The 55,789-nt window shown below is 42.0% G+C and overlaps 1 protein-coding gene across 1 annotated transcript; it reads left to right on the top strand.

Moving 5' to 3' along the window:
• The first annotated feature begins 4,770 nt into the window (after positions 1-4,770).
• On the top strand, positions 4,771-27,027 carry mtpn (myotrophin). Its single transcript, XM_050036786.1, has 4 exons — positions 4,771-5,127; positions 10,171-10,284; positions 13,723-13,806; positions 25,665-27,027. Exons 1-4 carry the CDS (start codon positions 5,050-5,052, stop codon positions 25,749-25,751), a joined length of 363 nt encoding a protein of 120 aa, XP_049892743.1. The 5' UTR covers positions 4,771-5,049; the 3' UTR covers positions 25,752-27,027.
• The last annotated feature ends 28,762 nt before the right edge of the window (positions 27,028-55,789 follow it).

Genomic DNA, 55,789 nt, shown 5'->3' with positions numbered 1-55,789 from the left:
TTAGCACAAGCCTATGGCATTTTACATTGTATAAATTAGCCTAGCAGCTAGTGGACTTTTCCTCTACTCATATGAAGCCAGGGACAACAGCAACATTTAACAAAGGTAATGTTACAAAGTTCAGCTCCATTACAACTCACAAGGTTCACTGACAAAACAACTGTCTTATACTAAACACGTTTTCCAAACAAATTTAACATGGTAACGTTATTAGCACAAGCCTATGGCATTTTACACTGCATAAATTAGCAGAGCGACGAGCGGAGATTTCCTCTACTCATATGAAGCCAGGATAAATCACACACAAGACTTAAAATGTTATTTTTGTGGAGGCTTTATTGTCTTCACAATTTATTGTTTCTCATCTGTGAAATTAAAGTAAATAAAAGCTTTGTTTCCACTGAGGGAAATGGTTTCAGGGTTGTTTCGATGCAGAAGTATAAATCCTGCTTAAATCCTAAACACAGCTCCTTTAACCTTAACTACAAAGGAAAAAATATACATGCTGCCATTAGCAATCTTGTCAAGTACGATATTCCTTTATGATCGAAACAGGTATTAGAATATGTAATACTAACCCCTACGATGCCTGAAGACCATTAGAATGCAGATATAATTATGGCAGGCATGACTAGTTGGACTGGAATTGATTTACGCCACACATGAACTTGGGATTACGCATTCTGGGAGTCATTTGAGTCATATATGTCACATTAGCATAACAGCTAGGGGAAACCTGGGCAGTAACTTCCCATGTCCTCATTACCATTTGGATGTAAAATCAGTAACATACACTTGTAAGACAGTTTATTACCAGCACATTAAACAGTTTTAGTATGTGTGTTTCAGCTGCATGGTGTGTTATATGTTGGCGTGTGTGTGTGTGTGCAAGACAGAGAGGTGAGAGGTGACTGTGGGAGGGATGTTGTAAAGGGGAGCTCTAGGAGGAGGAGGAGGAGGATGGGAGAGTGGTTGAATCCCATTAGCTGCATTCTTATTCTCATCATACCACCATATTGAATTTTTTTCAAAATGATGTCTCTTATTGTCCTCGTCATCCTCTGGACAGATTGATTTTTCCAAGGGGCTACTGATTTCATGTAATGATAGTGTGACAACATTTCTGTCATCACCTTCATTTCACAAGGAGTTGCTGGAGAGAAGACGTATGCAGTTGGGGGCGGGAAATGGAAGGAGGGAGCAGATGTGGGAGGTGTGGCGACGTCATAGCAAGTAGGCAGTTGTGTGGCTTTCTCTGCCCTTGATCCTTCACAGATCAAGGTAAAACCATTGTTTTTCTTCCTCCGCCTCTTGCCGTGTTGTCTTTCTGCAGCTGATCCTCTATTTATCACGGACCGGTTGAGCAGCTCTTCAAATGGTGGTCGACAATTGAAATAGCCGTGAGAGTGCAGATTGCGTCCAACAGGTGCTGCATTTAATGCTCGGGTTCCCAACGTGCCTTGAAAATAATGATGCGCAAGGCAATCGGCTAAAAACATCATCAGTCATGAGGACCAGTGGCTCTTTGAGGACAGCTCTCATTCTCTCATACATACACATGTATGTAGGCACTTCATTCATTGATCTCTGTTGGGAGGTCAGAGGGCAGACATAGATTGTGTGAAATAATAGATGTAGCCACTGTGATGTTGCCTATTGGTTTGTGGACTACTGTTTTGAAGAGTTTTGAGTAGGAAGCTGCGGCTGGAGCAGCTGCGTGACTCACCCATCATACCCTCATGATCAGCCCCCTTTGCCCTTTGGTCCGGAAGCCCTAACGAATATGCTAAGTTAGCCTTTAGCTGGCTATAAAGTGTATATCTCGTTATGAGGTGAATCACATCTTCATCTTGCTATGTTTGGCCTAATATTCATTCACAACGTTTGGTTGTAGCAGGGTTCAAATAATTGTCGTGTCGGTTGGTTTTCTTGTACTGGTGGTGGGCGTGGTTTCTTTGAGCATGTCAGACAGGTAGTGTCAATAGCCCCTTTTACACTGCCAGATTTTCTACGAATGTTGGGCCGACTTATGAGAGAATCGCCGAAGGACTGACCAGCCGCAACTTCCCTCCCATGTCACTGTTTACGTCACACACTGTGCTACACATTTTGTTACTTGCTCACGCCCCCCATTGCCCCGAAAAAGATGCATTCAAGGTGTATAAACAAAAGTAGGCAGGCGGCATTTTGCTGCACTCCCCGATTTTTGTTTTATACTGCCAATGCTGAAAAAAGACTGATTGGGCTTTCCTGCAAATTTGCACAATTCCTATCTAAAAAGGGCTCATGATCCTTCCTTGGTAGGACGAGTCCCTCCAAGGAAAGATCCTACAGAGGTAAGGCAACAGTCCCTCCTAGCATTTGGTGAACACACATTGGAACAGGCTAACGAGTGTCCCCAGGTGTGTGTCATTAACCCTCAGCGGACTGTGTTTCAGTTTGCTCTGTCTCTTCTAGACTATACAAACTGGACGGTTGAGTATTACCCTTACTCACAGGGAACTTTATTTAACACTTTCCGTAACTCACTCTTACAATGCAATCCATTCACATTGCAGGTACAACAACAACTGCGCATGTGCGGTGCTTCAACTAAAGGCTCATTTATGCTCAACGTTAAATACGGATCCGGATACAGACAGAGCCTTCTGTCCGTGCTCCGCTTTCATTTCGTCCGTATTTCTGCACGTTTCCATAAAGCTTACGGATACGGGCCAAACGGAGCAGTACCACCGGGAACCGCGGGGGCAGTGTTGCTGTCACTACCCGATACGTAGCTCTAGTGAGACACAAAGAAGAAATAAAAATTCAATTTCTTTCATCGGCAGTACTAGAGAAAAGAATTCTCCATCCTCCAGTCGCGATGTATTTAACGGCCTCACCGACCACCGCCTCCTACAACGCTGCCTCTGTTTTTGTCTTTTATGCAAGAGGTACATTATCAATATCTCCTCCACAGTCGCCATGTTTGTTTTTGAGTTTGTTGTTGTCATAAACTTTTGACGCTGGGCTGCCTCCTGGTGGATATATTGGTTAACATCCATGCCAACGTAAAGGGCGCATGGAAGTATGTGGGCAGTGACGGTAACATCGTTTGAAACGGACGCATACATTTTCGTACGTAAAGGGAGCATAAATGAGCCCTAATGCAGAGTCATGTGACTTCTGCGGAAAATATATTTCTGGATTATACTTAAAAAAAAACAAAAAAAAAAAACAGGTAGGCTAGATTAAACTTTTGTGGCTAATATGTTTTGCATTTCCCTTTTGTAACAAGGACCAAGACTGTCTCCTCATCATAAAACAAAAATAATAAAAAATAAAAATAAAAAAAATCTTAAATACACCAGCAATATTGCATATTTAGATAATGTCACATCATTTATTTTTTTTCATATAATGTGTTAACCCCTGTTAGTGTTTAACTTCATGGTTATGTTTACTGTGTGTTGTTATGCGTCTGAAATTGAACAGCACATAACAGGAAGAGAAATAAAAAGTTAGTTCTGTCTCTCTGTGTGTTCGCCTGAGAGCAGAAGTGGAGGACTGATGTTATGATAATCATAAAAGGCTTTATCATTGCTTTGGCCATGATATGCAAAAATGCAGTCATGACCCGTACAAGAATTTCTGCTTTCTCTTAGTGAAAATAGCAAAGCTGCTAGCAGACAATTAGTCATCAGTCTTTGACTGTTTTAATGAAATAAGGAAATACATCATTAAGTGTACGCAAGGAATATATTCGATCTTGTAGCATGTGCTTTGCAATAAGAACTCCACACTCCAACATTAGCACCATTTTGCCATGGTTTCTATAGATGTGAAGCAGAGTGCAACAGCCTTTGCAGTGCGTTTTCCCTTGTTTGGTGGGTGTGTCAAAGGTGTACCCAATCAGCAGTGGTTGATCTTTACTTATTGAACGTAACATTTTTGTTTCAATTTCTCTGACAATGTAACCCTATGTTTCCTATTTCAGAAAACCTCTTTGAACTGAATTCAACTTAAACCCGTCATATTAAAAGGCAACAGGGTGTTAAACGCATTGTTTGTCCATGCATCTGGCTAAACTTTTGTTTGAATAGAGTTTGAATCTAATATGTGAAGGAACTAGGGAAGCAATACCAACAGGGAGGGACCTGAGACGCCAGGTGTTGCATTCGAGCCCTCTGGAGGTGTCATGGGCCTACCATTGAAACACCAGTGAAGGATGCATGGCTACAACTCTAACCCGCAATCGCAAATATGTGCAACCTCGATTAAAGTTAGGTACGTTTTTCTCCTGTTACTTTCTTCTCCCCTCTCTTCTCTCACCAAAATGAGGGATTAGGGGGAGGTAAAGCGACGGCCCGGGAGAATTCTCTATCTTCCCTACACCTTTGCTCTTTCCTGCTTTTATCCATCTAACCCTTTGTCTCCCACTCGGACTCCCAGACGGCACAATTACTCCCACACAGTCTCAAGTATGTGCATCAGGGATTGTAACACCCAGTCCTAAACTGGACTGAATCTAATATGTGAGCAGCAAGTGGGGCAAGAAGAAAGTTCATAATGGGTTTTTGAAAAGTCATGGAAAAGTTTTGTCCATGAAAATGTGTGGGAACCCATATTACTTTTTTTTTTTTACTTTTTTTTTTTCCTCCGTATATATTCATCCCTGGTTTGAATAGTTCTGTGCGTGTATAATGGTAATGTATTTATTAAATATGGAAAAAAAAATTAAAACTTTTCTCTGAATATTAACTTCCGGGTTACAGCACCGGAAGTACTTCTAGCAGAAAGGCGGATCCCTCTCGCTTACTTTGCCTTTCAGAACTTCTGTAGAGCCTGTGTTTACCTGCCGCTCCTCAGTGGTTCACCCCAAATCCAACAAAATTTGCTTTACTAAGTGTCAAACCGCTGTTTAATCCAGCCGTGTGTTACGACCGCGCTCACCGCGACGACAGGAAGAGTGTGGCGTTAGCTAGCTAACTTTTAACGCACTAGCATTTAACTTGACAACTGCCCTGCAGCACATTAGGGAAGGAGCACCACCGGAGCAAACACAGGAAGATGGAAGATATCGATAAGCAATTGATGTGGGCATTGAAGACCGGGGATATGGAGGAGGTGGAAACCAAACTAGTAACGGTAAGACAACTGGGATTTGACTGGTTTTCCAGTGAGTTGTGTTCTGACAAGTGGCTTCTCAGCTAAGGTAACCGACGCCAGTTAGCAGGCCGGCTAGCTAGCTAACGGTAACTGAAGTTGGGAAATGTTAAGTTAGGTAATGTAACATTGGTAAGCTATCGGAACTTGCTGAACGTGATTTATGGAGCTTTAAATAGCTTGAATCAGTTTCGAAACACCCCGAGGCTGGTGCAACACGCTTCAGTGTAACGCAAGAGAGCCTGAACGCCAAGTTAGCATAGTTAGCATACGTTGCTAACGTTACTCCTACCTGGATAATCAAAGGGCCAGTGTTTGCTAACTATCTCGGGCATTAAAATTGTACTTTGTGGGGTTGGCGTTTGACTGTGAAGCATGTTTCGTCGGCTCGCAAACGCTATTGCTGCCACTCTCCGCATTGAGCAACCTGTTGGTGAGCTAACCAACATCGCCCGCTGGTACGTGGTAGCAGACATTGTGGATGGAGAGCTACCGTCATGCCCATTGTATTGTCACCAGCAGCAACAACTGCAGTTGGCAACACATGCATTGTCGGACAGTGTTTCTGGTGGAGTAGATTTCTGTTAACGTGTTACGAGATATGCATAGCTAGCTGGTTGGGTGCTAACAAGCTATCAGCACACAGGCCCGTGCTCCAGCAGCGTGTAGCCAGCGTTGGTGGGCGGGGGTCTCAGCTGTAGCTGGGGGTATACCAGCTGTAATATAGTCGAGGAGGACTGCAGGAGGGTCGGCTTCAGCAAACCGATGGCACCCTCCGCACCAGCAAGCTTTATCTGTTTGAATTACAAGCTTGTGATGTTGCCTTTGCTGGAGGAGGCCATTTTTGCTTTTGCAGTCATACATGAAGTTATTGTGAACGTTGACTCCATTGTTGCTTGGTAGTTAAATGAAACAGCTGTACATACTCCACTATGTCTGGAGATTTAATGAATTGAGCCACCAAGGCAGCACATGATCTGTCCACATTAACTACACTTGAATGTTGTTTGGACCCATTTGGAAACTGTACATTCTTGTATAGGTTAACAAAGACAGGAAGACTCTGTCCAAACAAAGTCTGCCTCAGGCTGTAAATCAATCGACAACTTGTTTGTTGCCCCAAATCTGTCTCTGCAGTTTGAAACATTTCATTCACTGAAGGCTGCAGTCAGGTTGACTTTATGTTTTTTACCATGGACCGCTGAACAGATGTGTGGTGCAATGGGGGGCTTGCAATTTGTTGGCTGATGGCAGTCTGTGCACGTACTGTGGGTACTGAGTGTTTGGGATTGTGAAAGGCGACAGCTCTGTGTCGGAACTGTATGAATAAGTTTTTGTGTCTTGTAACGGCAGGTACCGCATGTATCTAAGACAAATTTCTTATCTTATCTTATCCTGATATTGGCCAGTTTATATAAATAGTCTAAAATTTTAAAACTACTCTTGCAGCATAATCCTTTTCCACTCTTCCACCTCCTGTATTTTCACCACTATAAAGTCAAGGAGAGATTTTGATTTGAAATATATTGCGATATGCTGAGTATTACAGTAAAATATATTGTGACATAATGCAATTTATTACATTTTTTCCACTATAAATTACATCCACAAAGGAAAACTAAGTCACCATCTGCTTTATCTAATAAGATGCATTTGTCAGTGTGAAAAAGCAATTGATTTTATTATCTTAGTAAGCTACCTAAAGTTTAATTTGTCTTTATTTAAATTTTTTATTTCTTTATTTTTACACTTTATTGCCACAGCACAGTAATGGCATATTGGCATCACAAAGAATGTTTTATATACTTTACCAATGAGACCCAAACAAAATCCAAATTTTCGTCACAATACAATATTTAATAGATTTGACAACAATATGATATTTGCTGATATCACAAAGTCTGCCATAATACACTATTATTGCGATTCAGTTCTGGTGCCTGTAATTGATATGAGACAATTATCATCCTCATTGTCTTTCCTTAGCTGTTTACCATTATTTGCCTGGCGCCAGGCTGCTAACACTGTAAATATTTGGAAAAGAGGTGTGCTTGGATGGAAATGGTGACACACATGTGCCATGGGAATTTCATAGTACGGGCAAATTTTAAAGATGGCAATGTGTATTGATGTATACAAGAGCTGCAGCTTGTCAGCTGCTAAATTGGTAGCCAAAATAATTTGATAATTGAGCAACTTTTTAAGAAAAAAGTTTTTAAAAAATCTCAGACTCCAGCTTTAAATGTGAATATTTTCAGGTTTCTTTACTTTTCTGTGTCGGCAAATGAAATATCTTTGGGTTGTAGACAAAACAAGACATTAGACGTCATCTTGGGCTTTGGGAAACACATTTTTCATCATTTTCTGACTTTTTATAGACCAAAAAACTATTGATTAATCAAGAAATAATCAATATATTAATCAACAATGAAACTGATCCTAAGTGCAGCCCTGATGTAAACAGGAAAGACTTGCATATTAAACCAACTGTAGCTTGATGCACATGGACTCCTGGAAAGTTTTTGTCCTACCTGGCGTACAAACCACCAAACTAATCATCTAAAATCATGATTATAGGTGCTGCTGAATTTCGAGTAGAATGAGGCTGTCGTATTTGAGACTCTTCCATTAACAAGGATACATTTTCCATCCACAAGTAGGGTTTTCTCATTTCTGATGGCCCCATTGTAACTCATACCCATTTCATTATCTACACAAGGCTGGGTATAAACAACTAAAGTGCTTTATCCCTTTTCAATAGTGGAAATGAAACTATTTCAATTTTATCAGCCACTGGAGCTGCAGCCATTGACAGTAACACTATTAAACACTATCAGAAGAGGTCGAAGTTCGACATCCATCATGGCTAATGGATCCAGTGGGATTGGGTGTGTAAAATGAAGAATTGTCTTGAGTGTGTTGTACTTGACCTTCAGTGGAGTTTGTGATAAAGGTGAGTGAGTGAGCGGTTATCGCAGGTAGGTAGTGCTGCAGTGGATTATGATATTATTGCTGAATTAGTCAGTGGTTACAGATCTGAACAGGCTTGTGAGCAGCTGGTCATCAAATTCATTGGACCAGCAAATAATTTTTGTGATTGAACTTGGAATTTGTAACATATTTAAACCTAATTGTACAAGCAGGGGTTCTGCTTATTTTTAGAAATAGAGTTTGGTATGTTTTGTTTATTATAGTGGGCCTATCTCATACCAGACATTTTGCCTTGTCACAGTAGTAAAAGCGTAGGTGTAATGAGTAACACTGGTGATGGCCAAGTTCCATTAAGGTGTCCAGTAGCAATGTATTTGAGCCAGCATTTACAATACCAGCACTTTAGCATACATGCAACTGGAATGCGACCAAATTAATGATTATAGCTACACCTGTATTTTTCCTGCCATTACAAGTCCAAGGCTTATTGATAGTTCTGCTGCAGGTGAATGAATTAAGTTGTCAATTATGTCAACAACAGATCAGACATTTGAAGCATTTACAGGGTGTCTGCAGGTCCTCAAAAAGTCTTAAAATGTTTTAAATTTAATTTTGTAAATACCAGGCCTTAAAAGTCATTAATTAGTCTTAGGGTGCTTTCACACCTGCCCTATTTGGTTTGATTCAATCAAACTCAATTTCGTTTGCCCCCTCAGTGCGGTTCGTTTGGGCAGGGATGAACACAGCAATCACACTCAGGTGCGCACCAAAACAACTGGACTGAGACCTTCTTGAAGAGGTGATCTCGGTCCGGTTACAAACGAACTCACCGTCCCCGTCATTTGACGGTTCGTGGCCTCTTCGTTTGTGAGGACAAGGAGGGCGCACAATTCCTTGTCTCCCCAGTTGCTCATCTTTACAGTGTCTGCTTGTGTTTCCCTCTTGCTACTAGCTGCTCGCTAATTCCTGCTATCAGCTGTTTCCTGTTTATCCACCGCCAGTGGCTCGCACGTGCGGCGTCATCAACAGCTCCTCCCACAAGTCTTCAACAGCCTCTCCGGTGGCGGAAGGTCGCCTTATTCTGTTTAAACCAAAAAGGTTTCACCAATATGACTACCCTACAAGGCGGAAAATCGGGCACCTTTGATCAACTCGCCAATCCGGCTCTGTGTGTCTAAACACTCGCAGCTTGCCGACAAAACAGCCCAACATTCGTAGAAAATCTGGCAGTGTAAAAGGGGCTATTGAAAAGGTCTTAATAGCTTTCAATGGCAGAGTCTTATACCTGTAGACACCCTGATTTAACTGTAATATAGCAGTAGGGACCAGGGAATAACTTCATTTAAGTTATAAGTCATATCATGATATCCAGAATTACAGATGATATCTAATCTCATGTCAGTATAATGTTAACACAGTATCTGCCAGTTGTGATATTTTCCTATTGCCTCATTTGATTGGCATTTTTATTAGATGTGCTCTTAGTTGCCCCCAGGGAAACCAGATAACCACGCTAGCTCTGTCATTCCCAGACCGCTTGTGTTCATATGAGGGTAGGGTGTAACGTGATATACCTCCATGTTCCAGGGCCTGTCAGCATGTTCTTCTGTTATACTCAGTATCTGAGGCTCAATTTCTGAGCTAATTCATGCTTTTTGCCCCACTTGCCTTCATCTTTATTTAGACAGTAAGTTAGTAGTCATATTCAGTTTTGAGAAAAGACAGACCTGACAGCCACCGCTGTGACTGATAGCTCCTCCATTAGGTATTGTGACTGGAGGGCCACCTGCTACACACTAAGCTGTGTGTGTGGTTAATGTGGTAACTGAACGAGGAAGGGTAATGAGTGTGTCTTTAGGCTGCAAGACTGACAGTCTGAGGTCTAACTGCACCACAGCAGGGAAGTGAATGGCAGCGGATGGCGCATGTAATTGTTTGTGTTTGAATTTCAGCGTGAGCTTGTACCAACAGTGAGAGTGTCTGTTTCAAGTAGAAGGGGTCCACAGATCCCCCTTTCATGCATAGTGTTGCCTGTAAGCGCACTGAGTTTATTTGTTTCAGCCCTGTTAATGTGTTGTCTCTTTCTTTTTCCAGGCTGAAGATGTAAACCGGGTCTTGGTCGGAGGGAGGAGGCCTCTTCACCATGCTGCAGACTTTGGTCAGACAGCTGTGGCCAAGTACCTTATTTCTAAGGGAGCAGATATTAATGTAAGCTCTTATAATGTTACTATGCCTGTGCTTATGAAATCTGTGGCCGGACGCATTATATATTTGGGTTGTCCATCCATCCATCCTAACTTGTGAACATGATATCTTAAGAAGGCCTTGAGTGAATTTCCTCAAATTTGGCACAACGTCCACTTGGACTCAAGAATGAACTGATTAGAATTCGGTGGTCAAAAGTCACCCTGACCTCACAAAACGTTTTTGGCTACAACTCAAGATTTCATCCATTAATTATGACACATGACAGAAACACTTCTCTGGCCATCATTCGGTGTCATAACTCAGAAACAGAAGGGGAGACATTTGGTCAGATACTGAATCGATGACACTAATCTTGGGTGCCCACCTCTAAACTGAGCTGAATGTATAGATCACCAGTATCAAACTCTTTCTTTCATAGGTCACATACAACCCAGTTTAATCTCAAGTGGGCCGGACCAGTAAAACCATTGCTTAACAACCTATAGATAATAACACCTCAAACTATTTCACATTTCCTTTAGTGTAAAGATGGAAAGGTACATTCTGATTATGAGTGCAGTTTTAATAATATGTCACAGTCATGTTGTCATCACCAAACCAAAGAGGAACATATTGAGGAAGTAGGTTATCTGCTGCCTCACAAATCATTTACTAATCTAAAGTTTTGGCAGTGCCTTAGCGATAGTGTTCCGCCAGCATTGTTTTAAGGATCTTTTGTACTCAAGCAGTTGATTGACAGTATTTTGCATAATGTTTCGCGTCTTTAAACTTGAATACAAGTATAACTTGTTTTTTATTTGAATTCTGGTCGGGGTGGAAATGCCCCAAAGCAGCATTTTACATAAAGTAGGCTTCTAGCGGTTTAACGTCCAACGTCCAGTGGGCCGCATTGGACCCTTACACGGGCTGATTCTGGCCCACGGGTTTTATGTTTGACACCCCTGGTATAGATCTTCTGTGCACTAGGTTGAAGATGTGTGTGAAGCTTCCACATTTAGAGTATGCAGCTTCTTTGCAGCAACGTCTGAAGCATTGTCAACTGTCGTATGACACTGGTTCACGAAGCCATATAGCTGCAAGGCAGTACTTGTAGTTTTTGCATTAATTTGCCTACTGTCCAGGGTTTCAGTGACCACAAGAAAATAACAGGGCCGTCTCATTCAAACTGATAATGCTCAAGCCAAATCAAGCAGTTTAACAATAGGCCTAAAGTAGCCTGGCTCTTAAGACCAGTTTATCTATGCTATTTCAGCCATTGTCCATTCCCTCATTCAACAGTTGTGTCGGCTTGCCAGACCTCACATTTAGCCTGATAGCCCCCCTGGGCCTCAACAGTCTCTTCTGGTGTTGTAGTAGATTGATCCGTATCCACTGAAAGGGCACTTACCCGTCCAACATCATTGACATCTGTAATTTGGAAAGAGCTATTTGGAATTTCCAGCTTTTTCTAAAGGTCTCACATGCCAGTTCAGTAACCAGTGGAATTGTATGTGCCAAGCAGCATGAGTCTTTAAACTCTAATAAACTTCGAGCATGGCCGAGAGCAAAGCTTGGTGATGAGTGTAAAAACCAACTGAAAATACCGAGATGGTTGTCTGTTATTTATACATCAGTAGTGGTCTGCAGAGTTTGTAGGGTGCTTCTTGATACTAAAGGTATCCACATAAGCCACAGTGATAGGCGGACTGGTTCTTTTCACAGTATGTGTTCCTTCGAATTAATACATTAAGGCCCTGTCTACATGTATTCAGATTTTTTTTGTGTTGCTTACAGTGTAATCACCACTAGCCCTGCTGAAACTGCTAACAGTGCCAACAGAGCTAACAGTGATAACATGGTGAACAATGCAAAGGACTTTTACTGCTCAAAACTTACTTCCTAAAAGTAGGAAAGGACATGGCGTCAGTGATAACGTTGGAATTTTGCATTGGAGCCAGAGAGTATGGTGTCAGATTTATTGGAGTCAGTGGGTTGGGCACGAAAACTTTGACTGACAAAATCCCTCCAGATTAAGAACCACACATTACATGACGTTGATTGATGTGTTTTATCTAAACGTGTGTGCTCGTTTTACTTGTTATGGGTCTTTAAACAGATCACAGATCTGTCTCAAGCCTCTGTTTGGTCCAAGATAGCTCGTGTTACATCATGCTACATAAAAAAAACTGGGCCGGTCGGACCCGCTATCACTGACGAGACTGCAATTATAACCAGACCAGTTGTTAATGACACTGGCTATACTAGACGGTATGCTATGATGACTTGCAATGGGTCTCAGTTATTAGTCATCTAACACAAGCCTATAAAATTAGCTAGCACACATATTAGTCACGACAACGAATATGCTTAAGAGGCTGTAACATTTGCTGACTCTTACAAACACTGCAGCTCCCCGTTTCTTTTACACCTTCACAAGGATTATTGCTTTCTAACATTTACAGTTCAAATTAATGTAGGGCGACTCGACAGATATGGCTGTCTAACGTTAACTAAACAATTTGCAGATGTCAACTTAGTTCATTGATGAACAGAGTGATGTACCAGTTAGTGATGAAGGTCCAGAGTTATTATGATATGGGAATAGCGCCACAACAATAGTAGTAAACATTATCTTACGTTGGCTCTCCTTAAATATCAACAGTTTAACGTCTGTGTGTTCAATACAAGTGGCACCAGACTCTGGCTCCAGTGCAAAATTCAAACACTGTTACTGACGTCATGTCTTTTCCTTCTGTTATACTTTCCTTGTCAGGATGGTGTTGCTAGCTGTAATCGCCGAATGAGTGGCGCCCCTACCTAGCTAGCTCCTACTAATCCAGGGTGGTGCACAGTGCAGTAAAGTGAAGAGAACCAAAATTAACCTATTGACCAAAGCACTCTCCGCGGTTAACTGCTTAACAGTTTGCCATTGTCGTCCCATGTTGTTGTGGTACTGTATGTTATGTCATGTGATGGATTCGTGAGCACTGACATTAAAACGAGTCCTTCAGAAAGAGTAGCTCATTCATTTTCACCTGTCACTAGTTATGTGCATCTTAGCCTTTGCCTGAGATTGGACACAACAGCTCAACATCACAGTGTCGACTGCTCTGATCTTCAAAGACACAAGGATTTAAAGTAGTTCCAACATTAAGTCTGCCGTGCTTCGCAAGCCCAAAAATGTTTGCTCATTTCTCTATTTCTCCAGATAACCAGCTCAGCTTCTGCAACATTGGAGATAAATATAGTGTTGAAGTGCAGCGTGGTTTCCTTTTAATTTCTGGGTATGATAAAAGAGAAGTAAAAGCACTCTCACAGGAGTTATTTTTCTTATTTATGTTTTGGAAAAAGAGGGCCCTGGTGTAGGAGGGTTGGGGTCGTGCCTATAATCTGCTCATACATGAATCTTTGCAAAAAGAAGTCTCCCACTCATGCCCTTCCCACCTGCTCTGTCCACAGGCTCCGGACAAACATGGGTTCACTCCACTGATGACAGCCTCTTTGGAGGGTCACATCTCCTGTGTCAAGCTCCTGCTAGAAAAGGTTGGTACTTTTGATTTGAGCATTCATTTATGCATGCTCAAATCATGCGTGTGCACACAGAAGTCCTTCACCCCTCAGTGCATGTCCATGTGTCAGAGGCTCCATGAGTGCTGATGAGGTAACTCACCGGACAAAAGGCCCTTTAACAGAGTCCTGTGGAGGCTGTGCTGGAATGTTCATGGAGCATGACACTGTACCGCTGCTGTTCACTTGTTTTGTGTCCGCGTTTTAAAGTGGTCTCATTCATAGGTGCACAGGCTCTTTGCTGCATCTAAATTTCTGTCCCATCCTTCAGCCTCTCTCGTTTGTCTTGCTCTGGAACTCTCTCAAATGCTACCTCAGTCATGTGTGCACACAGTCACAGCTGTGTGGAGAGAGACAATACTGAGTCAGGCACAGCTGGCGCAGGCTGTAAAAATGCAACAGAATAACAAGTGTACCATAATGAATGTCCAATCCAGCCGTCATCTCGCAGAAGAAAACTGATTTGTGCAGCTCTACCAACGTCAGAAGTAAAAAAAAAAACCTCATTTGCAGGTGTTCCTTTTGGAAAATCAATGCCTCTTCTTGTTCATCTTACCTGAATGTGTGACTCAGAAATGCATGCACTCAGTCATAAACATATAATACTCATCTAGTTCGGCAGAGTTGTGTTTCACCACTGCCCAAACAAGCCGAGGAATTGATGCTCCTGTGAACAATGGGGGCCACAATAGCGACTTGTCTTTCAAAACCTCCTTCAGTTCTTTGTCTCTGTGACTCCTCTGCCATTTAAAGGGCAGTGTGTGTGTTTCACAGTCAAAATGCTTTTTGTCCCCTTCTAAACACTCTCTCCCACATGACCTGATGTAGGTTTCTGCACCACCTTGTTGCTTACTATAAACCCCAGACTGCTGTGGAAGTCACGTTAGTTCTGAAATTGAGCGGTAGACCAGCAACTTCCGTGTGCTGTGAGGTGAAATTGCTATTTCTGTCAATGGAGTCTGGTGGCTTTGAAGCAGTTGATAAAACAGCTTCAGTTCCCCGTCAGAAAGGGCTGTCTGATGGTGAGGTACAGCTGTAAAATACTCTTAATATAGTTTACACTTAAACTGATCTTGATTCTTTATTAGGTGGTCCTTTTCTCAGATGGCTAAAATACATTTAGCTGCTGCCCCCGCCCACAGACACCAGACTTCCTTTAATAGAAACACTAATTTAGTTAGTTTGGATTGTAGTAGTATCGGCAGTAGCTCAGTCCATAGAGACTTGGGTTGGGAACCGGAGGGTCGCCTTTTCGAGTTCCCGTCCGGACCAAAAAAAATATGGTGGCTGGAGAGGTGCCAGTTCACCTCCTGGGCACTGCCGAGATGCCCTTGAGCAAGGCTCCGACCTGGGCACTGCCGAGATGCCCTTGAGCAAGGCTCCGAACCCCCCAACCGCTCGGGGCGCCTCACCAAGGGCAGCCCCCTCACTCTGACATCTCTCCACTTTGTGCATGTATAGGTCCTGTTTGTGCATGTGTGTGTCTTTTGGACCTGTGTGTAATTGACAAGCAAGAGTGAATACATTGAATTTCCCCTCAGGGGGATTAATAAAGTAAATAAACTTAAACTTGTAGTGTGACTTTCAGAACCAACTATGGAGCTATAAATGAGTTGTACAAATACAGTATTTCATCGAATCTCAATAGTCCCTTTTACACTGCCTATTCGAGGCAGGAATTTCATGCTGTTATACCAGCTCACTGTTCTGAATAAAAGGTATTATCATGGAATGAGAGGACAGAGTTTTGTCACCTTTTAAGCTAGCAGCAGAGGTGGTAACAGTACCAAAACAAAGTCCGTCTCAATGGGTCAGCTTGCTGGACACGAGAATGGGCGGCATGAGTGTGACACTTTGTCAACGCTTGCGACCCATCACAGAAAATTTAAAAAGTGGCTGATAGCAGTTAGTGGCTCACTCCAAGAAGAAGAACAGTGGCTGAAAATGTCTGCAAATGGAGGGGCAGAGGACGAGATCAATCACCATATAACAGGGATGGTAAATTGTTGTTGCCATGTTAATGCTGTTGTTGTTGTTTATAAAACGCTGTCTACGCATCTGTTATATGTCACTAGAGACTGACACTATTGTATTACGCATGTCAGGCCTCTTTTGCGTACGTAATGCAGACAAAATCACACACTGGAGCGGAATAACGCAGTTGCAGTTGTTCACTCACTTTCCATGCTTACACTGTCAGCAAACAGTGTGTGAGGGTTGAAGGAGGGAGGGTGTCACCACTGTAACCTACATCACTGACTCGTGTCATTTGCGTAAAACAGGTTGTGCGTAACTGACAACTTCCTGATTTGATATCAGTGTTCTTTTAACTTAGAGAGGAAGACAAGCTTACTGGTCAAAAGAATGCAATGATGCAAAGAACTTGAGCTTAGCAATGGGCATGGAAGAGCTTGTCAAATAATAAAAATAAAGTGTGATGCTTAACACCTAAATTAATGGCCCCACTGTGAGAGAGGAGCCACCAACTCAAAAGACTGCATGATGTCATGTGGATGGCACGCATGCATTTACAGTCAAAGTGTGCTGTAAACAGATACGTGTATATGGGATGGATGTTCCGGGGCTGAGGGTGAGTGAGCAGCTGTCTGTTCCCAGCCAGGCTAAATGAGGCAGAGTAAATGAAAGCTCCTCTACAAAGTTGTTTCACGGTGGCATCATCTTGGCTCAACAAAAGTAATGAGACGAGGGGAGGGGGCATTCATAAGTGAAGTCACTCTACCGATTAGGGAAGTCATTTTTCGCACTCTATACAGTCACACATGCACCATTCAGGCAGTCAGTTCTCACTTTCAACTGCACTTTGAAGCAGACGTTTAAAAAGAGGAAACAGTAATGCATGTATGGCAAACATTGGTGATCTGTTAGAGAGACTCTTGACGTGGTACTCCACTGCTTACTTATTTCCTGTCAGCATCAGCTGTATTAATCCCCCATTTTCGTCAACACAGCCGCGTGCCCCGGCCAGCAGAGGCTTGCAAGCAATCGGCCAGCAGCTGGCCAGCAGCTGGCTACTGCTGTCAGCTGGCCGTCAGTGCTGTTGGCTGAAAGATAAACTGCAAGAAGCAGCCAGTGCCAAAAGGAAGCATATAACAGTTCAGTGAGTTCTTCTGTAGCAGTTGCTAGCGTAACGCTGGTAAGCATGGGCAGGTACATTGTTCTGACTTGAAGTTCTGTTTGGCGCATAACTGTTGTCCTTTGCGATCTTAATCTGTGTTAAAGCTGGAGAGGCAACAAAAAAAGGTAGAATTGGAAAATGCACCTTGTCCTACAGCTTTGCCCCGCTATCCTAAGCCCCTCCCACAAGACAACCATGGGTTTGCACGCGCTTCACACAGTAACCCGGTGTTTCCCCAACATTGATTTATTTTATCTTATTTCATTTTTGTGTGCAGCTCAATCACTCAGACCCCCCTGGACCTGTGCTCTCTCTGTTTATCACCGAAAATCAGACAAGAATTAGCTAGCTAGCCACCCCATAGTCTCTCCACCTCACTGCCCACCACTGTGGACTGCTTTCCCAGGAGGAGAAAGTGCAGCAGCTCGGGAGACAGACCATCATTCAGCAGCTGTAGCGGCTCAAATTTGGTCAGGGCAAACCCCCCAGTGTCAGGTGTAATCTCTGTAACAGCAGCAACAGAAAGTTTGCTGATTAGGCAGCCGGGGTCGTCCGGTCCCCCAGTGCTGCGGTTACGCCGGCTGGGTTGCTGCCGTAGGCTTACTGGGGGTCCGTCTCCAGAGCTGCTGCCAACCCTCCAGAGGTGGTCTGTCGCTGCGGGGAATGAAGCAGAGGACACACTGCAATTTGAAGCTTTAGCTAACATAAGCTACATGAATGTGAACTTGAAGCTGCAGCCACAAGACTTTTGCTCCAGTTTTAGCAGAAGGCGACATTTTCTGTCCGTCTCTGAAATTTTCGCTGATATTGATTCGTGTTTTATTGCAATTTTCAGACTCTTTTTTTTTTTTTTTTTTTTAGACTTCCTTTTTTGATTTACTTTGCAGTGTAGACAGTTGGTGCTGGTGCTGGAATAGCAACTTTCTCTGCAGAATTCTCCGCCATTGAATCAGGGTTTTATTGAAGAACATGCACACTCATCTGCATTTGTAAACAGCCAAAAGGAATGCCTTCTCTCTTACATGACTTGTGTTTGGCCAAAGTCTCCTGCCACGGCCTTGAAACCAGAGCCAAGAGAAGGTGCAAAAGTGGAGTGTTCTCTTAGACCACTTGAATTACAATATGCTCAAAGTTTAGTATGGGAAACTTGCCCGATGACACCAAAATAAAACAGCCTATGACAGCTTTAACTGAGTCAGTATGACACTGTTCTTGATTGGTCAATGTCTCCTGTCACAGGTCTAGAAAAAACCTGGAACCAGAGCCAAGAGGAGGTGCAGGAGTTTAGTGTTCTTCCAGAGTACTTGAATTGCAATATGCTTCAAGTTTATAATGGGATTTTTGCCGATTGAAGCCAAAATTAAACTGCCTACCCCATCTTAAACTATCAGTATTACTGCAACAACAAGATGTCCAAATGATTTCTTGGTTGTTTTGTTTTGGTGATGTCTAAACCTTTTCCTGGAGGCCTACTAAGAATGAGGAAGTGCAGGCTGTAGCTCAGATGTGACCGCCAGAGGGCGTATTTTGTGTCTGTAGGAGTGTTTAATATCACATTGTCACCATCACATCATAATTACAGTTTTTGTATTAAAACCAGCATACTGTCTCTTTTTTAAAATGAAATAAAGTATAAGTCGTCATCGTTGGCTGCAGTCATTTCCCTTTATTTCCCCTGCTAGCAGTCACACATCCACAGCCGCAGTACATCCTCCTGAACGCCAGAAGCCCTTCTCCTTCTGAAATAGGCAGTCATGCAATTACCACCTCTGCATTATAAATTAAAGCCCCTTGGGTGGAACTTAAAAAAAGACTTTGTCTGCGGTATCATTTGAGACACGGCAGGCAGCCGTAGCTCATCTGAACAGGGATTATGTTGGAAGGTGAAGATACAAGCGAACCCATGGGTTTGCCCCTCTCCTGGCTGCGTACTCATCTCCACTAAGCACCAACAAGGATTAACACCCAGATGCAGCCAAAAGGTCATCAGCCACTACAGGGGCCAGATCTCAATGCATCTACACCATGGCAGCACTGAAAACTCGCTGTGTCTTAACATGAGATGAATAGATTGGCCCACAGCCGCCCTATTGACCATGCTGCCGCGTGTCCACTCTGTCTGGCAGCACCTGTAGCATCGCAGCCAGCACATTGCAGTGGATAAAGGGAGCCCGCTGAGAATACTGAATTGTGACTGTTGGACTGTCAGACAGTTTTGTGTTTGCTGACAAAATGGCTCAGTTCCCTGGTGCATCATGGGAGTTGACCCCTGCCCTCCCTTACTGCGTGCTGTGCTGTTGTTGGCAGTGAATTATGAAAGACCATTTTAACCCCAATAGGTGACCCAGCCTTAAGATCCTGGCTAAGAGTGCTGACGACAGCCTGCAGGGGCCTGCTGGTTAATTTAAAGTCAACAATGAAAGGGCACACACAGGCATATGAATACACACACATCCTTTTATTCTATGAGGAACTGTGTGCATGACTATTGACTCAGAAGAAATGCAGCATTATTTTGTAAAGTCAGTTCCTATTGTTGCCTTGCCTTTTTACAGTTGACCCCATAAGGTGCTCCTTTATTATTGCAGGTGTCCTCAATACAAAGGCGATATTGGCCGTTTATTTTTCTCACAGTAGCCCACAAGTAATGGTTTTGAAGAAAAACAACCTAGTAGACGTTATCCTCGGATGAACATGCCAACGTGATTGACTTAACTTTATGTTTTCTTAGGAGGTGGTACACACTACCAGGCCTGTAAGACACAAAAGTTAAAAGAATACAACATTAAATAAACTTCTGGCAAATAGATCAGTCAGCTTTACATGTGTATCCCTGAGAATATGAATGAATTTGCACTCACTAAGGTTGGTTACTGTTCACATTTGAACTGGTACCAGTACTTGGAATTCAGTGCAGATACCCAGTGGTACCCTTTTTTAGTATTTTACTTTCTCAGTGACAAAAATATAATTTTTAAACAAGCTGGAGGGGTGACGTAGCAGACTAAAACGCAGTTCCTCTTCTCTAATCACAAAGCTCATCTTCTATCATCGTCTGCGTGTGTGTGTGTGTGTGTGTGTGTGTGTGTGTGCTCACCTAGCAGTGATACTAGTCTATTACTAAAATAACATTGAAAAGAAAATAAACCAGATGTCAAAACTATCGCAGCAGATCAGCACTGCAGCAATAGTTCTGGCTCGCTGGGAAGCTGATGGAGTGGCTACAGAGCTCTTCAGCTGGCTTCCCAGCTTTGGGGTGCTACTGCTTCCTGTCTGAAGTTGAACCCTCCAACTCCACAGAGCTCTTTGCCTGATTTGGAGCTCCGTGGCTGGCTTCCAGGTTTTGGGGCACTCTGTGGTGCTTACACCTCTTGTCGAAACCCGGCGTTCTCACTGAGATGTGCTCTCAGATGCCAGAGTTTGGCACATATAGATGTAACATGAATCAGTACTTGGTAGTAAAAGTATAGAGTTTGGTATCCAACCCTCGCAATGGGTTAATCATTGAAGTCATTTTTTAAGCTAAAATTCTCCACATTATCTAGTTTCGGCTTCTTAAAGAATATCTGCTCCTTCTTTGTGTCTTAACATTGGTGGGAGTATGTTTTGGGTTTTGGACTATTGGTCAGACAAAACAAGACATTTCAATTAAGTCACCTTGGGCTCTAGGAAATTGTGATTTTTTTTTTTTGTCTCTTTATTGTTTTTGTTATTGTTTTCTAATGTTATGTAGAACAAACAATTAATTGATTAATTGAGATACGAATCTTAAATTAAACCAGTCATGAAAAAATGGTTAGTTGCAGCCCTAGGGCCTTATTATAGAAAAAAGTATCAAAGTTTAAAAGCCAGAAGCGGCTCGTGCCAAAAAATATTAGACAGTTTCTACAATCAGGTTTCCACCTCACCATCTGCGTCGCCAATTTCCCATCTCCCAAATGTTCGTAAGCAAGTTTCTCCCATCAAGTCTATTTTTATAGAAAACAACGTTTCCGTAGGAAGTGGCGTATGCCTCTTTCAGGCCTCATTTTGTGCGTATGCAGTCTTTATAAATGAGACCCCTGGACCAATACTAGACATAAGAATACTAGATGTAAGAATTGGTTTTGTCAAGTGTGTAGTGCTACCTAGGACACTGGTTCCCAACCTTGGGGTCCTGACCCCCCTTGGATCACCAAAGCTTCTTCCTATTACAAAAGCAATTCCTAAAATCATGGCCGTGACCTATCCAATGTGAGACCTCCTATCTTATCTTAAGAAATCCTAACTATAACTGCAAATTTGATTCTTCAACCGGCACTCATCCTGACACACTTCTATCTGTGTTTAGAATCCTGTACCTGTAGGCTGGAGGTCACCCTTCACAAAACAAAAAGACAAAGTACATTTGTGATCTGCACCACCAATGGCACAACCGCATGTCGCTTTGTATGCCTCTCTAGGGCAACATCAATTCAAAATCAGTTGTGTATATTCTCGTTCATACATGGTCAGAGAAATTTAAAGTGTCATCATATGGTTTAAGTAGCCTTTAAATCACACACATTCCAATACCTGTGGTGCAGCTCCGTAACCAATACCAAAATATTTATTTCAACCAGAGCCTAGCTGGCACTGTTTGCTCTAAGAGAGATATTGATCCTTCATATTTTTTTCTGCGGGTGTTATAAAATTTGCCCTCTTACAGACCGGTAGTGTTTGACTGCTGCCAGCAGGTCAATAGTCTGATGTAAGCACTGCATTTCAAGTAAGTTCTGCACGATGCTTTGGCTCAATATTTGAAGACTTGTGCATGGGAGACCTTTCACTTCCATTCACTTGTGGCATAATGAAAACTTAATGGACGCTTTGGCAGGTCAGTGGCATTACATTACTGACCCGGAGCTGCTTTGTATGGCTCTATAATCCAGGATGATGATGATGCATCTCAGTTTGACTGGAGACACCCTGGGAGTCTATTCTTATTCATTAGACTGTGTCTCACTTGGCCACCAGCTTCTCTTTGACTGGATAATGTTTGGACAGCGAGGTGTTCATGAGGGGCCATTATTCAAGTTGGGGAAAGCTCATTAATGTAAGTGGTGTCAGAAGTATGCCACTGAGCCTGGGTGTCCATTGGGGATGGCACTGTGTATCCGGCATCAGGGAGGAGTAATGGGCCACAGATATTATCGTACTCTACCATAAATGCTCACAGTGAGTATCAGACTGTGGCACAGCCTCTAGATTACTGTTTAGAGCAACATGAGTGTGTGGTGATCAGACAGGAATGCTTATTTTACTCCAAATACGATGGTGTGCACAAGGTGTACACTTGTTTTTCGTGTTCTTTGTAGTATTGACAGTTGAAGGACTAGGGCAAAGTAGTAACACTGTTTCTTTCCATCTAAATGAGGCCTGTAGAGTCAGTTACTAGGTATGCTCTTCACCAGCTACTAATGACCTCCCCGGAGCGGGAGAAATAAGGGAGGAGGAAAGAAAGCTCCCTCATATCTTGCCGTCCTCCCCTTTCAGCCTCTGAACTCAGATATAGAGCAGCATAAGGATTCTAGTTTCCATCAGGAATATGAGCTGTCCTGTCTCTGACAAGATAAATTACACGGAAGGAATCCGCTGAGTATTTGCAAGCAAAATAAGAGGATAATCATTCACACCACCGTGCTACATTACAATATGTTTTGAGATCTGTTTTGAATCCTGTTAGCATAAAACTCTTATTTAAGACTGATGAATTGTGTTAATTAGTGAGCTTAAGTGAGATTTTATTACCTTTTGAATAAAGCCAGGCTAAATGTTTCCGCAATTTCAGTCTTTTTGCAGTCTGGTTACAAACAAACTCTGGTGCGGTTCGTTTGTGGTGAGAACGTGTTCCACCCTCGATCCGAACCAACTGCAGTCACATGACACATTGTTTGGGTTAAACATGAGCATGTTACAGTCCTGGAGGATTATTAATGTGCACCTCCTCCTGTACTGCCTTAATATGCACATTCAGCACATCCAATGCATCAAAACATTGTTTTCTAGTTGGAGCCGCGCCTCGTTTTCAAACTGTATGGTTTGACTAAAATGAACAATGACAGCAATATAGTCCACGATGAGCAGCGCTAAAATCAACCTGCGTAGTTGTCCCTCCATTGTGACATTAGAAAGTGTCACATTTATCTTGCAAGTGTACTCTTCTTCAACGTTTGCTTTACTTCCTGGATTTTTCCCACATGGAAATTCTGACCAATCAAGAGCAGCTTTCTCACACAAGGCATTTGATCTGGTCCGCTTGTAAATGCTGCCGTGAGAACAGGAACCAACTCTAGGCAATTATACAATTTTGAACAAAATTAGTCCCTGATTCAGACCAAAGCAAGACAGCTCTAGGTCTGAAAGCACCCTGCCTACTTCCACAAATCTGAAGAAAAATAAACAACACAACAAAGACGACACAGTGTAGCTTACTGGTAGATTGCAGCTGCACTTTTGGAGTGTAATACGCTCAGTCCTCACAGTCGTTACCTTGCCAACCCCTGCCAATGCGCCACAAAGTGTGTCGTTTGTAGTTTTTTCCTCCAACGACTTCACCCCCCACTCCGTAAATCTACCAGCAAACCGCTCGGCTCCCAGGCCGTCCGCCCCTGGGAGCTGACTGCAGCAAACTGGCTGCAGTATGGGGGTAACTGCAGTGTTTCCAGAGCTTCATTAAGCTTGTCTACTAGTCTCAAGAGGCATCACCTGTTTTTTTTTTGTTGGCCAAATCTTGTGCTAAGTCGACGAACTGAGTGATTCTGGGCTTTTCCTAATAAGGAACTTTAATTTTATATAGATATTCTTGTATATATTAACAGGTGCTTATTACTTTTTTAAAAATATGTTTAATTTTTTTCTCACTTTTTTCTTACCTAAGTCCAATGTCTGAATATTCTAAAGAATTAGAAGTGCATCGCTCTTTGAAAGGTTGTACTTGCATTATTATGCCATTGTATCAGTGGCAAAAAATGGTCTCAAAATGACAATAATATTGTTTATTGCAGTTATTTCGGGGACAATATGTCGACCAACAAACGTAGTTATCTTGACAGGTCTAGTGCTAAGCTAAGTCTTTGTGTCGTTGGCTGGCAGAAGTTTTATATTTAGCGTTGAGACGAGAGTAGCATAAATCCTCACATCTAACTATCGTAAAGAAAGCCAATAAAAGTTTGTCCCTAAATGTCAAACTTCTCCTGTTAAGTATCCAGTGTGTATATATTACCCTGTAAACTTTGGTCTTTTTTGTATAAACCCTAAGTTTTCTTTAAAACTATGGAGGGACTTTGGGTCACCAGTCGCCAAAGTTTTGATGTTACATAACAGGGCTCTAACATGGCCTGGAGTGTTGACAGGTGCACACTTTGCAGAAATGTTAAGCATGTTGTGAATTGATGAAACCGTCTCCCACTTTGTCTTTCGTCTCCGTACCAATTAGAGATGCAGATCTGACAGGTTACCCGCTCAGCCCTGGTAAATCTCTCCTGCTTGGGATGCGCTCTGTTGCTCCTGTGGCATGGAATTTGCACCCAGACAACCATCCCCACACTGCCGGGCACTTGAACTGGGTCGCATTGTTTTTGATGCCCTGCTTCTCCACGCAACAATAGACTCTCTCTGCCTCGGCTCTGTAAGCTCTTTGCTAAGAGGCTAAAGTTGGCAGGCCAAACAATGGGACGTCTCTCCACTACATGCCCCTCTACTCCTCTGCTGCCCATTAAATCTTTTGTCAGTACATGTGCGTTTAGCACGTCTCTTGTCTCATTCTCTCTCTGTTTTACATTTGTTTTTCGTTCATAGTCGTCTGAATGATTGTGTCCATTCACATCTCTTTTACATTCACTCTGTTATTCCTCTGAGCTGTAATGTATTTGTGCCTCTGTGGCTTTATTTGCATGTGCTGTCTGGATAAAGACAAACTGATAGGCAGGTGCTAAGTGACTGAGTTGCAGGAAAATAAATAAGATTCACCATTGATGTGACCTGTGGCTATAGGCAAGGCATTTCTAGGAAGCATTAAAGGCAAGGGGTGACAAAGCCACATGCGCAAGAGAGTGTCCATTTAAGTTCTGGGCTGGTACCTACCGATAGATGTTAGAATTAATAATTTGACCGACAGCAATGTTTTTTTTTCTTCTTCAATTATATAAACAAATGTCCCCATCAAATATCTGTATTTGTTGAAGTTTCTCGACAAAAAGTACATTTTTCAATATTACATTTGAACACATCACAATAACATTGTCACTGCTCTGGTGGTAGTACTTTCTGCTGTCCTGCAAACAATTGGAGTTTGCAGTGTTGACCATGAGTATTTATTCACACAGCAAGTATGGTGGTTGGAAAAAGTGTTGCCAGTCAGGATTAGCAGTTGACATTTCATACGGTTATTGACGTTTAAAGCAGTTGAATGTAGTCCCAAATTCACTGCAAGTCTCAGAGTAAGATTATAAAGGAGAAGGAGTGTGTACCATGTAACACTTTGTTCTGCATGTGTAATACCAGGCTCTATTTGGCTGCAAATAGGCACAGGGCACTTTATCTGACAGGCTATAGATTGGGGTCTCTGCTCCTCACCTTCACCCCTGACTCACTGAAGTGGAGCTGGCATCATACTGTGAGAGAGACTTGATGCCACCTACTAAGCATATTTAATATTCATGTCCCTTCTCCTCCACAGGGAGCTGACAAAGACCTAAAAGCACCGGACGGCCGCAGTGCCTGTGAAGCTACCGAATGCGAAGCCATAAAGTCTCTGCTCAAGTGAGACACCACAGTGTGGGAGGTGGCTGGACAGGTGGGTGAACGGGCAGACAGATGGATGCAGTGGTCCCCTGACAGAAGATGGACTTACCCCTTTTACCCCAATCAACCTCTGTCTTAACACTGCGTTTGTCTGTTTGTTGGAGGGTCATTTTGTCTGTCTGGTGATTTTCCTTTACTTTATTTTTTTCTCTCTTTCCCCCAAGTTTTTTGGGATAGGATTTTCTCTTGGCCTCTGTTTGTAGCCATTTAACAGAAGGACTTGTCAATTATGTCTCCCTTAGGGACCAAACGCTGGGGGAGCGCTCTCGCACCTGGACCCTAGAACACAGCTCAGACTAGAAATCACACTCTGTAACGTAAACGCAAAGCTTAGCACTTATACTTATTTCTCATTTGCAGTTCTCTCTTGGAAATCAAACAGTAATAGCTCAATAGTGTGTTAACATTTTTTTACAACTTCAGTGTAAGTATTGTACGGCCAGGGCCTAATCTCATGTAATGAACAGTAATTGCACTGTACCATACTAGATAGACGGATAAGAATGGTTGTAAAGTTTCATTATGTGTGGACTCTTCCTCTACTTTGATTTCTTTTTTAAATAGACCAAACTGTCCCTCCAATCCAATCTTTAAATTTTGAAAATGCTGGTTGAGAGAGGTCCAGGGGTCAAATTTTCCTTTTCTACTCGGCATATCACTTACATATCAAACTGAGTTTTTTGGCAAAATTTACGTAGCTAATGCATTAAAGATACTCTGTGTTCTTTGACCAATCACCATGCTGGTTAACTAGAAAGACTTGAATGTTGCAATTTAAAAAAAAAAAAAATTCTGTTACTTAATCACTTTTTGAAGCAACGTTAACGGCTCCTAATAGAATAAGGAATTTTAGAAATGTGTTCATTTTGTCATCCCTGGAGTGAGATTTCAGAGCGAGAATTCCTTTTTTGTTGCAGCTCCTCTGTGTGTTTTTGTAATTGATGGGCTCAGGGGGGCTCTGAGTGATGGGTAAATGGGGGTTAGAGTTGAGACTGGATAGTGGGGGGCTGTTAGCATTCCCCTCGCCTCGGATTTGGTTAGAAGCCCTGCCTGTTTTGCAGCATGTCAAAATTGCCTCTGCTTTTACGCTATGAAATGGTCGCTGGTCCTCTCTTGGTTGCTTTCAAATGAATTACTACGATGTAATGGACAAAAAAAATACGCTCTTGCTGACTTTGTTGTGACAAAAAGTCTGTAAAAACAGAAATAAAAATATCTATAAAAAAATTCTGTCATCTGAACTTTCTTTGAAAACGGACTCAAAAAGGTGTGAAAGCCCCCAGAATGCTGCCTGGAGGTAAAACAAGAACTACAATAGTTTTCAAAATAATAATGCATCCTGTTGTAAAATACTCTGTTATTCAGTTGTTATTCAGTCACTCAGTTATTCAACAGAAAAAGAAAGGGATAGTACTAATTTCGAAAGGGGTCCGTTCAGGTGGTTCGGGCATCTGATCAGGATCCTCCTGGGTGCCTCCCGTTAGAGGTGTTCTGGGTACGTCCCACTGAGGACATACGAGGCCCCGGGGCAGACCCAGAATACGCTGGAGGGATTATATATCTCATCTGGCCTGGGAACTCCTTGGGGTCTCCCAGGAGGAGCTGTAGAGTGTTGCTGGGGAGAGGGACGTCTGGAGTGCTTTGCTTGGCCTGCTGCCCCACGACCTGGCCTGGATAAGCGCGTGAAAATGAAAGAATGGATGGATGGATGGATGATGAATGGATGGTTCAGCACGCTCCCATTTTGACAAACCAGGCAGGAGTACCACCACCAAAGCTAAGCTGTGTACTGCTGTGGACAGGGGCAGCAAGAAAACGTATTTCAGCCACTTGAAAAGGCCTATTCAAAAAAAAAACAGCTCAAGTGGACGCTATTTTGACAATATTTACAGTGCTTTACCATGCCATGAGACAGCCCTTTCTGTTGGAACTACATTTTCTCAAATGTTAACTTTTTATATTCTTACACAACGTTTTTTGGCCTGTGCAGTCTCCCTCTGCTGTATGCACTGGTTCATAAAGGTATTGTCTTGTCCCCACAGTGAACAGCATTTTGTCAACTCCATTTGCCGATACTTTGGTACCAAGTCGATGCCAACATTCTGAAAACGTGGCAGTACTTGTTTTTCAGACTATGCAGTACTTTCAGACCTCACTGGGCAAGCATGTATGTCCACAAGTGTTCTAGTCACCTGTTAAATGTCAACGGAAGAACGCCAACCGTGCTGGTTGGAAGAAGAACAACACGTCCAAGATGGTGACAAGTGCGACTGCTGCTCACATCTCAAATGTTGAGGTGCTGAAAAACAACAACCTTTAGCTCTGAGTCGTGCCCAACAACATCCGTAGCTGTTCTAAAATCAGTTTTAACCACTGCTTCAAGTGGCTCATTGCTTTTATAACATGGTGACTACATATATCTGACAATGTTTCATCAATACCAAAAGCAAAAAAAAAAATGCAATAATTTATTAACGACAGCTTTACAGAATCCATGGCAGCATGGAGCCAAAGAATTTCACCCCCATATGCTCTATTGTACCTAACGTTAGGAGAAAGAAAAAGTTCTCGTCATGTTGCAACTACATTATAACTACATATGTATCTACCATTGGCAACTATTATGCTCACTTTCCCTGAGCTGTTGACACTCACCAATGATATCGTTACTTTTATAGTGTAGCCCTGAGTAACCAAGCTACACTGTAACAGAAATGATATCGCGAGCAGTTGACAACGTAGCTAGTGAATAGTTAGCCTAATTGGATACTAGCTCTTGGAGCCAGCCTCAAGTGGCCAATAGAGGAACTGCAGTTTTTTGGTACTTATGTGTTGGCCTCAACTTTCAGCCCTAGAGGTGTTTTACAATGGCTAAAAACATGGCTCAGCCAATCATAATCAAGAGGCCCGTTTCCACCGCAGGAACTTCGGGTAATTTTATGGGGCCGGGGCCATTGGTGCGTGTCTCCACCGCAGGAACCACCTCCGGAACTTTTACAGGGGCTAAACAAGTCCCTGCCTCGGAGTAGGTACTCAGAAGGGCCCCGAGAAACTCCTGGCTGGGGCTTGGGGATTACTTGGTGCTGATTGGATATACTCAAGGCGGGATATGATGTTTTGTAATTAATAACATGGTTATCGTAGATTAGCTGGGCTAACCGTTAGCTGTTAGCGGTGACTGTAATAACTCAAACGGTCCGTGAAAAAAATATTTTTTTCAGCGGATATCTTAGTTACAACATGATTGAGCTAGCAAAGCAGTTTTGTGTTGCTATGTGTGGTATTTATTCAGTTTTGGGAAATCACGATGTCTAGAAAGCATCAGTGGCTGCAGCTGACAGGGACAGCTAACAGCAGCAGCAAAGCTAACATCAGGACGTCATCTGTTAAAAGCCTCCCGTTGTCGGATACGACATGAAACTACTCCAGTTAGCTCAATCATGTTGTTACTAAGACATCCGCTGGAAAAAAAAAAAATTTCACGGACCGTGACGGGAGTTATTACAAACACCGCTAACGGCGTCCCTACGCCCCTACGTCACCCCAGTCAAAATGGTCGCGCAACGATTACGTCAAATACAGAGCCCGCTAACTTTACAGGAACCTTCCTCCTACTCCGCTCTCTCAGTGGAGACACGGCGGTTGAGAGGGCCGAGCGAGAGGACGTTCCTGTAGTAGTTCCTGCCCCCCAAATAGTACCAGGAACCTTTTCAGTGGAAACGGGCCTAAGGGCTGAAACCTTTATTTTATAACCAGAATTAGCCACCTTGTATAAATGTTTTCCAGGACTATAGAATCAGATGTATAATGGGTAATTTTCCAGTACAAGGGACAGCATGTTGTTGGACGAATTTTACCCTTGGTGCTCTCGTAGCCTTGGGCAACCTAATCAGTATTAGTGAACTTAAGCGACTCCGTCCCAAACATTTTAAAAAGCTGCAGACTGTAATCTTTGTTGTCAAACCAATCCACCGCCTCAAGCTGTTTCATTATGAATCACAGACTGACTTTGACTCCCAGTAGATTTGTATGTCTGGATCTAAATAAGCTCCATGTTATAATTGGACAGTCGCTACTAATACAGAAAAGGCACCACTATCAACAAGACATCATAGCAATCATCCAAATTATGGTCAGTTACTTTCATCAGCTTATTTTCTGTGACCACTGCATCACAAGGTAAACTCATGTCTCATCGTGACAGAAGTGTGGTATCATTGTGAGGTATTGCATTGTCAAAAAGTGTACTGTCATAAACAAATTCAGTGAAATAACCCTTTATCTATCACTAGCTTCTTCACAATTATTTCCTACCCCCCTCTTTGGGAATTGCCCGAGGCTCTGACCACCCTGGCGGGGACTCGAGGGAAAAGTTAACGCTGCAGACAGTCATAGTGTATGCTCCTTTTGTGGTTCTCAGGTGTACAGTCATAAATATTTTATACTTCACACCGCTCTCATTTGAAACAGGTGGAGTCTGACAGCAGAAAACAAATCTCAAAATGTAATGCAACAGCAGACAAACAGAAATTGACTTGTTCTGTTTCTTGTTCTGCTCAGAAACCTATACATTTTAATGGAAATATGTATTTCGATGCATTGATACATTTTTCATGCTGTACACTAGTGGTTTCCAACTTTCTTTTTTTTGGTCAGTGCCTCCAAAGCCCTATCAGATGAGATCAAGTACCCTTTTATCGTATCCCTTCGATAAATGGGATGTAGGGTATTGAGATTCAGGGATTTCCAGGGATTTCTTGCCCAAATCTACTCCTGTTTTCCGTGGATAAATACCTGCAGGAACTCGGATATTTTAGTGTGTATGTCCTCGTTGCACCCAAGGCAGATGATGCCCCATGTCGATAACTCCAAGATCTTCCTTTGCCACCGACATTCTCTTCTCATTATCACCCACATGTGTATTCTGCATCTAATTTTCCCAGCACTTCATTGATGCCGTATCGTACTTGCTTTTGAGTCAAAACATTTAATCCAATTGAAAAAGATACCTGGGATCTCGGCTAGAATTGAAAGTAAAGTCATGTAAGTTTGGACGATGCTTGTCCACACTTGATGTGAGTTAATGATAATAGAACTGCCAAAGAGCCAATGGGGTAGAGAAAATCAATAAACACATCTAACTAAGCTGTAGCATGCAGTGAAGAGTTGCATCAGGTCTTCTAAAAAAGGGCATGTCCAGAGGGAAGCTTCAGACCTAAGACACTTTTATTCATGCTGCAATCCTGAACTTATCTAGACGTTACATGGAGGAGCTGCATGTAAGGATGCAACTGTCAGAATCAGGGATGTCAGTTTTGGTTAATTTTGCTTTCAGAAGCTGGTAACTGAGTGGTTGATTTTTAAGAAAAAAATGTAAAGTGAGACCTCTAATTTTAGTCTAGTGCTCCACTGACTCAGTGAGCTTTAGCGCCACAATTTAAGACACTATCCATTCAGTGGCAGTGAAATATGCAGTGATTTGTGATGTAAATATCTTGCCTTGTATTTTCTGTTGGCTTAGCTGACAGACAGCCAGCTAGCCGCATTAAGATGTGGAAACATAGTGCCCACTGCCCACCCTGTGGTCTCCACTGGTTAGCTAATTTTAGCCTTAGCTGCTCTGCACTGTGCGTCTCCTGATCAGAAGGGAGCTAGCTAATGGTGCTGCTCATTTAGAAATTACCGCTGGTAAAGCCAGCCCAGTGGTGAGGGCATGGCTGCGTAAACACGGTGGCTAACTTCCGTCTCCCTTGAGGCAGACCTGATGCGCAAGTGGCTTCATTTTGAGCTGCAAAGCCCTTTAGCATTAACTATGTTAGCACTGCTAGCTGTGCTGACACTGCTAACTGTGCTACCAGAACTAACATTGACAACATAGTGCACTACAGTTGGCATGACTGGCAGTAGTCTTGCTCACCAGACCTTTCTCAAGAAAAGAAAGGTCTGGCTGGGCCGACTCTCACTTTAAGATTGGAGGAAAAAAACGCCCCGGCTGCTTGTATTTCTTTCAACCAATCACAATCGTTCTGGGTGGTGCCACAGCAACGGTGCGCTTGCAAAAATATTGCCGGGGGGAAACAGGTTTTGGTGTAACACGCCCACAAAAATATCGCCTACAGGACGCGAACCATGGCAGAAAAATGGCTACATCCCCGCAAGATCAAACACCGCAAAAGTTAGTAAAGGACGTGTTGAAAACGGTTGAAAACTGCTACACAACCGGAGGTGGTAGGGCGGGACTTCAGCGGGTGGCTCGTTCCGCCCAATGAGAGGCTGCAATCTATGCAGCGAACTTGTACCCACTCAGACTAGACTGGCAGTAACCACCAAATGAGCGGTGCCGCTAGCTAGCTCCCTTGCAGTAAAGTGAAGAGTAGCTAAATTAACCTATAGACTGACATGTGCAACTGGTCAAAAATATTCTCCTCAGTTGACTGGTGAACGTTTAACCATTGGCATCCCTACTCTGAATCAGTTGGACCAGACATTAAACAGACTTTAGCCTGCCAGCTCCATAGTGCAACGTCTTTGTAATGTCCAGTTGTGTGAATAGAGCAGGTCATTGTCCAGAGAAATCCCAGCATGTGAGTGGGCGAAACCAGATGAAAACAAGCACAAGAGTGTTACAAAAAAGACAGCACAAAAATGTCTAACTGAAGGGACTAGATTTGGTAACTTCTGTCGGCAATCATCAGACGAATACAAGGAATGGTAAAAAACTGACCAAATTACGAACCAGCTACGTAAACAAAACACCGTTATTTCCCTAGCATACCTTTTGCATCATGTCCTGTCTCCTGCACACTATGCCTAGATAACGCACAGGCTGTTCTTATGCATTGTTCATTCGTACGCCTACCTAAAGTAAAGGTAGATTGGGGTGGTGGATGGGTCAAACATCACAGGACTTTCCATCAGAAGACAGCTTTTCGGGACCGCATGAACCCACGTGAACTTTGAGTTATTTGAAGGTGCGTTGTCGCCATTTCCAAAACCTAACCTGTGTAACTTTAGGTTAGATTCGTAAGGTCATTTTACAGGGCACTAAATTGTTAGTTATGCGAGGATACGCTGGAATGCGTGTAACATGGACAGTCTCCTGTTGTGTGCCAAATGTGTAAAAGGGTGACTCTGGACAATATCCAGACCTGATTCTCTGACATTTTCCCTTGTTCATATGAGAAAACGGCTTAAGACGCAGAAAATAAAAGGTCTGTGGAATGCTTGCTGAACGCTGCAGTGCTTTGTTAATCAGACAGACACATGCCTCTCTAGGCCACTTGCCATGTTTGTGTACCTACGCTTGAGAACAAAGACAAATCAATTATTGCAATGTGGGCAAACATCAAGATAAAATGACTCGGCCACGTCTTGACAGCCTCGTCTCCCCACTCCCCCTCCCCCAACTCTACCATCTTATTTCTGCTCATTTAAATTACTTTCAAAGCGAACGACCGAGGAAAAACTGAGGTCCGCTCTTGGTTGACAGTGACATTCTTGGAATATAAAAGACCCCATTTTTCCCATTGTCTTTGTCGAGCCATCAAATAAATCTTGATGTTGGCAGAAGAAAGCCTGTGATTCAGGCCGATGATAAATGTGAAATGAATCATTGGCAATACATTTTCATTTAGTCCTTGAATTGCTTTTCCCCAGGCTGCACAGGCTCCGTTGGCAATTCTCAGGCTTTCACGAAGACACTAATCCTGCTCAGGATCATTAGTGTAGTATCATGTTTGCATTCTGTTTGCGGCACACTGGTCCTGCACTGTGCACATCAGTCATTCCCAAACCTCTTTGCTTTTCTTTACTTAAAAAACAAAACCAAAAATGTGTAAGAATGCCACAAAAACATGTCTTGTGGCAAGAAAAGATGAGAGTAATGAGAAGACATAAACAACTTTGATTGAACTCTGCTCCCACCTGCTGTTTTCCAAAGACAACTGCGAGAAATTATCTGCCGAATCTGAGGGAATATTCCCACAAAAAAATAAATACATTATGCAACCACTGTTTTTAATTGAATATAAATAGCACTATCGTTGATTTGTGAAATACATACAGCATTATCTCCAAACATAGACTCAGGAATAACCCCTAATTGATTGCTGAGTGCCTCTGTGGTGATTACCAGATGCAGTAATTAGCATGTGTGCCCACATATATACATGCACAGACATGTATGCACATACACACACACTCTCTTTGTGTCCCATCTGTTTTTTTCTTCTACACAGTTGCTACAGAGACTTTCTGCGGAGCTACCCTCGTGATCAAGCAGCTCAAAATGGTGGTTAATGAAGTAGCAAATCCAAATCATTAGCATAATTAATATGGACTCCTGATTGCCTTTTGGGTATCTCCCCCTCCCCCTCACTCTCTTTAATCTATTATTGACTCCTTGTCTCGTGCATTAGTTGAGCTTATGACTGATTTTCAACAAATCTATAACTTATTTCCCCAGTTGTAGTTCAGCAGTCACGTGACCTGATGTTAAGCCAAGTGTGAAATCAAGCATTAACGCCAAGGAGTCCCATAAATTGAAAATCGCTGCATAAATGTGCATAGTGATTGGAAATTTAAACGTGGTTCACTTTGGCGTTTTGTTTTAGTGAGACTTGTATAGCTGTAGGGGCAGGCGTGTTATTGCCGCGAGGAACAGGAGCGTTCTCAAACATGAAGGACCTGTTTCCATGTGTACAGATAATTTTAAAAACAAATATTTCCCCCCTCTGTTTAAAAAAACAAAATTCTGTCCACATGACCTTGGTTTAACAAATTATCCCTGTCCACACTAAAATGTAAAAACAACTCCAAAGCCAGCATAAGCCGTTCACCGCAGTCTCTCCTTGTCACAAAGGTAGTAAAGTGTCGAGGCTACGTTACCTTTTCCGAACACCTTCTGGAGATCTCATTATCGTTGATTCCCCTTCAATATAAAGGATGAGTTTTTAAGTTGCGCTTCCACTCCTCACTGACAACAATGTCACTCTTGAAATTGTCCCTCCATCTGCGTTTGCCCAGGCCTGATCCAAAACTGTTGTTCCAGGTGGACTTTCAATTGCAGATGCTGCTTTGGACCAAATAATATGTGAAGTAGTCAGTAGACCAAGTGGTGCTGACAAAACCAGTCATCCACCATTGTTGCTTCTGGTGTATGGTCATTACACAGAACAACAATGGACGTGCAAATTTAGGAGATGCCGTCATTGTTTCTCAAATGCTCTGTTTTAAGGCGATTTATACTTGTGTGTCAGCTCTATGCAGAAACTACACCGTAGCCTACACACATGGCCTACGCTGTTGTGAGCATTTATACTTGTGCGGTGGTGTGTCTGTGTCACTCTGCAGTTACTCCTCCAAACACTAGCCGGCGGTGGGGTTTCTGTGAAGTGCTGTAAAGTTTAGTTGATTCAAAACACACATTTAATACACATTAAACATGGCTTAATAGAGACAATTTCAAACACAAGTACACAAATCAGCTTCACTATAACTCGCAGCATTCACAGACAAACACTGCTAACGTTTTTAGCACAAGCCTATGGCATTTTACATTGTATAAATTAGCCTAGCAGCTAGCGGACTTTTCCTCTACTCATATGAAGCCAAGGACAACAGCAACATTTAACAAAGGTAACATCACAAAATTCGGCTCTATTACAGCTCACAAGGTTCACTGACAAAACAACTGTCTTATACTAAACACGTTTTCCAAACAAATACAACATGCCAACGTTATTAGCACAAGCCTATGGCATTTTACATTGTATAAATTAGCCTAGTGGCTAGCAGACTTTTCCTCTACTCATATGAAGCCAGGATAAATCACACACAAGACTTAAAATGCTATTTTTGTGGAGGTTATATTGTCTTCACAATTTATTGCTTCTTATCTGTGAAATTAAAGTAATAAAAGCTTTGTTTCCACTGAGGGAAATGGTTTCAGCTTACAGAAATAGACAGGAGGTCTGCGTCGCTGTGACATGTAGTTAGATTTCTGTGGAGGTGCACGTCAGGCTACAGTGTACGTTTTGCGTCAACAAAAAGCCTTCACCGTTGGTACGGCATCAATTCCACGCAGAAGTATAAATACTGCTTTACATGTCCACACAGATAAAAAGTAAGCAGAGTTTTGAAAAATCTGCAACATGGAAGAATTTAAAAATCTGTTTTAAAGGCCTAACAGTTTGGACGAGAGGCTAAAACGTAGAGGAAAACATCCATTGTCAAAAGACACACACTGACATTTGATCACTTATTGGGGCTTTTAGTTAGGCTGTGAATGTGTTTTCATTTGTTGCTCCGCGTACCTCCTACATGAGGTGATAATACCTCTACAGTTCCTCTGGACCTCTTCAGCAAACCTCTCCTCAAAGTTTTTCATTGCACAATCAACCTACCATATGCTGTGTTTACAATAAAGCACCAACAACCATCTCCAGAGACTCCTGAATCGCTCTGCAGTGCACAGCACCTCCTCTGAGTGAGTTTTAAATTGGCTGTAAACCTGCGTGTGTACAGGAGCCAACTCTTTGGTTTTATATTTAATAGTGGAGCTTAAATATAAAGGGCAGCGGTGAGGGCTCTGTAAATGATGGATTAGTAGAGCAGGAGCCAAACTATGTACTTTATTCTGAAGGCATACGTATGTTTGTGTACTGTACCGGAGCATTTGCGTCACTGCCTGATTGAGCTCAGCTGAAATGTCCATGTCCATTGGCGGACAATGAGTCAGTGGGCTCCTGGGCACAGGCCTGAAAAAGGCCCCACCACCTCTGCTCTGTGGGCTTTATGTGGGTTTTTTTGGTCATTTTGTTTCTCTTTGAGACAATTTTGTGTATTCTTTAGTTATTTAATGTCTTTTTGGAGATGTTTTGTGTCTTTTTTAGATACTTTTATGTATTTTTTTATCATTTCCTGTCTCTTTGAGGTCATTTTGTGTGTCTTTGTAGTGGTTTTGTGTCTCTATGAGGACATTTTTTGTCTCTTTGTTGTTGTTTTGTGTCTCTATGAGGTAATTTTGTGTTTCTTTGTAGTGGTTTTGTGTCTCTATGAGGACATTTTTCTGTCTCTTTGTTGTTGTTTTGTGTCTCTATGAGGTCATTTTGTGTTTCTTTGTAGTGTTTTGTGTCTCTATGAGGTCATTTTGTGTTTCTTTGTAGTCGTTTTGTGTCTTTATGAGGTCATTTTGTGTTTCTTTGAGATAATTTTATGTCTCTTTGCAGAAACTTTGTGTCTCTTTGTAGTGGTTTTGTGTCTCTTCATGAGGTCATTTTGTGTTTCTTTGTAGTGGTTTTGTGTCTCCATGAGGTCGTTTTGTGTTTCTTTGTAGTTGTTTTGTGTCTCTATGAGGTCATTTTGTGTTTCTTTGAGATAATTTTATGTCTCTTTGCAGAAACTTTGTGTCTCTTTCCAGATGTATGCAGATGATGCCGTTATCCTCACTCACGGTAAAAGCTATAGTGAGGTGTCCAAGACTCTAACATCTGTCATGTCCAACATTCAAGAATGGCTCACTGCTTCATGTCTACATTTAAATACTCAAAAAACGGTTTGTATGGCTTTTTCTAAAAGACCTGTTGATCTGCAGAATTCCAACGTGTTTCTGAGAGGGGAGGAACTCAGTTTGGTGTCAGAGTTTAAGTATCTTGGAGTTACTTTAGACCCAACTCTAACCTACAAAAANCCTGATTGAGCTCAGCTGAAATGTCCATGTCCATTGGCGGACAATGAGTCAGTGGGCTCCTGGGCACAGGCCTGAAAAAGGCCCCACCACCTCTGCTCTGTGGGCTTTATGTGGGTTTTTTTGGTCATTTTGTTTCTCTTTGAGACAATTTTGTGTATTCTTTAGTTATTTAATGTCTTTTTGGAGATGTTTTGTGTCTTTTTTAGATACTTTTATGTATTTTTTTATCATTTCCTGTCTCTTTGAGGTCATTTTGTGTGTCTTTGTAGTGGTTTTGTGTCTCTATGAGGACATTTTTTGTCTCTTTGTTGTTGTTTTGTGTCTCTATGAGGTAATTTTGTGTTTCTTTGTAGTGGTTTTGTGTCTCTATGAGGACATTTTTCTGTCTCTTTGTTGTTGTTTTGTGTCTCTATGAGGTCATTTTGTGTTTCTTTGTAGTGTTTTGTGTCTCTATGAGGTCATTTTGTGTTTCTTTGTAGTCGTTTTGTGTCTTTATGAGGTCATTTTGTGTTTCTTTGAGATAATTTTATGTCTCTTTGCAGAAACTTTGTGTCTCTTTGTAGTGGTTTTGTGTCTCTTCATGAGGTCATTTTGTGTTTCTTTGTAGTGGTTTTGTGTCTCCATGAGGTCGTTTTGTGTTTCTTTGTAGTTGTTTTGTGTCTCTATGAGGTCATTTTGTGTTTCTTTGAGATAATTTTATGTCTCTTTGCAGAAACTTTGTGTCTCTTTCCAGATGTATGCAGATGATGCCGTTATCCTCACTCACGGTAAAAGCTATAGTGAGGTGTCCAAGACTCTAACATCTGTCATGTCCAACATTCAAGAATGGCTCACTGCTTCATGTCTACATTTAAATACTCAAAAAACGGTTTGTATGGCTTTTTCTAAAAGACCTGTTGATCTGCAGAATTCCAACGTGTTTCTGAGAGGGGAGGAACTCAGTTTGGTGTCAGAGTTTAAGTATCTTGGAGTTACTTTAGACCCAACTCTAACCTACAAAAAGCATGTGAAAAAAGTAATCAGAACAGCTAAACTCAATCTGAGCAACTTCAGACAAATAAGATCTTGTTCAACTGAAGAAGCAGCAAAAATATTCATGCACGCTATGATATTTTCACATATTGAGTATTGCTTCATAATCTGGTCACTGACGGGTAAAACAATACTCAAACCTATTGAGTCTCCCTTTAAAAAAAACTCTGAAAACTTTTGACAAAAAAATCTTTCTCCTATCATCAGTGTGATATTCCAACACGCCATAATCTACTGAGTTTTGACAATCTCATGACTTTCAAACTTGCATGTTGTGTGTATAAGATCTTGAACGGACTTGCACCCCCACCCTTGAGTCAGTTTTTTAAACGTAAATCCGCCAACTGTACCAACACTAGAGCAACTACAAGAGGAGACTGTGAAATCCCATTTAGGCACACTTCCTTCTCACAGACTGCTCTATCAGTCAGAGGCAGCAAAATCTGGAACAGCCTGCCAACCTCCATGAGAGACTGCTCTATCTTTCTAATCTTTAAAAAGCATTTGAAAGACTGGCTCAAGGCAAATCAGACCTGTAATCACTGTTAACTGACTGTATGTCGCTGCACATGACCCCCCCTGGACATTTGCAGTGACATGGGTAAATCTGCACCTCTTGATAAACACTACAGCACTTTACAAATGTACCACCTCTTCTCAATCCATCTTAGCACACTCCAACAAGAAATCCTGTTCTGGTCTCTGCATTGTTGCACCTTCATTCCATCTATCCGCCTTTGACAGCTCATTTCTCCCATTCCCATCCCACTCAAATTCAACTTAAACTTTACAGTGAAAACTGTTGTGAGCACTGCAGCACTTTATTACCTTACTAACTATATTCATATGATACATTATGTCAGTGATCATCTGTATTATATTGCTCTGTATGTATTGGTCTCGTTGTATTTCTCAATCCATCTTAGCACAACTCCAACAAGAAATCCTGTTTCTGGTTCTTGCATTGCTGCACCTCCATCTCATTTATCCACCCCTGATACTTTCATCTCTCCCAGTTTAACTTACTGTAATTTAATTAAATTTAGACTTTTACTGTGACGACTTTTATGGGCACTGCAGCACTTTATAACTTCATATATCATATACACTATGCCAATGATTCATGGACTTGCATTGTTTCGTCTATTCACTATCCATAGCCTCTCGATCAACTATTTTGCACTGTATCACATTGCACTGTGCGTATTGGTTTTTCGTTGTGAATTATTGTTTATCTGTTTGTTATTTGTTTTACATATTATGACTTCTGTGTTCCTGTTTTTGTTTGTTATTTGTTGTTTTATATATTATGACTTTTGTGTTCCTGTTTTTGTGTTTTTTAATGGCCTGAGGTCTTTTTAACGTCATGCCGGAGGACTACAGTTGAAAATTAGCCTTTGGCTAACACCGGCACATTTATAGCAATGTTCATTAATGTGCACTGTCCTCTAAATAAATAAAATGAGAAAAGTTGTATTGTGTCTCTTTGTTGCCTTTTTATGTATTTTTTAGTCATTTTGTGTGTTTTTGTGGTCTGTCATAAGTTATTTGGTTGTTTTGTGCCTGTTTGGATAATTTGAGATTTTTTTTTTAGTAGTTTTGTGTTTCTGTGGTCTTTTTGTGTATATTTTGGTTTGGTCATTTTGTGTTTTCATTAAGGTCATTTTATTGGTCTTAGAGATAACTTTGTGTATTGTAATTTTGTGACTTTTGGGGGGGGGGGGGATTGTGTATTTTTGGTCATTTTGTGTTTCTCTGTAGACGTTTTGTGTCTCTTTTGGGTCTTTTTTTTTTGTCCTTTTCAAATATCCTGGTGTCGTTTTTGGACATAATGTGTATTTTTGAAATCTTTTGTTTCCCTTTGTAGTAACCTTTCTGGTCTTTATGTGTTTTGGGGTTTTTGTCATTTTGTGTTTCTATTGTCTCTTTGTGTCTCTTAGTACTTGTGTCATGACTCTTTGGTCTTCTCATGTGTTACTTGGTCATTTTGTGGTTCTTTTTTTAGTTGTTTTGTGTCTCTGTTGTCTTTTGGTAATTTGAGTCTTTGTAGTTTCATGTCTCTTTGGTCTTTTTGTGTATTTGTTTAGCCATTTTGTGTGTCTGTGTAGCGACTTTGTGTCTCATTGAGTTAAGTTTATGTGCCCTGGAGATAATTTGGTGTATTTTTGGGTCAGTTCGTGTTTCTCAAAGATTTTATTGGGTTTAGTTTAGATAATTTGGGGTATTTTCTTAGTCATTTCCTATCTCTTTGTGGTCTTTTTGTGTATTTTTGGTTATTTTGTGTTTCTTTGTAGACATTTTTTGTCCTTTTGAAATAACTTCTCTGTCTCTTTGTGGTCTTTTTGTGTATTTTCTGGTCACGTTGTAGCTTTTAGTTGTCATTTTGTTTCCCTTTGAGGTAACTTTGTGTGTTTTTGGTCATTTTGTTTGTCTTCCTGGTCGGTGCATGTTAATTTGCAGGAGAAGGCCAGGGGGTCGCTGGTTCGGTAAGCAAATTTGTGTTTTCTAGGACAGGTACTCATTGCCTCTGTTGGTTGGATTGGTAAGGTTTAGGCAGGAGTGAGATTGGCTGGAGTTAGTGTAAGGAGGTCAGGGTGAGCCAGTCAGAAGCAGAGTAAGTCAGAGTAGGGTGAGTCATTCCTGCACTATCCTAGGAAACACAAATTCACCTTTAGTAATCCATCCATTTTTATGCTGCATGTCTTTTTGTGACACAATCACACATTTAGATCGTCACTTTAAAGGCAATTAAGTCATTTTATGAGACGTGGTTGAGAGACAGGTTAAGCATTATGGTTAGAAGTAAGTTAGAGAGAGATGAAGAGTAGACCGATAGGGTTGAAGATTTACATTATTATCAGTGTCTCTGAAGTCCACTGAGCAGCTACAGGAGGCAGCGGGAGACATTTAAAAGCAGCCAGTTGTGCCCTGACATGCTCATACACACATGCATAAGCAAAAATCTCTCACGGGCTATTTACTTATCAGTCCCTCTTTGTTTGTACTCTGAGCCAATGTGCGATGAGCCAGATCCAAATCCCTCAAGATGCCTCAGTGCAAATGTTCTCAGCTGAACGACCATTTGCAGAGAAATCGATGCAACCACAATGCTATTAGGACCATTTTAATTGGATATAAAAGCGGATTCATTATTACTGTTATGACGGCTGAGTACGTCGAATGCAGCGTGGCTGCCAGCCATGGTTGTGCGTGTCGCTGAGCACTCAGAGAAAGCCTTGGTAATTTGTCTGAAGACGACGGTCCTGCGCTGCATTTTGACTCTCTGTTTCAGCGATTCTGAAAATTTTTGTGTTGTCCTTATAACTTTATTTCTAAACTTTTGCTGAGGAGCCAGATGGGGATTTAACAAACAGGTGCCCATTTAGCGCCCAGTGGGTCCTTTAGGAAGTCATACACATCGATGTGGTGTTAAACAGGGTGATTTGAGAGCAGGCCACTAAAGATAAAGACATGTGTTTACACAGAAACATAAATGGCTGGTAAATAATACATCATTTAAAATATCTGATATATAATAAATCATCCAGGAGTCTTTTTACTAAACCTAACTCATCCATAGTCTTCTGCTCTGATTCTACATTCAGCTAACGCCTTCCACAGTAAAGAATGTGTTGCAGGCAATCATCATTTCAATGAAACTCTGAAACCTCTGTGCTACACTCACAGATCCTGTAATCAATTCAAAAGGACAGGACAATCTGTTCCATGTAGCAGGTTAATATTACAATCAATAGGTTTATGCAATGTGCAATTATGTGCAATGTTTCGTTCACGTAATTGAGTTTTAGTCCTCATTAAAAAATCTGTGTGTTTTTCCACTGTATGCCATTAAGACTTTTTCCAACTGCTCCTCAAGACACTGTTTCATCTACCCTCACCGGCCACTTTTTTAGGTACACCTTGCTAGTACCAGGTGGGACCCCTTTTGCCTTCAAAGGTGCTTTGATTCTTTATGTCATAGACTCAACAAGGTGCTGGAAACATTCCTCAGAGATCTTGGTCCATATTGACATGATGACATCACACAGTTGCTGCAGATTTGTCGGCTGCACATCCATNTAAGAAAATATCCCCCACACCATTACACCACCAGCAGCCTGAACCACTGATAGAAACCATGTCACTTAAATCACCTTTCTTCCCCATTCTGATGCTTGGTTTGAACTTCAGCAAGTCGTCTTCACCATGTCTACATGCCTAAATGCATTGAGTTGCTGCCAGGTGATTGGCGTTGATGAGCGGTTGAGCAGGTGTACCTAATTAGGTGGCCGGTGAGAGTGTGAGACTGGGCCCAATATTCTGTTGCGGTCCAGCCACATGTTGAATGGGCAGGGTGTGTGATTTAAAGCCAAGTATGATTACTGGGGCACAGACAGGCTGAAGAAACAATCATGTGCAGAGAGGTATCTCAGACAACAAGGCATTGAAGTGCATGGAGCTGCAGGCTGTGACAGACTGTGCTGAGTTACACTTCTGTCGGGTAAAAACAAAAAGATCATGCTAAAGTGGCCGAGTTACAGTCCTGTCGCTACAATTGGATATTTGAGGGGTGGGGGAAAGTGCCACCTGCTTCAAATATTGGTTTCTGTTGTGACATGTTGATGGCAGGGTGAGGGTTTGGTGTAAACAGCATGGAACAGTGGGTCTACTGTGTGTGGTGCCAACTCTTATAATACCTGTTGCTCCTTTTATTCTGAGAGTAAAACAATTAACATTAACATATACTAACGTTTAATCAAATTACTATGTGTACTTCAATAGTGGCTTCTTTCAGAGAATTATCAGAGAGCAAATAAACAGTTCGCACTGCCCTGTTATTTAATACACCTAGGAGTAATAAATAAGTGGACACTGGATCCCTGTAATGCGCGAGCTGTTTATTTGTGTATTTTATGATCTGCTGTCTTTTGGCTCAGTATCTGCCCTCTTTGGTTTCGGTGTGTGTGCAAACTCCTACTCAGAGAGCATCACTGCCCAACTCTGTGGCCACAGAACGCTGCAGGGATGATGTTTTTTGGTAGGCCAATTCAGAAGTTATCGCCCTGGTTCCCTCGACAGAAAGCCAGTGGGATTTTTCCATTGGATTTTGGGTTACTGCAGAAAGTAAGATCTGTGGAAGGCAAAATTTTAGGATAAGTTTTGTTCAGCAAGACAATCTTTACAAAAGAACAACACTTTTATGAGTTATATGTGTGCGTCAGTTCTATGTAGAGCCTATGCCTCAGCCTCTACACGTGGCCTATGGTGTTGTGAGCATTTATACTTGTGCACTGGTGTGTCTGTGTCACTCTGCAGTTACACCTAAGACCTAAAACACTAGTTGGCATCTGAGGTTTTGTGAAGTGCTGTAAAGTTTAGTTGATTCAAAACACACATTAAACACACATTACACATGGCTTAATAGTGACAGTTTCAAACACAAGCTTCACTATGACTCGCAGCATTCACAGACAAACACACATTTTCCCCACAAATACAAAATGCTAATGTTTTTAGCACAAGCCTATGGCATTTTACATTGAATAAATTAGCCTAGCTGCTAGCAAACTTTTCCTCTACTCATATGAAGCCAGGGACAACAGCAACATTTAACAAAGGTAACGTTACAAAATATAGCTCCGTCACAACTCACACGGACTGACGAAACAACTGTCTTATACTAAACATGTTTTCCAAAAGAATATTACATGCTAATGTTATTAGCACAAGCCTATGGCATTTTACATTGAATAAATTAGCTTAGCTGCTAGCAGACTTTTCCTCTACTCATATGAAGCCAGGGACAACAGCAACATCAAACAAAGGCAACGTTACAGAAATCGGCTCTGTTACAACTCACAAGGTTCACTGACAGCTGTCTTATACTAAACACGTTTTCAAACAAATATAACATGCTAACGTTATTAGCACAAGCCTATGGTGCTTTACACTGTATAAATTAGCCTAGTGATGAGTGGAGATTTCCTCCGTATAAATCCCGGCAGTATAAATAACACATAGGATGTAAAATGCTGTTTTGTGGAGGCTGTATCAATGCTTAGAGGTAAGTGTGCGGAAAATTTTTCTACCAGTTTGGCCTAATTGACTCAGTCAACATTTGTATGTTGCCCCGATATGTGACTGTCCTTGGGTTCCACAGTGGCCCCATGCCAATCGCCCACATGGGTGGGTTTACTCAAGTGGGCCCCATATGGCTTATGCTACAGATACCTGGCTACCAAGTGGGTATGGACCAAAAGTGGTCATTTTATCCTGGGCCCACGCGGGTAAAACCACCTGCATGGGCAGTTGGCATGGGGCCATTATAGAACCCTTGGACAATCCCATATAGGGCCCTTTTTTAAACTCATTTACTACCCACATGGGCCCAACGTAAAAATGTTGGCTGGGGATGTTTTAAGCACTTTGCCAAGACTAAGCTGGGTGGAACAGTGGTAGTTCTGCATCATGAGCCAATACTTTTAAAAATGCCCAGTCTGAGTACTTTACAAAAGTTGCGAACTTTCCTGGCACAACTTGCTGTACCACATCCTCTCACAAAGACTTAAGAAGGACTTCTATGGGCCATTCCTCTTAGTCAGAATGAATGAGGACACCGTACCCTCCGAGTTGTCAGATGGAGTGCGAGTAGCTCTGTAGTCGCCCGTGGAGCTGTGAAATCTTTGAAAGATCTTCTTTGTTTTTCCTATTGATTCATTTATTTTCTCAAGGCGCTGTTTGTCTGTCTGTGGCGGAGTGATAGAGGGAGCTGAGTGACTAATAGTACAGGTAGCACTTGAGGCTAAGACCGAGTCCATTACGACGAGGCTGATGTCTCCACTTGCGTCGTCCCCCTTTGACTGATGTCAGTTTCTGCTACACTGCCATGCATTATGATCATCTCTCTTCTTGGCATTAGATGACAGTAAGTCTCCGTCCTCTCCTCTGTCTTAGCAGGGGGCCAGTGAGGACTGAATAAGAGGGACACACTCACTGTAGCCTATCCGCTGTGTTTATTTCACAGACACACAGTCGTCTCTTTTATTTTAATGGGAGTTTCTGATTTGTGGTCCTCAGCATGCGAAAAAGACACAAAGCAATTGCCGTGGAAGTACTCTTAGCGACTGGGAGAGACACTTCTTAAGGGCATGCAACAACATGACAGAGAGAACTTTCAGGAGCTTTATCATCAAGGACCATTGTGGCCTCAGTGGCAGAGTGCTGCCTCATTAAGAGCGGCGCAGTAAGCACAATAATGTCCTTCAGACACTGATACACTCCTTAATACAGCGGCTCAGCGGCAGATTTGTAATGGGACACACTAACAAAGACAACAAAAGGCTGCACTAGATCTCAACGTATAGAGACAACAGCGAAGACAGAATTCTCACATACAGTGTGTGTGTGGGGAGTTTTTTTTATTCGTCGAGGATAGCGGTGAATCCTCCTGCTGCTCTCAGACAGGCTGTATTTCACAGCATTGATCAAGTCATTAAACAGTCAGTGGAGTGTTGTTTATCAGGGTTATTCTGTTAATAAAGTGTACCATTTTTATTCGAGGGCGAGGTGTCGGTTGCGCAGGGCCTTTTTACGCCTGTCTGAGGAGGAGGCTGGGTAAAGCATGGTGGAGGACGAATGCTTCATCATCTGGTAAGCGGCCGACACTCTGCTATTGCGTCATGGGACACACATATAGCCCGTTTATCTGATCATGCTCCGCTTCGGTGACTCCACCTTGAGACAGATAATACTCGGCCTGTTCATTTCTGGTTTTGCAATTTCACAGTTTCAAAGTAATACACAAGTTGGAAAGATGCTGTTGCTGGACCCAGTATCTCAGTTGTGGAGAAGCCTGCCAGAGTCTGGGTAGTGTGGTTTTGTAGGAGGATGGTAGCCAACTTCTATGAGTCACATAGGATGTTTATGACAACTGGAAGCACATAAAACATTTTGCTTGACTTCCCAAAGATTGGCAGGCCCCACGGTCACCCTGGAGAAGTGTGTTTTTTAAGTTTTATGGTCTGGTTATGGTTAAGGTGTCAGTGTGCTTCAAACAAAGTGCTTTTTAGATCGAAGAACAACATATGAAGCTCCCCTCATACTTCTGACGTCATTATTCAGGGGCACGAGGAAATGCTACACACACTCCCACCCTGACCTTCACACCTTGACTTTCCCCCTCACTGCACAAGAGGCACTTTACATCCTAAGCTGAACGCTTGCAGTTGACATAAATCTTGCACCGCAGATTCGACTCATTTCTATGTTCCTGTTTGTATGATATATTAGGAAAATATGAATACAAAAGTTTGTATGATATCTATCCAATAAGTACCCCTACCAGTTAGGTTTAGGAAAAGAATTATGGCTGGGTGTTGTCAAGTTATGTACTTAAAGTGAATTTACGTACTTAATGTTAAGTTACAAAGGTTTGGTTCAGAAAAGTAAAGTTACGTAGGTTAGGTTAAGGAAAAGAATCATGGTTGGGTGTCGTCAGTGGTGTAGTGGTAGTTGATGAGGTGGGTGTACTAGGGTTAGACAGACAGGTAACCAAGGAGAAAGTGGGTATACTCTCCTATATATTCCAATGGCTTTTTGGCACATTACGCACTTAATGTAAAGCTAAGTACTGAACATAAAGGTTAGATTTAACAAAGTAAACTTTTGTGGGTTAGGTTTAAGAAAGTGAATTGACACGTTAGGTTTAGGAAAAGAAACACGGTTGGGCGTCGTCAGTGGTGTAGAGGTAGTAAATGAGGTGGGTGTACTATTGGTAGGTAGGCAGGTTACAAAGGAGGAAGTATGTATACTCCTATATATTCTAATGGCTTTTTGGCTGAAAGGTGAATATACTGCAAATGCCCAGACAAAGAGGTAGGTATACAACTCGTATACCTGCGCATACCCTTCACTGGGCGTTGTCACTTTACGTACTGAACATAAAGTTACATACTTACAATAAGACACGAACATTGATCTGCTGGGGAAAGTCCTGTGTTTGTTTGACCTATCCACAATCCCAATCTGCCTGCTTACGCAGACTTTTAAGTCTTTACACTGCTCTCTTCTGTACACCCATCGCAATTCTGGTGTATTTCTTTTTGTAGGTATTAGTACAAACGGCATGAGAACAGCCTGGTTCCACAGCTTTGTTTAGCACATAATGAGAACCTGAAAAAGAATTTCCTCAGTTCTGTTTTTTTTTTTTTTTTAAAAATCAGAATAACTCAAAGCTAGAAAATAGGTCTAGGGCAGAGGTAAATAGAGTGTGCCAGCGCTGACGTCAAAACCCGGAAGTTTAGCATTGCGCTGGTTCCCGGAAGAGAAAGTGAATGTGATGTTTGCATTGCGTTTTGGATTATGTCAGAAAATAAGCTCTGTGGCTAACACAAGTTTATGATACTTACAGGTTTTGTTCAGCGAGATAATCTTCACATATGAACACCTTTCATACCGCATTTGAAGCTTAAATGCGATCGCCAGAAGTAAAAAGCTAACGTTAGGCTTTAACGGACTACATGACTACTCCACGGTCGCATGACTCTTGACGTCACCGCCACTAAGCTTTCAACTGATTTCGGCCGCTTTATTTTAAAAACATTGTATAATGGGGAAATCGGACTGTTTAAGCTAAATAAGAAGCTGTAATGGCGGACTGCCAGCACTCTCGCCTGTTCGGGGGTGATGACGTTTAATGTCCCCGACAGGGTTTGTAGTCGTATTGAGCAACTTGTTAGCAACCGCCTTTTTTACGACACGTAAAAGCTTCAAAATTCACAAGTAGGGTATTTACTGACGTGTTTTATGTCGTAGAACAAAACCTGAAACTCGCTTAAGCTTTTGTTAACCACAGACCTTATTTGAGGCATTTTACCAAAATCCCATTCAAAAAACGTATTGACTTTTAGACGAGAGAACCGGAAGTGCTAAAAGCGCTAACGGAGTTCCAGGTTTACTGGCACACTCTATACCCTTTCTAAACAGGTTAAGGTTAGGAATTAGATCAAAGGTGGTCACCCATTTCACATAAAGGATGAATGCTCCAAAATTTGATGAGTCGCTTGGCTATGCACAGCTTAATTTTCATAACTAAGCAACCACTGTGCATGCTGCACTCTTGAGGTCAACGGAGAAGACTGCAGGGGAAGACTGGCCGAGCAGGTTTACCTGTGCAGACATCTCTAATGATCTGTAATAATGACTCTTCATTGAGAGACCACAGGGACAGTCAAAGGCCATACATTATAGAGAAGAAGAAGAAACAGCCACCACACTGGAGAAAGAAGCTTTTTGAAGCAGGGTGTGGAAGAAGACGAGCAATGGCTGTACAAGCTACAAAACGGTCTCATCGAAAAAGTGTCGACCCTCATGGAAACATGGTGACTTTGAGGTAAGCAACAGGAATAACTTGAACACACAAATGCAATGTTTAATGGTATGCTGGTGTTTCCTGCTTACTTCTTGCTTATCCATAGAGTATTTTTTGTTTGTGCGCCCTTTGGTGTTTCGGAGCATATTGCAACAACAACGCCTCCGTGCATGTTCGTAGCTCATGGACCATTTACGGGTGCCCACACCACGGTATCTTGGGCTAGTAAACAAAGCTTTATGGATCTTCGTCTGATATGTCTTGTGTATTGATACCCAGAGTACACCAAAGCTATTGTAGGGGCAGTGAGTGGCAAGAAAGTGGCATTAACACAATAGCAGGCTTAATGTGTGTTACCAGATCATTGAACCCTAGGAGCATAGATTCAAGTCAACATGTGTTATCAGTGCTGACCCATTGTAAAAAGAAAAAACAAAGAGAGAGATTAGTACAGAGGCTAGGTAATCAGGGGTCCAAGCTGAGTATGGGGGAGTCGCCCCAAGTTGTTTGAATCTGGGATTAATTAAAGTCGTTCAGTGTACAGATACGAACAAGCTCCTGCTAACTGGTTGAACCCAGAAAGCAAAGAAGCCTGGTGTATTGCCCACTATTCAGATAAACAGTATCTACCAAGTTTAAAAGACTTGGGGATTAAGCACTGACCATTAGATTTCTGAAATAGCCGCCATACTGCCAGCAGCAGGTAGTGAGGTCTCAAATCAGGAAGATTCATCGATATAGAGGCCCAAGGGACTTCCACTCAAAGCTGTCGGACAGATCGCAGCCAATTATAGGGCTTTTTTCAAATTATCTCTGAGTCCTAAACATCCCCATGCTCTGTCAGAGGTGGCACTAGCTGCAGTGGCTAATGGCTGCTGGCAGCAAGGGCACTTGTTTAACCCATCAGCAAACGCCTCTCAGGGGGACTGATTATGCTTGTTTGCATCTGTCTTCTTTTCCCTTTGCTTGCTGTTGGAATTAGAGGAAACCACAATGCAAGACGTACCGAATAGTGGGCTAAAATTACAATGTCGAGCCCAACTGACGGCAGAGGCTTGGGGTGTCGAAATTAAAAGGGGGAAGTGAAGTACTTACTTGCTTCAGTGGTCTCTGTGCGAAGTGACAGCGGTGCAAATACCTGTACATCTTAATTTTCCCTTTTGTTCTTTCACTGAGAGTTGAGCTTTTCCTGCAGGCCTGGTTGGTAATTCAATTGCAATCTTTTTGAGAAGAATAGATTATGTGCACTCTATTAACCTTTTCTGCGCCTTAGTCTTTTACTGCACACTTTATGAATATCAATGCTGCATCCTAGCTCAGTGGTTGCCATTATCGCAGGCATGTATTGTAATGGATGTTGAGGTGACAGAAAAATGACTACAGTTGGATATGTAAATATTCTTTTGTTGGACGTGGCTGATGGAAAGAGGGTGACTGCAGGGTAGGAATTAAATGTTTTGCTTGGCAGCTAAAGTCGGCTGTTTCATAGCACGGAGCCTCAGGTTTGGTGTGATGCCAGCAGAATAAATGTGTTGGTGTTTTCGGCTGTTGGTTCGTCACAATGCGTGCAGTTGTTTAATTTTAAACCCTTTTTTAATCACATTGTTTTGTAGTGTTTTTCTCTTGTTATCATCACTGAGGCTTAAGAGCGTTATTAGTGAAGGGCTGGTGGCTTACAAAACTACTAATCACTTTTTAATGGATGATTTACAAATTGGAAATGGATTTCTGAGGCTTTGTTTGCTCACTTCTCTTTAAATATTCTCCACCTGCAGCAGTGCAGGTACTTTTTCAGCAATTTTGTTCCAACTAGACTGGAAAGATTACGCTTAGGTCACGTAACTTTCTCTCACAAAACTACTTTAGTTAAAAACTGCAATCAAACACTGCACAAGATGCATAAAAAAAGTGTGTCAAGCATAAAAAAAACCTGTTGTAATTTAATGGATAAGTGCGTCTTTGTCGGTGTGATATGTTTTATGTTGGAAAAAGTTCAAGGAAAAGTTTGTTTGAGAGAAAACAAAAGTTAAGAGATGTGATGTTAATTTATAGTGCTGAATCAGAGTGAATTCTTGATTTAGATTCGCCATATTTTACTTTCCTTGCAGCTATTATAAAAGAAATCAATGCCCTTTACAATTTTGTGCGACAATGTTTCATGAATTTGCAAAGATTTTTGTATTTTTTATGGTTTAATACGCATGTAATCTCCAAGATGTTCATGAAATTGACAAACCATTATCCACAATTTGCTGTCATGTGCTTCAGCTGTGAGGAGCTTGTTATTTCCTTTGTGAATTGCATTGTGGGAGAATAATCAACCCCTACATTTTTAGCATCAAGCGTTACAGAACGCACGCTGACTTTGCTGATTATATGTAATTTTGTCACCTTTCAGATGTGAACACACGACACGCTAGCAGCAGAAGGTCGTGAGGTTTCAAATCAGAAAGTGGGACACAGCTGTTGATTGTCGTGATTGAGGACACCTGACGTGGTCGCTGGTCACATGGGATGGAGAAGTTATATAAATCACCTGGGGAACTGTGTCACTTCACAACAGGGATAATGGTATGTGTAGAGTGCAGGGCAGCTGATGGCTGGTGTATAATGCCAATATCATGCTGCTGCTTTCTGATAAAATACAATTTAATAAGAAATGAGACAAAAAAATGGCTGCAACATTGTTTGGAACTGAATTGTCTGAGTTTAACATTTAATGTTGCAGAGGACATTTATTTTGACAGAATTAAAGGCATTTACACAATAAACTGCTGCAGAAAAGGCACAAATTGGTGCATGTAAATTCATCAGAATGCAGCAAATGAAGTGTTTGATGCTCAAAGTTTCTGGCAGAGGACCTTCAAACCCAGTGTTGAAATAAAACCTGTATGCCTGTGCTTGAAGTAAACATGATTGATGGACATTATTTCACCCGTAAATGTGAAGTTTATTTCCTAATGGCGATGATTATTAAAAAATCAGTCAATAAAATCAGGAAGCAGTCGATGCCACGTGTCTCAAAATGGCATTAACTCTTTGACATCTGAGCAATTTGTCATCGTACTCGTCGTCCTCCGCTTATCTGGGTCCGGGTCGCGGGGGCAGCAGCCTCAACAAAGAAGCCCAGACAGTCCTCTCCCCAGCCTCTTCCATCAGCTCTTCCGAGGGAACCCCGAGGCGTTCCCAGGCCAGCCGGGTGATGTAATCCCTCCAGCGTGTCCTGGNACGGACCGGTTAAGCGCCTGCATCACTGCTGACGCCGCCCCAATCCGCCTGTCAATCTCCCGCTCTATCCTACCCTCACTCGTGAACAGGATCCCGAGATACTTAAACTCCTCCACCTGAGCAATTTGGTTTGATTTATTAACAAGAAATTACCCAAAAATTAGGAAGAAATTTGTGAGAAAAAAAGTTACAAGAAAATTATCTGAAAATGACCTGAAGAAGTGCATGCAAACAGCTTGAACAAGTGGCTAAATGAGACTACAGAGGTTGTGCGGGAAATTCAGTGTCATTACCCCAAACACCATCTTCACAACCTGCATTGTGGTGGTGATGTTGAAGTCAATTGACTGTGGTGTAGTTTGCTTATAGCCGCTAGCTAACGTTAGCTTTTTACTTCTGACGAGTGCATTTACACTTCCAAAATCATAACTGGTGTTCATTTGCAGAGATTGTCTTGCTGAACGAAATGTGTAAGCATCATAAACTTGTGTTTGCCGCAGTGCTTATTTTCTGCAATGATGCAAAATCCAATGGAAAAATCCCACTGGATTTTTAAAACAAGGCGATGCTAACTTCCGTGTCGGCCTCCAAAAAATGTCATCACTGATGCACTCTATTTGCAGGACATTTCTTGTCAAGTTGCTCATTGCCTTTCAGAAGAATTCAAACCAATTTGCACAAGTTGCAAAGGTTTAAATGCTTGTGAAAGACACATAAACGCAGCACAAGAAAACAGGTTTCACATGGTTAATCCTAGTGATTAATCGCTCCACCACTCCTTCAGAATGACTTTATGTAAAAAAGTATGTTTTCTTATTTGATGCCATGAGATTAAAAAAAGCATTTGTCCATCTTTTATTGTGTTTGACATTAATTGAGTCTCCCAGGACATCCGTGGTCGGGGGAACATCAGATCTAGCTAATAAAATAAGCCAGAACAACCAGAAATGATTTAGCATCTCATTTAACTCCCTGAGATTGATGATCAAAAAGTTCTCTTTAAGGCTGATGAGATATTATATAAGAAACAAGAGATTAAACTTCTGAGGGCTGCTGACAGAAGATCCTCGCTCACATTTCCTGTATTGATCACTGCGGAATCTAATTGGGTCCGACAGAAGTGCAGGCAGCGGCGCAGCTGACCTTTATTTAAAGAACACTTTGCGAAGGACTTTCTCGCTGCGTTCTCTCTCTCTCGGTGTTTGGTTAACTTTTACACACTCTGCGCTCGGCGCTTCCACTGAGGCTGACACTGACAGAAGGGATGAGACACTGTTTTCCCAGCCATCCTTCTCCTTTTAAGATTATTCATTTCCAAAATAACTTCACATTAATTCCTCGTGGTCCCGCCATCTGGCTATTATCTTTACAAGAGGATGGGAAACTGAGCAGCAGGCATAGGTTCCTGTATTTTCAGATTTTATTTAGCACTTCTTTAGTGTCCGGGATTTATCCCGGGGATATTTAGGAAGCTAATGCAAACTGGAATCAGTGTTTGAAGGTTAATTCAATGAGAAATGCAGCCTTATTTATACTGCTGACCTCTATTATCAAGCATAATGTGGACATATGACAGAGATCGGAGTGTGTCAGGCCTGCGCAGATTCCTGACTCTTGAGAACACGCCACATTACCAGATGTTATTATGGTAAATAGGCTATTAGAGCAAAAACATGACCAGCCTTCTTTCATGTCTGCAAGACTTACAGTGCACTGATAAGAGCTTATAATCATCCCACAGCCCTCCTCTGACTTATACCTGTCACGTTTATCCCCACAATCAGACCGTTTAGCTCCACCATCACCTCTCCAACCGCTATTTCCCAGGATCATGTACACACAAATTGCACTGAAACCTCCACGAAGCTCGGGACAAATGAAACGGAAGCCTACGGAGGCAGAGGATGCCAACATTTAACTTTAAATTTGAGGAGTGTGTGGCCAAAAAAAAAAAAAAAAAAAGATATATTTCACTTCCCTCTCCTCGCTTCAGAGGCCAGTGGCTCTTCCGACAGTAATGGAGACCGGCTTCAATCTGTTAGTGATCACTGCTCCGCGCTTCAAGTCGAGATAACATAAGGGAAGTGAAGGGAAAGCAGGAGGAGGAGGTAGTGTCTGGTAAAAATAGAATTTAAGATGACTAAATGGAGAGATGGTATCTCCTGAGATGACTCCAAAATTGTGGCAAATTGCACTGGTAGAAAATGATTAGCCGTGCGATTTTCTAGTGTTAAAGAACTGCTGCAATTTACTCCGCTGCACACTCCCCAAGAAATGACACAGAAATAGTAGCAGCAGATATCTTAATATCTAAATCAATATTTCATTAGGTGTACCTCTATTGGTCATTTCTTTTAAATTGCTTTCATTCCTCAAACAACCAGGTAATTTCACCCTGAACAAATGGGAAAAATAAACACCCCGTTAGCATCGTCTAACACCTGCGAGCCTTATTTAAGCCCTTGTTGATATCAGTTATCAGTATCAATCTCTCGAAAATTCGATGACCGAATTGCACGCAGACGTACAGTAGCTGCTTGTGACGGCGCTGCACAGATGTTTCCAATTTAAAAAGACAATCTGGTGCTTTGAGTGAGACTTTGAAAGGTCACCCAGGAAAGTGCTGACGGAGGAGCAACAGATCCTGGATAGGGAACAGGTGGCTTTCAGGTGATGACTCAGATGGAAAAAAGTGAAAGGAGGGGGGTGCAGAAACTTGGAGCTGCACTGTTGTGCTGGCTAAGGAGTTAGAGAAGAATCGCCAGCTGTTAAAGTGAACGCCGCAATTATAGGAGCTATAGAAGAGACACAGGAATGAAGTAAAGGTAGTATTTAATACAGAATATGAGTGAACAGATTAACAGATGATTTGTGCTGATTAACAGAAGTCTTTGGGGCTTGGACACAAGAGGGAGATCGAGGGACGTCTGAGCGGCAGCAAGATAAATCCCCCCATGGAGTCCAGACACTGGGGGTGGCTGATGACTCTGAAGCTGATGGCTGATGAGGCTGATGAATCCGTAAGGACTAGGTGGTGATGGGGAGGGAGTTTTCTGTTTGTGTTCCTTGTTTCATGTTATTCACTCATGTTGAATCTGTTTCCTGTTTTATTTTGTAGATTCTCTCCTCATGTGTCGTGTCTGGTTTTACTTCCTGTCTTTGTGTGTTTTCCCGCCTGTTTTCTGTCACATCTAGTCCCTCCCTGTTCCCTGGGTCCGTCCCAAGTCTCTTATTTTTATAGTGCTACTGCTAGCTCTTCGCTTGAACCGGAAGTCGTTTGAGGTCCGCCATCTTCTAGGCCGTCCCAAGCATAGACATATATACATAGACACCGCATTGACTGCCGCTGCCTATTGGAGCCGACGTCCTAGCCGGCCGCCATCTTGGATGGGTCTCGCTTTGCCTCTACAGTGCATTCACTTCTATTGAGGAAGGAGCTGTATGCACAAGTAAAATAGAATAACTCACTGAATTTTCAACTGATTTTCACGCGGTTTGGTTTGTTTGTTCGGCACACATGTAGTTATGATACAGGATGCTTTCGTACATTAAAAATGCGGGATTTCATGCTTTAATACTTTCTGCAGATAGCAACAGCATGTTATTTAGGTCACAACACAGTTCTTTTATTCACCTCATACATATATAGCCTACATATATATATATATATATATATATATAT

Source organism: Epinephelus moara, chromosome 23 (genome assembly GCF_006386435.1).
Source record: "Epinephelus moara isolate mb chromosome 23, YSFRI_EMoa_1.0, whole genome shotgun sequence".
NCBI classification, from domain to species: domain Eukaryota; kingdom Metazoa; phylum Chordata; class Actinopteri; order Perciformes; family Serranidae; genus Epinephelus; species Epinephelus moara.
Note: the sequence above shows the minus strand (reverse complement) of the source record. Positions and strands in the feature narration are given on the sequence as shown.

What these genes read in the sequence shown, in the direction of transcription:
- mtpn (XM_050036786.1), top strand. Translation starts at nt 5,050, where the DNA reads ATGGAAGATATCGATAAGCAATTGATGTGGGCATTGAAGACCGGGGAT. An exon ending in TGGAAACCAAACTAGTAACG is followed by an intron (nt 5,128 to 10,170) that starts GTAAGACAACTG and finishes TTCTTTTTCCAG; the next exon opens with GCTGAAGATGTAAACCGGGT. An exon ending in CTAAGGGAGCAGATATTAAT is followed by an intron (nt 10,285 to 13,722) that starts GTAAGCTCTTAT and finishes CTCTGTCCACAG; the next exon opens with GCTCCGGACAAACATGGGTT.